The sequence below is a fragment of the Impatiens glandulifera genome, chromosome 6, assembly GCF_907164915.1.
Source record: "Impatiens glandulifera chromosome 6, dImpGla2.1, whole genome shotgun sequence".
Taxonomy (NCBI): domain Eukaryota; kingdom Viridiplantae; phylum Streptophyta; class Magnoliopsida; order Ericales; family Balsaminaceae; genus Impatiens; species Impatiens glandulifera.
Window position 1 is genome coordinate 50464695 of NC_061867.1, and position 71507 is coordinate 50536201.

General features: G+C 31.3%; 8 protein-coding genes across 10 annotated transcripts in view; 1 reads left to right on the forward strand and 7 right to left on the reverse strand.

The window, feature by feature from the left end:
* Positions 1-4743: 4743 nt before the first annotated feature.
* On the reverse strand, positions 4744-10849 carry LOC124941662 (mitotic checkpoint protein BUB3.2). Its single transcript, XM_047482006.1, has 9 exons — positions 10601-10849; positions 10396-10526; positions 9654-9736; positions 9061-9327; positions 8329-8404; positions 6734-6814; positions 5514-5592; positions 5338-5438; positions 4744-5100 (listed from the first exon to the last, which is right to left on the reverse strand). Exons 1-9 carry the CDS (start codon positions 10715-10717, stop codon positions 5019-5021), a joined length of 1017 nt encoding a protein of 338 aa, XP_047337962.1. The 5' UTR covers positions 10718-10849; the 3' UTR covers positions 4744-5018.
* Positions 10850-24854: 14005 nt separating this feature from the next.
* On the reverse strand, positions 24855-31223 carry LOC124941228 (vacuolar-sorting receptor 3-like). Its single transcript, XM_047481514.1, has 11 exons — positions 30637-31223; positions 29772-30553; positions 29628-29697; positions 29483-29566; positions 29344-29420; positions 29151-29232; positions 27290-27372; positions 27131-27200; positions 25694-25822; positions 25498-25607; positions 24855-25239 (listed from the first exon to the last, which is right to left on the reverse strand). The coding sequence occupies exons 1-11, from the start codon at positions 30935-30937 to the stop codon at positions 25138-25140; spliced, it is 1890 nt and encodes a 629-aa protein (XP_047337470.1). The 5' UTR covers positions 30938-31223; the 3' UTR covers positions 24855-25137.
* A 4824-nt stretch (positions 31224-36047) lies between these two features.
* Positions 36048-37344, reverse strand: LOC124942763. Its single transcript, XM_047483318.1, has 3 exons — positions 36581-37344; positions 36233-36493; positions 36048-36159 (listed from the first exon to the last, which is right to left on the reverse strand). The coding sequence occupies exons 1-3, from the start codon at positions 37271-37273 to the stop codon at positions 36064-36066; spliced, it is 1050 nt and encodes a 349-aa protein (XP_047339274.1). The 5' UTR covers positions 37274-37344; the 3' UTR covers positions 36048-36063.
* A 2689-nt stretch (positions 37345-40033) lies between these two features.
* On the reverse strand, positions 40034-43769 carry LOC124942038 (translation initiation factor IF-2). Of its 2 annotated transcripts, XM_047482445.1 has the most exons (5): positions 43618-43769; positions 42057-42288; positions 41649-41694; positions 41074-41569; positions 40034-40236 (listed from the first exon to the last, which is right to left on the reverse strand). In XM_047482445.1, the coding sequence occupies exons 1-4, from the start codon at positions 43689-43691 to the stop codon at positions 41082-41084; spliced, it is 840 nt and encodes a 279-aa protein (XP_047338401.1). In that variant the 5' UTR covers positions 43692-43769; the 3' UTR covers positions 40034-40236; positions 41074-41081. The 2 variants fall into 2 exon arrangements, with proteins under 2 accessions (XP_047338401.1, XP_047338399.1); XM_047482443.1 differs by lacking the exon at positions 40034-40236 and having other exon boundaries at positions 40873-41569.
* A 1122-nt stretch (positions 43770-44891) lies between these two features.
* On the reverse strand, positions 44892-46340 carry LOC124942438. Its single transcript, XM_047482949.1, has 2 exons — positions 45866-46340; positions 44892-45165 (listed from the first exon to the last, which is right to left on the reverse strand). Exons 1-2 carry the CDS (start codon positions 46304-46306, stop codon positions 44989-44991), a joined length of 618 nt encoding a protein of 205 aa, XP_047338905.1. The 5' UTR covers positions 46307-46340; the 3' UTR covers positions 44892-44988.
* Positions 46341-54121: 7781 nt separating this feature from the next.
* LOC124942408 (actin-related protein 2/3 complex subunit 2A-like) lies at positions 54122-57302 on the forward strand. Its single transcript, XM_047482909.1, has 10 exons — positions 54122-54299; positions 55020-55086; positions 55183-55390; positions 55721-55890; positions 56018-56095; positions 56224-56356; positions 56428-56519; positions 56771-56827; positions 56897-56974; positions 57063-57302. The coding sequence occupies exons 1-10, from the start codon at positions 54238-54240 to the stop codon at positions 57093-57095; spliced, it is 978 nt and encodes a 325-aa protein (XP_047338865.1). The 5' UTR covers positions 54122-54237; the 3' UTR covers positions 57096-57302.
* Positions 57303-60843: 3541 nt separating this feature from the next.
* On the reverse strand, positions 60844-64864 carry LOC124943790 (homeobox-leucine zipper protein HDG2-like). Its single transcript, XM_047484262.1, has 11 exons — positions 64361-64864; positions 63536-63915; positions 63333-63450; positions 63054-63245; positions 62936-62964; positions 62478-62847; positions 62283-62384; positions 61793-62165; positions 61403-61695; positions 61227-61322; positions 60844-61152 (listed from the first exon to the last, which is right to left on the reverse strand). Exons 1-11 carry the CDS (start codon positions 64862-64864, stop codon positions 60844-60846), a joined length of 2766 nt encoding a protein of 921 aa, XP_047340218.1.
* Positions 64865-67069: 2205 nt separating this feature from the next.
* LOC124941897 (myosin-3) overlaps positions 67070-71507 on the reverse strand; it is a 14921-nt gene continuing 10483 nt past the window's right edge. For both annotated transcript variants that reach the window (XM_047482267.1, XM_047482268.1), the window contains 6 exons: positions 69973-70056; positions 69736-69846; positions 68952-69022; positions 67845-68063; positions 67609-67702; positions 67070-67531 (listed from right to left, as the gene is read on the reverse strand). In XM_047482267.1, the coding sequence (XP_047338223.1) occupies positions 67238-67531; positions 67609-67702; positions 67845-68063; positions 68952-69022; positions 69736-69846; positions 69973-70056 (873 nt within the window). In that variant the 3' untranslated portion in view covers positions 67070-67237. The remainder of the gene's footprint in view (positions 67532-67608; positions 67703-67844; positions 68064-68951; positions 69023-69735; positions 69847-69972; positions 70057-71507) is intronic.

A 71507-nucleotide genomic window follows, 5' to 3' on the forward strand; every position in this document is an offset into this window, starting at 1 on the left:
AATTTTATATATAAATATAAAGATCAATATTAATAAGATATATTGAATTTAAAAAAATTCCATTAAGGTAGTTGTAGTGTCATGATGGGTGGCTCTTAAATATATTTTTTTTATTGAATTAAAATAAATAACATTTAAGATAAGACATCGTTTATAAAAACAATTATATTTTAGAGTATTTTATTATTGATAGTATTTGAAAAAAAGAGCTACTTTACTTTCTTACAAGACTAATCATCCATAAAGGAATGAATCTTTAGCTTCTCAATATCTTGAAAATAGTAAAGTTTTTAATTTACTTAGATCAAATACATAAAGCTTTTTCTCTTTTTAATTTTGTCTTATTTTCACTACTTTTTTTATGGACTTGTATATTATATTTATAATAAAATATTTGCAAAAAAAATATACTTTGAAGAGATAGAGTTGTGTTTAGGTATGAATTTAAATGCAAAAACTAAATTTAAAAAAAAAAATTGGGTCAAATATCTCATCTTAATTTTGATTTAGATAAGATAATCCAATTTTAAATGATTTTTTTTATAAAACACAGTTTTGTATTGTTATGTATCATTTATGTGGATGTTAGAAGTTGGTTTTGATAAAATAATATTTTATAAGATAAGTAATTAATTAGATCAATAATGATTAAAAATATTTTTATTTGAATTGTTAAAAACTATTGTTACTTCATTATTTTAATAAAATTTATTAAAAATTAAATCTCAGTACAGATTGTTTGAAGTTTAAGGTAGGTTTATTTAATAATTATAATAAGAAACATGAGATAATTTAAAGTAAAATATAAAAATAATTAAATAATATTATTTGATAAGAAAATAATTACAAATTTACCCAAAAATAAAAGCATGACGTGGCAGCAGCATAAAAAGAGTGGCACAAGTCAATGAACGCGTTTCTAAATTCCTTTATTTTTTACCAGCCAATGAATGTACTCCACGTGGCGATTGATATTACCGTCTCTCGCGATATTTTGTTAGAACTTGTTTGATGTTGATTTTTTTTTCAAAAAATTAATTTTGTTTAAATTTGAAAAAAATAATTATTAAAAAATTTATTTTGGTTGAATTATTATATATTTTTTATTTCAAATTTATAAAAAAATATATTTATAAATTAAGTGATTTAATAGATATAATAAAAATATATAATATTTTTTTTTACTTAAAATTAATTAAATTGAAATGAAAGTAATGTTAAATATATATGGGAAATTTTGTTAAAAAAATCTCAATATAAAGAACCAGGTTTAATGACGTCATAGGCCACGTCACTTGATATTTTGGTCTAAATTCAAAATTTCATTATTTAATAATATATATTTTGATTATTTACATATATTATGAAAACTAGTCATTGTATATATTTGATAATATTTAATTTATTTAAATAGTTTATTGTATTAGTTAATTCATACAAACATATTATTCTTGCTCAATATTATTCATTTTCTAATATACATATAACAAAAATAAAAGAAAATGAATTAGATATATATGATCATTTTATGCATAAATAAAATATCTTAAGTTATAAATAAATTTAAAGTAAAAATAGGTTTCTTCTTATATTTTATTTTTGAAAAAATAATAAATAACATTAATTTTATTATTATTCGGCCGCCCCTCAACAAAATGATGTTTGGTCACAACAAGACAGCTTAAAGTACCAAAAGTAGACTTTTTATGAATTTAAAATTTAACAATAATATATGGTTAAAATATGATATAGGGTAAGTTTTATTAAATTTATACTTGGCATTTTTGTTCTAGCCTACTCACTTTATTTGGAGAAACGTTGATAAGATTCAATTTATATCGAGCTTATACGTTAAGTTTATTTGATTAAAATATGGAAAAAAATTGCGATTAAATGCAAAATGTATTAGACTATAATAGTTTACAATAGTTTATTACACAAAACTATTTTAACAAATTATTACCTAAACGCTTAAACTTTTAATGAGGTATTTCAATAAATTTTTGATTTTTTTCTAAATAAATTTTTATCCCATAGTTAATTACTTTATTTATGTTTACTAGTCATTTATTTTAATTTTTGTATATAATTTTTTTAATATATATATATATATATATATATATATATATAATTTGAAGAGTTGGTAAATTTATGCAATTGAAAGTATATACATTTATTTTTAATCAGATCAATATTTTAATATGATAAAAATGATATTATATATATATATATATATATATATATATATATATATATATATATATCAAGAAAATACATTGTTTGAAAATACTTAATTTTTAAGTATAAGATTGTACAAAATATTTTTCAAAATTCTCAAAAAAAAATTATTTTAAACCCAATCGTATTTATATCATTGGTTTTGTATATTCTTATTTTTATATTCAATTGACAAAATAAAATCCGATATTACTATCATAAATAAATTTAAAAAAATAGAGTACTAGACTTAATTTTCTACAAAATATTACAGTTAAACTCCTTATTATAATTTAGAATTTTTATTTATTACAATAAATATAAAAAATGCATTTTATAAATAATTAATATTTAAACATTTAAATTAATAAAAAAAATTTTGGCTTAGAGGGTGTATATGTAATTATATACCTTTTAATAAATTTGTATTAAACTCTTCCTTCTAATAAGATGAGTACTAAACCATATTAGCGTGTATAAATAAAATTAAATCTGTGGATTAGTTTACTAAATTGTTACTTTTAGTGCTCAAATTACTACAAATAGTATTATTAATGAGATTCCAAAAATAAAGTAATTAAAATTTGATTATAATATTGATTTTGGTTCATGCACGATGCTAACTTTGAATTGATTACATGTCCACAAACATATATAATTAATATGGATTTATGACACCCTAAACACGTTGTGGGACATAAATAAACCTAATTAACCCATATGCAACTCATCCACACCACAAATAATTATGATGAAATTTATACATTTTATTTTGAAAATAAAAAGAAAGAAAGAAAGATATTTAGATTTTGATGACATAAGAGTTTGGACCAAATGGGTTTCATGTGTATTGTTGGATGAATTTGTAAAATTATAAGAAAATCACAAATTAGATATCTACAATGAAAGTTAACGCATATTTTTAATATATATAAAAAAAAATGGTAAGATTACCTAATATTAAACTCCCCTCTTCTAGCATAGTGACAATAAGATGTGAATACTAACCTTAAGTTTCTGAGTTCGAACCCGTCAGACGAAAAGTTCTGCGCCTAGTTAAATGTGATTGCGGGATACATACTTAATCTGTTGTCCTATTTTTTTTCCCGATATATAAGTTTATACCAAAATCATATTTATAAATTAAATATATATATAATATATATAAATAATTAAGTTTTAATTTTAAATTTTTGAAAAATATTAATTATATACCATTATTATTTATGTATAAAATTAATTATTTCTCAATTTTTTTAAAATTTATATTTAAATTCAAAATTAATTATATAAATAACACTATAAAAAAGTTATATTTATAAAATTAATTATATTTAATTATTTATTTATTGGAATAAATAATAAATATAATTTTGTTTAATATAAAATAGTATAAAATTATAAAATTAAAATTATTTATATATTCATGAAATCTTATTATCCTACCTTCAAACACTTCACAGTTTACTTATTTAAAATTTTACTTTAAAATTCAAATCACTCATTAACCTTATCTAAAAACAGTTCTTTAAATTTTAACTTTTAATAATTAAATGACTAATAATAAGTTTCGGCCCAGATTTAATGGGCCTAATCCCAGATTTCAGTCCATTAATAAGCAAACCTAAATGCCTCTGCTCTCAGCAGAATCTCTCATGGAATGATTTATAGCTTGGTTTGTTAACTAACAAATTTTCTTTTGATAATTAATTTATAAAGAATTATGTTCAACTGGATTAAAAAAACTAAATAATATATATAATTGGATAAAAAAATGAGAAATAATTGGAAGAGGGAATTTGAGGGGAATGAGGAGGGAATGATATGGCAAAATTTGATTAGCCAAAAAAATAATAAAATTTATCATTCCCTCTCACAATCCCTCTCTCAAATTCCCTCTCCTATCACTCCTCTAAAATAAAATATAATCAAATTATTTATAATTTTTTTTTAAAATTTAATCCATTTAAAAAAAAACTAAACTAGAATCTATTATATTATATTACAACTTTACCTTCAACCTTATATACGACTATTTAAATAAATGTTTTATTAAAGTAATATTAATTAACTTTGTGAATAATCAAACAATATTAACTATAAAACAATTTAGAGTTACTTAAGATAGTAAAATTTATTTTAAAATAATATATTAGTTATATATTATTATTTATATACAATTAATTTTTTTATAAATTGATTATTTAAACAAATATATAATTAAATATAAAATTAATAATAAGTAAATGATACTATAAAAAATATATTTGTAAATAATAATTTTTTTAATTTATAAATATAAATTAACATAAAATTTGAATATGTATTTTTTTTTTTGTTCTACCTAACTTCTTGTCCTGTATTTATAGATTCATAAGAATTTAACTAGTATAAATTTTATCTAAATCAAATTCATTAACTTGTAGGAGTAATCTCGAGATTTTATAACTTACTAAAATCTATTAATAAATTTTAGTAAAAAAATATAAAAACTTGGTACAAAAATAAATAGGATTATTCAATAGATACACAACAGCAAGTCAAGTATCAGATATATCCAAATCATTTAATCAAAGCATAACAGATTTCAAAACCCTCAGAAATAAAAACTATCTTAAATAGGTCACACTATCTTCAATTCCAAGAATAAAATTCCATAAAATCACAATATTTGAAGAAAGCCTAAAACGAAGCGTGAAAAGCTTTCAAATATTTTCGAGAAAAACTAAAACATACACAAATTGCAACCACGGTTTATACCTTCTACTAAAACCTAAAACTCACTCAGATTCTTACTTATTTTAGGTGCTTGGTAATGCTTTTGGTTTCGGCTTCACTTCGGATTCAATCACACTTCGAACAAAGATCGAATCTGGTTCATGCCTGCCAACAACAACAAAATGAAAGATTATAAACACTTTCTAGATCTCAATCTAGAATCTAGATCGGACTAGAAACCGTCAAATTTATTTGGAAAACACTTTTTTTTTTATGTATATCTAATATATAGATGTTGCATCCAGATGATCAAACACAAATTCTTTAAATTTATTGACATTTTTTTTCTAATCTACACCCGGATCTAGATCCAGATCAAAATTGGTGTGTGAGAATGCTTACGTTTTATCGCCCTCTTCGTATGTGTAACTAGAAGCTACAGCCAATAACCGTCCATCTCTACTGAAAGATAAGGCTGCAATGCTTGTTGGATATTTTGAAAACTGCCGTATGTTTCAATGAAGATTAATAAAAAAAAGATTAAGAAAGAACACTCAACATATGTAGTTCTTTTTTACCTGATACAATCTCTTCTTGTTGTTTCCATCCCAGACATTCACAAAACCGTCACAACCACCAGTTGCAAAAGTTCCATAGCTGATTATCAAATTATAGATAGTAAATGATCACTAAATAGGAGTTCAACATCAAAAGGTGCAGAAAGGAACTTCCTAATACGAAAATGATTACTAATTGGGAGTTCAATGTCAAAAAGTGCTTATTCTCTCTTTTATTTATGGAAGAGAATTATGAAATGTACAATGATACGAGTAAAACATAAGAATGGGTCATTGTTGAAGCTAAAGGCGATAGTTAGTTCTCAAATGCTCTTTGAGGCAATAGTTTATGAAATCTGGGCGAATAGAATATTTGAAAGATGACCAGGAAAATTCGAAAGAGACATGTTGCAATATTATACATTGTAGAAGGTAGATCAAATACAATAATGATCATATTAAATGGATTTCGTGTCAAGAAGAAAGTATAGATATTGACTACATAATTCTCAAGTTCTGCTTAACAGACTGTAAAGGGTTTGTTTATTTTTTGTTTTTGAAAAGAACTAGTTCAATTAAAAGTGAATTATTTGGGAAAAACGAAAATTCTCTTAGTATTACAATTTTTTTAAAAGAATAAAATAAAGGTGTTTTAGCATATGATCTAAATGATTTGATGAAATAAGTGATTGATGAGATGATGGTGGTTTAGTTTGATTAAATCAAAATAATCATCAAATAAGCCCTAGGTGAGAATGACATAGTGTTGCATTTGTAATCCTTTCATTTTTTTTTTCATTGGCTTGTTTTGCTCTTTCACAATAGGAGTGTTGGCGTTGTATTGAAATACTTGGGCCTTGTGTTTGATCTAGGTTATTTCCAAATAACCTTGTTTGATGCATCTTATTGAAAACCATGTTATTTAGGTAAAAATACAATAGGGTATTGATAGTAAATTGTTGATTGGAAAGTGGGTTATAAATCATCAAACAAGGCCTTAGTGTGTTGGGTGGCATCATTGTCTTTTATCTATAAAATTGGGCTCTGGCTTTCCCCAAACAGAAAAAAAAAAATAGTTTTATGACTATCATATTTGCGCCTGTGGTTTCATGTTATGCAAGCTCACGAAAAGTGAAATATCATGCTAACTAACTTCTTGTTGATCAAATATGAAATTAATCAACAGAATGCAGACATGGGTTGATTCAAAAATTAACAAGATCCTTGTTTTATTAACTTACATGGGGTGGAATGCGATTGCATTAACAGGATAGACAATGTCCCTTCCAGCTTCAGTCTTCCTATGACACTTGAAAGCATATCTGCAAACAAGATCAATTACTTGGGAAGATTATTACACTAAATATGATACTTGAAATGAGGTATAATAATCATACTATAATAATCATAACAAATTTATCTAATTTAGCTGCATTGAAAATGGTAGCTATCTCATCCTATTTGGCAATCGACTATTTGCATTAACTCTGCAGAAAATGAAGCAAAAATTACTCTATAATTTAGATTATGATCTAGAAAATGATTTGTGTACCAAATGAAACAACAAAATCACACTATAATCTGAATTTTAGTTATAAATCATATATCAAAGGAATAAAAATCACTCGACGATTTTCAATAAAAACGTGATTGTGACACATGTTGAGACAATATAATAGTTTCTAAATAGGCTGTCAAGTAACATATTCAAATGGATAACTTCTGAATTATGTCGATAGATGGTCACCTGATTTGTAATAGATATTCAAAATTATCAGGAATTGCAATTTTGTGTCTGACAAATATTGTGTGTACTATTTACTGGGAAATATGGTAGGACAAAATTAACTCTTCAATTTGTGCTAATAAAAAAGTTGATTACATGAAAGATTAATAAAGAAAACCCTATCACTGAGCTCAATGGGCAGGATTTCTCTTTGTTACACACATAGTTGTCAATAGCGCCCGTAGCGCCCACTTGTAGCTATAAGGCGCTATAGGCTATACACTTTCAAATAGTTTCTCGCTATAGCTCACATAGCGCCAATGCCAATAGCTATTGCCCCTTACAGCGTCGCCATTTAAAAAAAAATATATATTATTTATTTGACTTTTCTTCTTTCCAAATTTTTCTCATTTATTTTTTGACTCTTCCTCTTCTCATACTTATTTTTCCTTATTTTATTCTCTTATTCCTTTATTCTCTCAAGCCTTTTCCAATTCTTATATTATATTCTCTTCTCTAGCCGTTTTCAAAAAGTCAACTTGTTTGTAAGTTTTGTTATATATATTTATTTCATAGTTTTGATTTATATAAATTTAAATAGTTTTATACATTACATGCAATCAAATACAACTTCATCTACACCTTTAAGAAGCTAGAAGGCAATAACATCTAAGTCAAGGGGAAAAAGACCAATAGGAACATCTAACACATTTGATCTTTTAGATGAAGAAGATGAATTTGATTTCGATGAAAAAAGTGAAGAAGAGAATGATGAAGAAAATGATGACAATAAATTTTAGATTATGTTTTAAACTTTTTGTAGTTTAAGAATTTATGGTTTTTATGTTTTGAACTTTTAATTTTGTGATGTTTTTTATTTTTGATATTTACATGTTTTTAACGCTTTATTTTCAAATAGCCCTCGCTACGCTATTCGCTCTACGCTATAGCCATAAGCAGCTTTGACGCTATTTAGCGCTATATGCTATTGACAACTATGGACTTACACAAGAAAGCGAACAAAAATGATCAAGCAAAAGAATCTAGCTATTTTTGAACATTCACATGAAGCAATATGTAATGTAAGAGGAAAAAAAAGGTAATACGTACTTTTTGGATTGACCAGCTTCTGAAAGGTCAAAAAACTCCATTGCTACCCGACCTTCAACAGAACTAAGAGCATAACCTGCATTTTCCAGTTTAGTTTACAATTGAAGCAAAATGGAGTTGATCTTTCAATCATCTAACTTGAAGTTATACACTCTTGACTTGTTTAAAAAAATGCCCTCTCGTGTCGCTAACACAGAGAATTATATTTTCCATGCAACTCTACATATTGCATAAGGTCCAAGAAAGACCAAGAGGGAATTATTAGAGGTAAAGTTATAGCACCCTAGACCACCATCCCCTATCAAAGAAAGCACAGTCATGAAAAAATAAATAGCAAAGCCGGATTAACTTTTTTGTGTCAAAATACCAAGGGCTTCTTCCATCAAATCATCAATTAAAATACCCAAACACCCTCACTTTAATTTTTATAAAAGTTTAAATACTAACAATATTTTGGTCATTTTAGCCAAATTACCCACTTTTACATAAAACAGGAATTTCAATAAAAAAAGATCAAACAAGCTCCAAGAACAAAGAATTTCATTGACAAATAACTAACTCAACAGATAACTTTTAGTTCACCTGCAACTTGAGAAGGGAAAGAACAAATGAACCTACATAGCAACTTATAGGAGAAGATAGAACAAATTTCACACTTAAAACACCGGATAAATCCTAAGCTTACACATGTGAAGAAAAAAAAGGAAACAAATGCTACATTTTTATGGGTACCTGTGCCATTTGGGTAACAACGAACACATCTTGTTTGGTATTTCAGAGAAGATTCTCTCCTTTGCTCTGGCTGAGACATATTTCGCAAATCATAGATATTTACATGTCTTCCTGCAGTTGCTACTACTAATCTGTTGCCAACAAGTGATAAGGAATAGATGCGCTCTGGTTGTGCATATGTCCCTACAAGAGCTCGTTCTTGCCCACTTGCACCTCTAGGGTCCCAACACTTAACAGTTTTGTCCCAACTGCCAGTTATCACTTGCCCTTCATGATCAGCAAATGAACAATATCAGTAGAAGAAAATCATTTGAGAAAACAAACTAGAACAACTAATGACATCAATTAGACTGGGACAAAGCTGCATTTAAAATTAATTCACTACATTTATGCATCAAATCATTTTCTATTAGGGGATGTACTATATATGCAACCAATTTTATATTTATTATTGAAAATGGAGGAGTTCCACAAAAGTTACTGAAGCAGTCTATTGGATGTAAATTCTCCAAGCAATAATACCATGCATTAGGATTAAGAATCAATAGTAACTGTGGAAAAGCAAACTGAAAATGTACAACACAAGAGCTAACCTGTTGCATATGAATATTCAATGCAGCGCACAGGTGCATCATGCATTCCCAAGATATCTTCCTTGCCAACATTGAAAACCAGCCTGAAAATAAAAGCAAAAGCCTAAATCTCAATAAAATGTGAGTACATGGAAAGAACCCTTTGCAGCCACATGCTACAAGTCCCTGAGATTCACAAACACGGTATATTTGTGCCACACCAGAGAAGTCCTTCAAGCTTATGTTCTATATAGTGAATATCTAAACTCAAATCCATATATTGTCCAACACATAGATAATTACCAAGTTGTAGTTGGACTGGCGCATAGATCTAAACTCAAGTCCATCTATGAAGAATTCAATTTCATCTTAGTATAATCTCTTGAAATTAAATCCCTTTGTCTTTCCATCTCTTTCAATGAACGTAACTTTTTTTTCCATCTTGTTTTACATTCAACAAAACTGAAAGACTCTCTCCTCTACACAGGATTAAAATACTAGAATGAGCTAGCTTTCCGTGAATCATGGATATAGTGGTGCCTCATTTCCAACATTCACTCTCACCAACAATACCAACTAGTAAGAATTATCCCCTAGATATTAAGAATTACTCATTTCACACCATCGCTACAAGCTACTAACTAGTAAGAATTACTCAGCTTGCTCGTTTCTTAATCAAAATTCTATTAAGAAGTCCAGATTTCAGCGAATTAATAATAATCACTGTACAAATGCAAAAACAAATACAGAAAACTGTTCATACCTCCTAACAGTATGATCCGCACTAGCGCTGAATCCAGAAGAATCATCGTGGAAACAACAATCCAAAACAGGACCACCGTGCATAAACTCTCCTCTCATTATATCCGCACTAGCGTCATACAAACGAACACTCTACAAGGAAAGAGACAAGAGGAAAAAATCATTTAGAGATCTGTATAGAGCGGATTAAAAGAAGAATAGTTTACCTTATCCCAAGACGAAACAAGGAGGTGGTCACTATGATTGGAGAAACGGAGATTAGTGATGCCATCGGAAGGAGGATTGGAGAGCTCTCGTCCAGGTACCTGAGCCACGGCTGTCATTATTCTCCTTGATTGTTAGATCTGATCTAGGGTTTAAGAGTGAGATAGTAGAACTAGGGTTCAGAAACAGGGGAAGGATAGAGAGAGAGAGAAAGAGGGAAAATATTTGAAACGAGGAAGATGGGGGAGATAGATTTGAACGCCACTTATCGATAAATTTGAATTCAAATACTAAAACAAACAAATTGATTAATAAATATTAGGAAAAAAAACATTTAAAATAAATGAATAAAATACTCTTATATATATATTTTTTTATGTGGATCAAGATCAAAACTATTTGTTTAGGATTAAATTATTTTGATTATAATCATTTCAATTCTTACCATTTTAAATTTTTACTTAATAAATTAAATTTATATTTACAAAATTTAACATCAAAATATAAATAAAATATTATTTATCTATTTAAATAAAATTAATATTATTTAAATTTAATTAATTTAAAATTAGTTTTACTTTATAAAAATTAAGTTAATCCAAAATTTAATGTTAACATATATTATAAAATTTATTGAATATCTAAAATAAAAAAAAAAATTAATTTTATGAGTTTGAAAATTTACGAGAAATGTAAAAAAAAAAAAATCTTAATAAAAATTAAGTCAATTACATCGTTTATCTAATTAGTTGCTATAAATCAATTTAGAATTTTTACTTAAGGTTTGTGTCATATATTTTGTTCTTATCTAAAAAAATGTTAGATGTGTTTTATACTATTACCGACCTCTTATTCATTTTCGTAATATTTTTTACCACCACTTCGACAAACCAACCATCAATCACACAATCCAAATCTTATATCGTGACCTTACACACTTTCACCCACTGATTATCTCTCGTCAAATCAACCATCAATCTTAATCGATCTCACATTATCATGACTTAACATTATTCACATGCCTCTTATCACACTCGACAAATCAACCACCAATCTCGATCAACCTCTAGTACCGTGAGCTTACATATTTTCACATTTCGATCAATCAAAATTTCATTCATGTTATTTTTAACCACCGATATCTCATTTATCATCGATCTCTTATCTCCATAAATCTCACCTCACATCTCATGATTTTTACCCATTACCGCGACCTCTTTACCACCAATCGACCTCTTATTTTGTGACTCACACTTTTTCATATTCCTCTTTATCCACTCGGAAAATCACCCACAAATTCCAATCAACTTTTAATCTCGTGACCTCACACACTTTCACACACATTTATTAATCAACATCTCATTCATATATTTTAACCACTAATATCTTATTTATTACCATCCTCTTTTATATTACCGCGATCATTTTTTTTTACCTTCACTTTGGTAAACCAACCACCAAATCTAAATCGACATCTAATCTCGTGACCCCACACACTTTCACACACATCTTGTGACTCACACTTTTTCATATGTCGTTTTGTCCACTTGACAAATAACTCACCAATCACAATTGACATCTAATCTCTTGATCTCACACACTTTTAAATTTCGGTCAATCAACATCTTATTCTTATATTTTTAACTACTAATATCTTATTTATTACCAACCTCTTAAATTATTCCTCATTTTCAGTAAACCAACCACCAAATCTCAATCGACATTTGTATTTTAGTAGAAGAAGAACCATAACTAAGTTACAGAGAAATTAGGTTTCAGATAAAATGAGAACTAGCAAAAAGTGATAGATCCTAAGGGATTGCCTCCCTTTTATATATGTCAAAATATTACATTGGTCCATGAGAATTAGCAAAAAGTGACAGATCCTAATGGATTGCCTCCCTTTTATATATGTCAAAATATTACATTGATCCCTATTGTTTTAGCTAATGTATAAACTAAATATTTACCTAATATCTTACTTTATAATAACTTAACAACAAACATAACAATGTCAATGTATAAATTATATTAAAAAATAATTAAATTACAGACTCAATAAACATAGACATACATATGTAAACATAAATCATACATTTAACACTCTTTCTTCAAGGTGAACATCCTTGAAGTTTAACTTGGACATCAATATTCGAAATTGAATAGGATCAAGGGTTGGTTTGTTTTTTGGTTTTCCATGCATGAGACGATTGAATCACCCAATTTTATGCAAATCCTGTCAAAGATCAGCGACTATCTTAGCAATTTGCCTAATTGGCATCTGAAAAACACTCAATGATTTTGTTAGCTTTGTATGGAGAAAAAAGTCCCAACGAAATATTACCTTTAAGATATTTTACAACGCTTAATGCTGAATTCCAATATAATACATTCGGTTGATGCATGTATTGACTCAATTGTTAGACACTAAAGGCAATATCCGGTCTAGTGAAGTTAAGGTATATAGTTCGACCGATGAGCCTTCTGAATTTCTTGGGATCTTTTAAAAAATCATGTCCTTTTTCTTTTAACTTGATTTCTTTCATCATTGGTGAACTTTCTGGTTTATAAGAAATAAGCATTGTTTCACGCAATATATCCAAAATATATTTGCGTTGATTCACATAAATTCTATCCTAATTTTTTTTTTTCTATTTCTAAGCCAAGAAATAATTTAGCTTCTTTCAAATCTTTTATAGAAATTTTTTATCAAGAATATTTTTTAATATTTGAAATTTCAACCAAATAATTCCCTATAATGATCATATCATCCACATATATAACCAGAACATTAAATAATATTTCCTTATGTTGAACAAATAAACAATTATCATGTGAAGATTGTTTAGATGATTGTTTAAGCCCATACAAACTTTTTTATTTTCATTCTTATTATATCCTTCTAGTGGATTCATATAAATGTTTTCATTAATAAAGTCATGAAGAAATACATTATTGACATTACTTGATGTAAATGCCAACAATTAGTTGCTGCTTTGTGTCGTTCAAGCTCTATTATTTTTTTGTTAATACTAACCTGATTATGACAGTCTTTGCAACTAGTGCAAAACTGTCGGTATAATCAATACCTTTACTCTGGTTATATAACATTTCGCTACAAGTCTAACTTTTAGTTTATCAATTGAACCATCATACTAGATCTTAGTCTTATAAATTCACCTACATCCTATAATTTTTTCATCTTTAGGAAAATCAACTAAATTTCAGGTTTGATTTGCTTCTAAAGCTTTAATTTCTTACTTCATGGTTTCATTTCATCCTTCATTCATACAAGCCTCTTTATAAGAATTTGGCTCATCAATTCCGATAATGTTCATTAGTAAAGACTCGTGTTTTGGATCAATCTCATATGACTGAAATGAAAAGTTTTTGGAACATAATTATTTTTCTTGATACTCATTATATAATCTTTTGACCAAATAGGTTTTTGTTTTAATCTTTCACTTTTCCTTAATGCATCATTTCTAACATCAGTTTCTAGAAAATTGTCATTATTATTTTCGGAAGACAAATTTTGATTAATGTCAATGTCTCGATCATTTAATTCTAGTTCGGTTGATGAACTAGAATTATTAGACAAAGTATCAGTTTCAACACAATTTTTGAAAATAATAGGATTAGGAAATGTTTTAGACTCATCACAAAATTTTGATATAAGATTAATGTTGTTACTATTATTTATTCCTTCATTAAGATGAATGTTTTCATTAAAATGAATAATGTTTTAAAAAAAAATTACATGTAAAAATTTTGTTTTTTTTAATATCAAATAACTTGAATGATTTTTGTGCAGCTTAATATTCCAGGAAAAATTGATTTTATTCCTCGAATATCAAACTTGGATTTGTGAGGATTGTTATTTGAGTTGTAACAAAGACACCCAAAAGTTTTGATATCCACTAAAATTGGTTTTTTGTTTTTAAGAATTTGATATGGAGTTTTCCATTTCAATATTTGAGATGGCAATCTATTAATCAAATGTGTTGCCATAAGAATATAAAATATCCAAAACTTGATTGATAAATTAGATTAAAACATAAGAGATCTTGTAACTTCTAACAAATGTCTATGTTTTCTTTCTACTGCCCCATTTTGTTGAGGTGTGTAGACACATGATCTTTCATGAAAAATACCTAATAATTTGTTTAGTATATATTTCTAATGAGGAATGGAGTTGAAGAATAAATTTGAACATCTAAGATTAACAAATGCAGTACCATTATCAGTTCTAATAGTTTTGATCTTAGTATCATATTGAGTTTTATCCATTTCAAAAAATTCAATTAATTTGTCATAAACTAATTCCTTATTTTCAATAAAAAAAAATCCAAGTACATTTGCTAAAATTATTAACAAGAGTTAACACAAAAGGACAATGTATATATGATTCTTGTCTATATGGGCCCAAACATCAACAAGAATTAACTCGAATTTTTTTTTAGTACTTATTGAACTTTTTAAAAATGTAATCTGTGCATTTTGGATTTATTTCATACTTCAAAGTGATTTAAACTGAAAATATAATCCGGAAATAAATGTTTTAAAACAATATATAATGGATGACCAAACATAGAATGCAACGATTTCCAACTAACACTTATCGTACAAACTATATTATTCATGTAATTGAAACTAATATTGTAAATATTCCAAGAATCTAAAACATAGAGAGAATTCAATGTATTAAACACCTAATTTTTTTCCATTTTCAAGGTTATGCATTTTGCAACAAGTAAAATCAAATGTACATTGTATTTTACTTGATTTTAACAATTTTGAAATTGATATTAAGTTTTATTCGAATTCAAGTAAAAAAAAACATGTTCTAAGATATTTTTATCTGTAACAAATACTCTAGTCTTATTTGGAAGATAAACAAAATTTGGATTCATTAATGTTTTAATATCAGATATTTTTTTCTTTTTGAAAACAAACATGATTGCTTGCACTTGTATCGATAATCCATAACTGATTCTTTTTAAAATTTTGGTTAAACTTTGAACAATTATGTATATTAGAAAACAAGTTAAAACAGAATTTACCAGCACAAATTTTGCTAGAAGATGCTTCAGAAGAGCTTGACTGTTTCTGATGCAGCGTGCGTGGCTAGGATGAACCTTTATCAAGATTCGTTGATTCTTACGAATACCGAAATTGATAGATATTGAGGAAACCTCGTTTTCTGATTAATAATCCTCCCCTAACAAAGTGTTTTAAGATCCTTTAAATACTCAAACCCTAGCTTGCAAAAGAAATAAACAACTTTTAATAAATTGCAAAAAAAACACCCGAAACTAATAAAAAATGCGATTTTGAGCCCCTAAACGTTTTCGCCCGAAAAACACTAGGCAATCGTCGAAATCTGACACTTGCGAGATATTTTCGGATGCTGCAACTTTCGCATAAACGCCTCTTCGACTCGCACCGCATCATTCCCCCCAGGGTAGAAAAGATTCGTCCTCGAATCTGGAACCGCATCATCCTCATCAGAAGAAGACTCACCCACAAAAGGAACAAGATGCTTCACATTGAACACATCAGAGGTACGCACATGGCTGGGAAGGCGTAAACGATAAGCATTGGGGTTGATCTTCTCCACAATCTCAACAGGACCAATCTTCTTAGCAGCAAGCTTGCTATATTCATGAGCTGGAAAACGATCCTTAGTCAGAATAGCCCACACAAAGTCACCAACTTCAAAATCAACAGCACGCCTTCTCGAATCAGCCTTCTCCTTGTACTTGGCAGTAGCAGCAACCAAGCGGTCATGAGTGGTCTGATGAACCTGAGCCAACTGACCAACAAAATCCGCAGCAGTGGAATGAGGACGCACCTTGCTGGGCAGCGCTAACAAATCAAGAGGAGCACGCGGAGACAGCCCGTAAATCACATGGAAAGGACTGAAACCAGTGGAGCGATTAACAGCATGATTGTGAGCAAACTCGGCCTGAGGCAGCTTCAGATCCCAAGCCTTAGGATGATCCCCAATTAAACTGCGCAGAAGGTTCCCCAAAGACCTATTAACAACTTCAGTTTGGCCATCAGTTTGCGGGTGATAGGCACTGCTAAAATTCAGCTGAGTATTAACCAAACGCCAAAGACTCCTCCAAAAGTGACTCACAAAGCGAGTGTCCCGATCAGAAACTATGGAGGCAGGAAGTCCATGAAGGCGATACACATCCCTGAAATAAAGCTGTGCAACAGCCACAGCATCAGAGGTTTTCTTGCAGGGAATGAAATGAACCATCTTCGAGAATCGGTCAACCACCACAAAAATCGAATCAGAACCACGCTGGGTACGTGGCAGTCCAAGGACAAAATCCATACTGACATCAGACCATGGTTGAGTGGGAATAGGTAGAGGCAAGTATAACCCGGCATTAGTCGAAGCGCCCTTAGTCAACTGACAAACACGACAACGAGCAACAAAATGCCCCACCTCTTTGCGCATCGAAGGCCAGAAATAAGAAGCTGCAAGAAGCTGGAAGGTACGATCACGCCCAACATGGCCTTCTTTGTGGAGTTCCTGAATCATCCTCAAACGCAGACTGCAATCTGGAATGCACAGCTGCACACCGCGGAAAAGGAACCCATCCTTTTTTGGGGTAAGAAGGGCCGGGACAGCACAGGGACTAAGGTTTTCTCGAATGTGTCCCTTAGCCAGCAAGTCCTCCACCTGTCTACGCAACTCTTCATGTTCTTTGAGACTCATGCGGTAATGAGGACGGTTGGGTAGGGCAGCACCTGGAACCAAGTCAATGTGATGCTGGATATCACGCAAAGGAGGCAAGGCACAAGGCAGATTCTCAGGAAAAACATCTGCAAACTCATGTAACAGCGGCTGCACTGGAATAGGCACCTCAGAACTAGCACCACAGGTAATCAGCGAACAAAATAGAGCAAACACCATGCCCGATTCGACCATGGCGGTCTGAAAAGGACCCCGAGACAACAAGGTGGTAGGGGGGGCGCATGATGAGTGGGGGCAGCACCCTTCTTGGGCTGATTTGGCATCAACACAATCTTGACTCAGCCAGGACAGACGATAAGACTTGGGGTGAGGTTCAGTGGACAGACCCAGCTTCGAAACTGCAACCTCAGAAATCACATTCTCACAACTCCCAGCATCAATGATGAAGGTGCAAACTTTGCCACCGATGGTACAAGTGGAATGGAACAGATTATTACGTAACCACTCATTGTCAGGAGCACGAGGGGTTAAACATGATCGACGAATCACCAAAAGGGGGCCAACATCACCAGAAACATACTCCTCCGCTGCCTCATCATCATAAACATCATACACTGGGGCTGAATCTGAAGGAAGAGCAGAGTCAGGATCATCCACCTCAGTAAAAAGACCACGATTGGTGGACTTTGGGTTGCGACACTCTGCTTGGCGATGGCCAACTTCACCACAATTGAAATAACGCAAGCCACCGGGACGTCCCCGCGGGGGGGCTGTAGTGCCGCGAGGGGGGGCTAGGGTGGGATGGGCCGGCTGGGAAGAAGAACCAATGCCAATAGTGGGGACAACCTGTTTTCCAAAGCTACCCGAACTGCGCCTGGCTAGCTGTTTCTCAGCCTGTGAAGCACGCTGATGTGCCTCAGAAACAGTCAAGGGATCAAACATATTCAAAATATCCTGCAACTGGAGGCGAAGGCCACCAATATAGCGAGAAACCAACTGGAGAGGGGACTCAGACAGGTCAACACGAGCCACAAAGGTGTAAAACTCAGTGGAATAGTCATCCACAGAACGAGAACCCTGACGAAGATTCTGGAACCGTTGGTACAGGTTACGTTCGTAATTATATGGTAGAAACGCAGCCCTAATATGCTTCCTGAATTTGTCCCAATTCGTGAGCTTTGCCTTACCATGACGAACACGTGTCTGTTTCAACTGTTGCCACCATGCTTGTGCACGATCATGTAAGCGGGTCGTAACAAGGGGTACACGACGATCTGCAGGAACTTCCTTGAAATCCAGAATCTCTTCAACCTGAGAAAGCCAATCAATAAACTCTTCCGGTGGTAGACTACCATCGAACTTAGGGATGTCCACCCTGAAAGCCTGCTCCCAGCGATGATTGGGGCGTTCAGGGGATCGATTCCGAAGACCACCGAGAGGGTTTTCATCTGTCACCGTAACATCATCTTCAGGGTGGTGCATGTGCATAGATGCATCCATCCGTTGCGTCAACCATTCAACCTGCCGCCTCAAATCGTCGTTATCACGGCGAAACTCAGCGTTTTCACGTCGCAACTCAGCAAGGTCACCATCATCAGCACCAGGGGTAGGGTTGCGCGGCTGTCTTCGGGGCGGCATACCTCAGGGTCGACTGGAAACTGATACCAACTGATGCAGCGTGCGTGGCTAGGATGAACCTTTATCAAGATTCGTTGATTCTTACGAATACCGAAATTGATAGATATTGAGGAAACCTCGTTTTCTGATTAATAATCCTCCCCTAACAAAGTGTTTTAAGATCCTTTAAATACTCAAACCCTAGCTTGCAAAAGAAATAAACAACTTTTAATAAATTGCAAAAAACACCCGAAACTAATAAAAAATGCGATTTTGAGCCCCTAAACGTTTTCGCCCGAAAAACACTAGGCAATCGTCGAAATCTGACACTTGCGAGATATTTTCGGATGCTGCAACTTTCGCATAAACGCCTCTTCGACTCGCACCGCATCAGTTTCATTTTGCTCAGCATATGTATAGCTTCATCTAAGTATCCTTTTGTGAAATATTCTTCTTTTGATCTTCACAATCTATATAAAGAGGAGTGAATGTCATGTTCACAGAGTTCTTCCCTTTTGAATTCCGATTACCCTTCCACCAATCTGGATACCTAATAAGTTTGAAACACCCTTCTTGGAGATGCCTAATACCCTTGTAGTTTAAACAATAAAGATTGACTTTCGAACTTGAATTTCCTCCCTTAGACTTGTTTTCATTCCACATCTTTTATTTTCCATATCCTCCTCCTAACTTAATAGACATAGTAGTATGATCCACATTTTCTTATCTGACATTACTAATTTGTCTTTTTTTTTACAGACAAAAGAGAAGCATATGCTCTATTAATATCTGGTGGAAGTCCAGAAACTAGAATTTGACTTCTCACATAGTTTGTAATTGAAACGAAGTCTGCTCGTTCTTAACTTTGTATCTTTTCTTGATACCCTCTCATAGTTCAAGAGTGGTCTCGGTATGCATAAAATCCTCTTTAATTTCAGGAATTAAATAATTAAGCACCCAAGACTTAACTAGGGAATCAATTTTAATTCATCTAACATAATCAACATCATTTTCAAGACAAACGATTGAACCATCAACAAAACCTTGTTTTGATTTTGCTGTCAATGATATCTTAATACTTTTACTCCAACTAATATAGTTTTTTTCTAGAGAAAAGTGTTATAACAATCAACATACTAGGGTTATCACGATATGATACGTGCAAATGATCATCCACGCCTTGCAGGCCCGAACCTGTTGTGTAATAAGTGAGGCAATTGCCTCAGGTCCAAATATTTTTGTGGCACCAAAATCTTCAAAAAAAATTATAATGATATATTCATGGGCTTATTTTTAAAAAGCCATAAATAATAATTGATAACATAAGCCCTAACTTAATTTGTATCCAAAAAAATAAAAATAAAAAATACTATCGTATTTGGAGAAAAGAATCGCACGATTTTCATTTATCAACAAAATCAAGGAAAAAGAAAAAAAATAAGAACAAGCATTCTGAAAAAGAAAAGAAAACACTTCCCCCAAACTCCAAGCCCGTCGTCGATCCTCCAGCTTGCCGGAATCGGAGCAGAAAACTTGGTCGTCTCCTTCCCTGAGCTCTTGGGCCTTTTTCGCTCGTTCCAGCCTTGTTTTTCGGCACTGCGCCACTTCCCACTAGAGTTCTTCCTCCGATTTCGGTGAGATTTTGGTTTGATTTACTTGATTATTTTTTGTTGTTGAGGACTTGTCTGGTGGAATAGTGGATTCACAATCTGTATCTTGCATTATTGCATAGCGGAAGTGCAATATTGTGGTTAATCATAGATTCATAGAATGCTAGTTAATCTATAAATTTTTAATGCAGATTAGTATTTAGAGTTTTATCAAGCATGCCTCCTATAAGAAAACAATTGTCTGGGGCAGAATAAAGAAAGAAAAAACAAAAGGAAGATGCTTTAATTCAAAGCCAAATAGGAAGCCTTAATAAGTATTTCACAAGCGATCAAATAGTAGAGCAAGTGAACCAGAACTGATCAAGCTCTTTTCTTCACTTCAAACTCGGTTTGAGCAATTTCAAAAGTACGAAGAAACCTTTGGGTTTTTATTTAGTTTGGAGAAGTTGAAGTCTATTGATGATGATGGTCTCTTGAGCTCATGTGTCAATCTTCAAAATTCTTTAACACGTGATGGACATTCCGATGTTGACGGATCAGATTTATTTCTAGAACTAAAGTTGTAAAGACATTCATTACTCGGAGAAGAAAAAAGAGCGATTGATGTGCTGAATTATTTGAAAACAATGGATGGTTGTTATCCAAATTCCTATATCGCATATCGAGTTTTGCTGACTATACCAGTTACTGTTGTATCTGCAGAAATGAGTTTTTCCAAATTGAAGTTAATTAAAACTTATATTTGCAAGAAAGACTAAATGAGTTAGCTATGTTTTCTATCGAGAAAAAAATTATTGAGAAAGTTGATTATGCAAACTTGATCAATACTTTCGCTTCAAAAAATGCAGGTTCGACACTGTCCTGGCCTCCAACATCCCAGGTTCGAATACATGTATGAATATTAAGCTTTGAGGGCACTAAGTTTTGTGCTCGCCCCAGGCCTCGAAATCTCAGGTCCGGCACTGGCGTCTTGCACCATTCTCCCTTTTGTAGTCGTTGTCGATTTCTCTCCACATTCTTGCAAATTTATTACAGTTCTTGTCGGACTTCTTTCAATTTCTTTTATGATCTTTTGCGTTTGCCGAAATCTCTTCACCTCTAGTTAAATTGCTTTCTTACTCTAATACCATGTAAAATCTTGAAGAGACTTTAGTAGAAGAAGAACCATAACTAAGCTAGAGAGAAATTAGGTTTATGATGAAATGAGAATTAACAAAAAGTGACATATCTTAAGGGACTACTTCCCTTTTATATATGTCAAAATATTATATTGATCCCTATTATTTTAGTTAATGTATAAACTAAATACTTACCTAATATCTTGTTTTATAACTTAGAAAAAAACATAACAATGTCAATGTATAAATTATATTAAAAAATAATTAAATTACAGACTCAATAAACATAGGCTAAACATAAATCATACATTTAGCAACATTTCATCTTATATGACCTTACACACACTTTCACACACATCTTATCATTCGTCAAATCAAACATCAATCTCCTTAATCGACCTCTCATCTTGTGACTCACACTTTTTTTACATGACTCTTTATCAACTCGGAAAACCACTCACCAATCTTAATTTCAACATTTAATCTTGTGACCTCACACACACGTTTATACTCTGGTCAATCAACATCTTATTATACATTTTTATCCGTCGATATCTCCTTCTATTATCGGTATTTTATCCAGATAAATTAACCACAAATCTCTACCTCGCATCTCATCATATTTACTCTTATCGCAACTTCTTTTACCCCCACTTCAACAAATATTAAGCATTATTATTATATTAGTTAGTTAAAAAGTTGAACTTATATTGTTATGAATGTCGCACGTTCATCAAATTTGTTGTTTAATTTAAAATATAAAGTCTTATTATCTTAGTTGGTTAAAGTGTTGCATTTGTTTTGTTATGTTACAAATTCAAAACATACGTATAACATTTATAATTTTATTTTTAACCGTTTCAAATTTATGGGCGGGTCAATCCACAATCCGACTCATGTATCAATTTACTCTCAGATATATATCCAAATTAACCACATCTCTCAACCCGACAAACCAATCAAATTCAAATTAAGCCTTATTATTATTATTATATATTAGTTAGTTTGAACTTATAGTTAGAAAGTCGCACGTTCATCAGGTGTTGAATTTAAAATATTAAGTTTTATTAGTTTAGTTGATTAAATGGTTGCACTTGTTTTTGTTATGTTCCAAATTCAAAACATACCCATAACATTTTTATTTTTATTTTTATCCGTTTCAAGTTTATGGGCGGTCAACTCACGATCCAATATAAATATTCATTTACTCTCACATATATATTCAAATTAACCACAACTCTCACCCAACAACAAAAAAATTCAAATTATATATATTTCTTTTGAAGACTCTCATCAAACCTAATTTGCCCATGTTTTAGTGGAAATCTAATTAAGCTATACTTTTTTTAAGTGGCAATTGAATGGTTAACAAATTTATTTTTAAATGATTCATTCATTTATATTCAAAAATTATAAATTACTTTATACACCTAATATAAACCTCTGATAACGAAAGAGAATAAAAATAAAAATGTCACAAAATATAAAATAAATAAAAAACACAAAGTGTGATTAACTTTATGATCAAATCAACTATCATTTATGTAACTAGCATGTATCCGTACATTTGCACGAGTAATAATATAAAAAACCATGAAAAAAAATATTAAGGTAAAAATATTTATGGACTGGTCAACCTACAATTCGACTCAAGTATCCATTTAATCTCACATATATCTAAATTAACCACAGCTCTCGATCCGACAATCCGGATACTTTAAAAATTAAGCATCATTATCTATATATAGATTAGTTAGTTAAAAAGTTAAACTTATATTGTTAAAATGTCGCACGTTCATCAAATTTGGTGTTGAATTTAAAATATAAAGTTTTATTAGCCTAGTTTGTTAAAGGGTTTTACGTGTTTGGTTATCTTGCAAGTTTGAACCATACATATAATATTTTTAATTTTATTTTTAACCGTTTTAAGTTTATGGACAGGTCAACTCACAATCCGATCCAAATATCAATTTACTCTCACATATATCCAAATTAACCACGGCTCTCGACCTGGGAATCCGAATACTTTAAAAATTAAGCATCATTATATTATATTATATTATATTATATTATATTATATTATATTATATTATATTATATTATATTATATTATATTATATTATATTATATTATATAGGAATATTAATTTTTTATAGTCAAAATATCAAGAACAAAACTTTTACAATTTCGATTTAAATGTTTGGTTAAAATTTCAAAATTTTGTACTCTTATAAAAATAAAGTAAAATTTTATTTATAAATTAAAAAGAATAATACTTATCAACTAATTTTGTAACCTCAACTTTTTTTAATATTATTTTATTATTATTATTATTTAGAATAATTTTATTATTAATTATATATATATATTAATAATAATATCTAGATAAATTCTTTCTTTTTTTTGAAAATGTTCCATTTAATAAAAAATCGTTTAAACAAACGATAAAAATATGACGTGAAAAAAAAAGTTGTGTACATTTAGATAAATTCTTCCTATTTGTAAAAAAACTTTGATTTTTTAAATACTTTGTTTATTTTGGTTATTGTTATAATTTGGATTATTTGAAAATAATAATTGACGATAATTTTGAGAAATTATAGAATATTTTTTGGTAAAAAAAAACTAAAAGTATTAAAATATAAACACCATAAAAGAAAAAATAGTCGAGGTTACAATCAAAACCTCGTATTAGTGGGGTTAAAACATGATCATTTAAGTTTACGGATCCAATAATGAAACCCCCATATGACAATAATAAAATAGTATTATTTTGAAAAAATAGCATAAGCATTTTGTCCTTCACAACTCACATCCTCCCTTCTCATAAGCATTTTACTGACTTGAATCAAGACTTAACTAAGTAAAGACAAATCAAACTATGACCTTAATCAAGTGCTTTCAATAAGAACACTCGATAACAATCCTATTAATACAAGTCTCATCTACCCAAATTGTGTAAACTAATAATAATAAACTTAATTTGAGCATATTTGAAAACTACAATAATTTGATTGAAAATTAAAACCTTCAAGACAAAGGTTAAAATTATTCAAGCCAAATTCTATTTTGAGCAAAAGATACAAACATTAGACAATTAAAACCGCATTCATTTCCATTCAGTGCTACTACTATTTACTCCAAAATTTATTCATTGGACATTATACAAAATTAAGAACACACAAAAAAAAAACATTCAGAATCCTAATTTTAAAGTTGTCTAGACAAATGAAAATATGCAACCAAGGTACATGTTATTACAATACAAACAAACAAACCAAAAGAAAAACTATAGAATGAAACAGAAAATAGTAATCATTCTTTCACTGTATCTGATCTCCTAAATCATTTCACAATCCTCACACACAAGTAAAGATGAGGATAATTTCTTGATTTGCAATTTTAACTGTCCTATGAAGTAGTTAGTTTACAGACATCACCCCATAAAAATATGCTTAACTTCCATGGCATCATTCATTCATTCATGCATGATTATTCTCACTCACATGATTTGGAACCTCAGATTGACTATCCAAAGGCATGTATTGTGCCATTATGGCTCGTATCTCCGAGTCCATGTATGACTGCAACCAAACACAAACAAATATGTATAATAAATCTCATCAATTCATCATATAGGGCATTGTTTAATCTAGGGTTATTTGATGTAGTTAATAAATAATTTCAGGGTAGTGATTTTTTGGTTGATGAGTATATTGTTTGATTGGACAATGAGTTATTTAAAATTAATCTCAAATAACCCACAAACAAGAATAAATTAATGGCAAAATAGTTTGGAGAACTCTTTTTGCATCTTGATTTGAAAGAAATTAGAGAATTACCCTCAATCTGTATTTATATATGCGGTATCCTCCAAATCCAGCTATGCCCAATCCTAGAAGAATCACCCAGAAAACAGTCCATGCAGATCTAACTTCGGTTGACCTCTTACCTGTAAATGGAACTTAAATCATCAAAATCTTCTTCAAACCAACTAAAAAAAGGGTCATATAAATGTTAGTCAAATTCTCATCTCACTTATGCATGTATCGTGGTCCCTTATATACAAAAGATCTCCACTGCAAGTGCAATCGTAGCTTCCCCAAGTATTCTTGCAGCTGCAGTCAGAGCACTGACAGGCTTTTTTATCTTTGCATTCATCAATATCTGCAAAAAAAATCAAACAAACAAACAAACTCAATTTGCTCATCATTCGTTTAGCCATGGAATTTTCACAAGTATGAAGGGACAGTTTTCTACAACTCGTCCAAAATTCATGGGTTGAATCATTATCCGGAGGTGTTTAAGATTCTGTGGTTTACATTACATTAAATGACGGTTTCCATCAAAAGACTATGCACTATATGTGTTTTCGGACTAGTAGTTTCATAAATCATTAAATTAGATATTCAAATAAATGAGTTTTGGGGAGAATAGAATCTCATCCAAACAGCCCTTAAATTTGCCAGAGCAATGAATTTTAATAGGAAACTTTATAAAAAGGTAATTGGTGACAGATAGTCTCTTATAATAAGATATCAGCAGGCTTAATCATCTGGATAAATAAAACACTGCCCTCATATAAACCTCAAGGGTCATTAAGTATAAATAATAATAAAATATTGATATTGTTGATCTTCGAAAAACAATAGAAGTTCTAATAGTAGGAAAGAAACAAACATCATATTTGCTCAATTCCTTCATAACCAACTTCTTAATATTGCATTATATATATATATATATATATATATATATATATATATATATATATATATATATATATATATATATATATATATATATATATATATATATATATATATATATGTCTTTGTCAAATATGAAGTATAGCACTTGTAAGACAAAACAAGAATACACAAAGTATGAATCTTTGTTGATCTTCTCATCCATATTCATATATTAGATCTCAAACAATTTCTCTAATAATTGAAACTTCAAGAAAAATGAACTTCTGAAAGATTGAAAATAAATAAATGATTTGTACAGCAGGAGTAATGGTCCCAAGTTCAAAATTGATCAATGAAATGATGTAACAGTGGTTGACATAGAGATAATGGTCATTTTTTGCAAATTGAATTTTGCTCCTTAGAGTAAACTCAATCTAATATGGCTCCTTGAACTTGAGAAAAATATGATTTAGTTTATACAAATAAATAACTCCATTCTCAAATGAGTGAAATGACTAGTTCACATACAAAAAATAGATGTTAACAAGAACCTATTTGGAAACTGGTATTTTGTCCCAATCTTTGTAACAATCACGATCCCCAAGTTAAAATTGAAAATGAAATTTTCCATTTTGGTAGAAGATTGTTTTAAAGAACGTGATTCAGATCAATGTGAACTTTTGGCTTCATTTGGTATAAAGATTATATAGTTTGAATCATGAACCTATCATAAAATGTGATAACAAAAAGGCTTAATATGAAATTGTAACAACATGACCAATCTCACCTTCACAAGTTTTGACACCATCACCTTTAAATCCTTGAGGACACACACATGTGCTGTTGTTCGCTGCATCCTGGTCATAGGTGAAAGCTTGTGATTAATAGATAATTTATTGACAAAAAGAAAATAAAGAATAAAAAAGATTGCAAGTATAATAAACACCAAGCAAGCTGAGTAGGAAATCCCATTTCTAACTTCATGCCAGCAACCGCCATTATTAATTTTGCAACGTCCAGGTCCACTAGCTGTAACCAAAATGGATCAAAATCATATAACATCTAAGACAAAGCAACTTCGATAACTAATCCATTGGAAGTTAGGAAAATATTGGATTCAAACTTAGAACAAAAAAAAATTACATTTTGTCAAGAATCTGATTATAAAACTCACGCAAAACACAGGTATTGGTGATATCCGTGTCACAGAAGTCCATTGAAGACACTCAAATTGTTCATTTCTCAAAATTAAAAACTAAGCCCATTTTAATTTGATTATTTCCCATAATCAAATTAAAATCCTGACATAGAAGTGCCAGTTGGCTCCACTAAATTTAGGTTACATACTATTCTGAAACATAACTTAATTAGACATATATTCATAAATTTGTTGGCATTTTCTCGTCCAAACCCCTAAACTTAGATCCAGCTCAAAAAATGTTTCCAAATGAGTATAAACCATTTCAGATGGGCTCAAATTATGTCACAGTTTTGGGGGTTGCGTTCAAACGTTACAAACAGTTTTGGGGTTATTACTTATTACAAAGCCAGTATTGACATATTAGGTTGCTTCGGTCCAAGGTTAGACAATGGGACAGCTTGAAGAAGCATTTGGCATGCCCAAGAGTGCCTAGCATTTTAATTGATTCTTTTACAAAAGAAAATTCATCAAAAACAACATCTAGAAGTCCTCTTGTACATGATGGTTTTAAAGCAGTCTGAATGCTATTCCCAACCTATAGATTTCTCTCTATACGAAACTCAACTTCTCACTTCTCTCTTCCCTTTCTCCACACTTTTGTCAACATGACAAAGAAAAAGATACATTTAGCAAAAAGTTGATTCAAAACATTTACTGTAGCATAATCTAAAAATTGGTCAAAACATCACTTTATACATCCATTTTTCACCTAAACAAATTTCATTTAGTTCAATCACACACTTTTCATACCAAATGCAAACAAATCACATTCACTTTTTACGTTGACAATTTTTAAAATTGATTGTGATGATGACAAAATACTAATTTCAAAAATTGGCCAAATGTAATATGGATTTGAACCAAATTAGCTTGTGTTATGTGTAAGATCTATCTTTTTCTCAATTTATGTGATGGAAGAGCTTTCTCGACCAAGAATGAGTGCATAAACTGAGACTTAAGAATTCACAGTAGATCAACCCACCAGGTAGCTCAAGTGGCAAAATGTCTAATCTAAGAGACCAAAGGTCTCAAGTTCTATTCCCAGTAAGAACGCTTGTGCTAACCTCCCCAGAGAATAAACCCGGGTCACCCAAAAAAAAAGGAATTCACAAACACTTTCTGATTCGAGATCTAGACTAGAAATCGTGAATTTGAGTCTAAATAAGATATGTTTTCAAACATGATCATTTGAATCCACATCCAGTTTAAATACTTCTATTCTTTTTTTGTGACCCGGATATTTTCCCGGTCATGAATCTCTTTAAATCAGAGTGTTCTTAGCGAGAATCAAACCTAAAACCTATGGTTTCTTAGGTAAGACGTTTGTCACATGAGCTACCCTGGTGGGTTACATCCAGATGAGATACTAAGACAGAAAAAATAAAAATGTTTCCAAATTGTATCAAAGGATGGACATAAAACATCTTTGGAAGATTGAAGTCAGGTTTTTAGAAGGAAGTCTCTATATTCAAGTATTCCGTGAGGTTAACCATCGCAAATGAGTTTTAAATTATTCTTGGATATATCTTCACGACAACTCTATTAATACAAAACTTTAACATTTCAAAATAAATAATAATAATAAACAGTTGGTTAGATGCTTTACCTTTGCAATTGCTGTAGCCATCTCCCTTAAACTGCACACCATCAATTGTAGGACATTCACAGACCCTTCCTCGGAAAGTATCCTGATTACAGAAAGTGTATGTGTAAGATATCATACACATCACCAAATTATTATTTTATTTTTTTGCGAATAAACACCACAAAAAGTTTAATCACTACCGATTCGATATTACCTTACAAGCTGTAACATTGGTTGCCTTATCTTGCCAACAACCACCATTATTATCCAAACATTCATTTGTCTCAACATCTGCAGTTAAAGAACAATAAAGCCTCCTCTTCCAAAAAAAAATTATAATCATTTAAACCTACCCCCACTCAAACACACGGCTGGCTCTGTAGTTTCTTCGAAACCAGCACATATAGCCTTAAGAACAGCACCCTTCTCCAGCTTCCCTGAAAATACATAATTTAGATGAAAAAATGAAGAAAAATTCATAAATTAAGAGACACAGACCTCGATACTGTCGGTTATTGACAACAAGTGTGGGTAAAATGGTGACGTCGCCTCGCGAACCTTTTCCAATCTGAAAAAGGAAAAAAATTCAAAATTTTCAAATGATACAAATAATTAATGATGAACAGGCCAATTCATACATACTTGAGCATCTTGTTCTTCTTTCAGTATAGAATTATCAGCATCGGCATTAGGATCTCCCATACACTTATCGATTCTTTTAAGATCAAGACCTAGAGATTTAATAACAGTCTCTGCACATTCCTTATTATATTTATTCTCCTTCATAGGACACCTAATCTGAAAATCAGTCACATAATCCCACCATATCCATGGCTTCTTCGTATCATTCGCTTCTTTAAAAACACAAAGTTGCCTTAAATTCTCGATAACCACATCTTTCCCTTCATACCCTTTACTGAAATCCTGTTCTGGATCAGGAGCACAATATCTTCCATGGTTTATACACTGAGATTTACACTGTTTGCTGATCGTAAAAGCTTGAGGACAATACCAAGTTATATAATGTGGGGTGAATTGAGTATATCCTCCTTTTTCGAGAATTTGAGAAGCTCCTTTAAAATCCTTAACGAACTCCATCAACATATCGCATTTGACTCCGCATTCATCGTTGCTGTTCGTCCAGAGCTCGTACTCAACTCGATCATCTGGGTGGGGAACTGCTTCTCTCCAATCGAGATTCACATTCACCATTTCACCACTATCAATTGCCTTCTTCAACCTTTCGCCAAAACTTTTGTCAATAAGTGCAGACGGGATCGTTATATTCTCTATGTACTTTGCAGATGAGATATCCTCTTCAGGTGTATCCATCGTTATCAAAGCTTCATCAATATCATCCGCAACAAGAACAGCTGAAGCTCCGGCATTTTGTGCATTCCACACTTTCAAAGCGAAAAAACAATCTGGGCAAGAACAATTTGAAATAAAGATTTGTTTTTACATCTGAAAAGAATCAAAACATGCAATTAATTAGATCGAACTTTACCTCCACGATCGACGAGCACGAACTTAGGCAAAGAACCGGGTTTAGCCTTGAATGAAATCCCAACTTCATCAAAGCTTTTACATCCTTTACGATTCTCTTTTGGATAAGATACAGCTCCAGCCATACTTCCTCCGTATTGAGGAATACCAAAGTTTCCAATGGCGCTATCGTGAGTTCCTTTTATGCTATCAGGTGAAGTAACCGTCAAACTGTTCTTCTCCACTACGAATCTAGCAATTGCAGATGGGTATAATAGACCCAGAAGTAGAAACCCTAAAAAGAAGGGTTTTTCTAGACCCATCTTGCAGGAACGTCGGAACAAGAAATTAGGGAAATCTGAGTATTGATCAGAAGAAGGGGATAAAAGGGTTGTTTTAAATTAGAGAAAAATGGCGAACCCAGATGAAATCTAAGTAGACTGTTCCTTCTTCTTCTTCTTCTTCTGTATAAAAGAGAAAATATATGTATTTGGTTTTCAGTGTTGAGCATTCATCACAGCGTGTGAATTTGGGGAAACACAAAGGATATGAATTATTAATAGTGAAGCTTTCTGTTTCTCTCTCTAGAATATAGTAATTTTGATAATATATAATCTAGTAAGAGAAAAGATTAATCTTTTGAGTCCATGGAAGTCATGAGAAGGTATTGTTTACAAACCCAATTGGAAGAAGACAAATCATGTAGACTCTAGATAATTGTCTATTTTTACTATTTCTATAAATAAAGAGAAAATTATAATGTTTAAAAAATTAAATTAATATTAATTATTAAATATTATTTTATCTAAATTAATATTAAAATAAGACATTTTTAATTATAATTTATATTGGGTATGTCTATTTGTCCAAACATAAAAATAAAAAATAATTTATTCTAATTTTTATAATTCAAATAATCCAAATCATAAATCTTAATTGGGTTGTTAGTTCAAATTGTGTTAATAATACTTTCACAAGTCTTTATTTGTTATATAAATAAGATGAAATTATTATATTTGAAGTTGTTTTTATATTTTCAATAATAAATTATTTGATTTTATATATATATATATATATATATATATTTTTATTTTTATTTTTGGAAAACAACTTAGTGCCATTTCATTAAAAAAAACTCAAAAAAGGAAAAAAAAAAATACAAAAGTTTAAGATCAGATCTAGACAATTTCTAGATTTGACAATGAAACACTAATTGAATTACAGACAATAACAATAATCAATTAGCGCTTACAGCGTTTTTACTTTTATTCTACTTGTGACATTCTCAAACGAAATATCCCATATATGGCAGAGATTTCTATTCTCTTCATTCTTTTCGATTCCTCTCCAGGATTGAATGAGTGCATTTCCATCTGAAGTTATATCTCTCCAAATATCTCCAGCGGTTCTACTTCTTCCACTGTGAGTTCTTGAATTTCTTTCTTTCCAGATATTGTAGATATTTTATATTTTATATGGAGGATCAATTACAAGTATCATCGTATAATTTATACGAGTTTCTTACTATTTCGGTTATATATTTAGATGATTAATAAAATATTTTGCAACGTTGCTTATCAATATTTGGTAGATATTCTTCCGACATCGTTTTATTAATTTAGTCGTTTGCTTTATTTTAACTCTCATTGTCTTAACGAGTTCGTTTTTAAATAATCATCAACAAATTTCATTATTATTGGATTTTTTTATTTAAAAATTTTAATTTTGTAAATTTTGTTATTTAATACTTAGATCATTAATTGTTTGGATTGATTTGGTAAATTTTATTTTGTATTATTTATTAATTATTTTTTTATATATATTCATGTAACTGACAATTTTGATTAAATAAAAAAAAATATATAAAAAATATAAAAGGATAAAAAAATTGTTTTGCTTTTTGTGTGAGTTTTTTTTTTTATCTATTGGATCATTTTTTAATCTAAAAAAAATCAAATAACGCCCACATTTGATTAACACTAAAAACTTTAATTCCAAATTCCAAATTCCAAGATTATCAAATGAACAATTAGAATTTAGAGCCCATTTGATATATTAGCTTTTTTTTGGATTTTTTTTATTAGACTCATTTATCACATTTTTTGGTCATTTAATTCATTTAATAAAATACTAAAATATTATTATTTTATTTTTATACATTTAAATTTCAAATAAAAAATATTATAATCATTTAACAAATTAAAAGACTAAATAACCTACTTTTTCATCTAAAAATAACTTAATTAAAATTTTCAAATAATCCAACATCAAAGATGGCTTTTCTTTCTTTTTTGGGGGACAAAGTTATTAGTAGATTTTAATGGTTGCGTATAAGGATTATTTTTTTAAGTTAAATAATTCAAATAGAAAAATACAAAATATGTAGCTTAGATAGAAACAAATAATATTTCATAGAAAGGAAAGAGGTGAGATTTGTTGGGTCAAATGGGTAATGTGAAAAATTAATTAAAAATTAGCAACTTGGTTTACATAAAATCTAATGATTTGTTTCATAGAATTATCTATAATTATATTATTGAGAATCATTGTCAAGTGTGACATGTCTCAAAATAATTTGTATTTTATTGTAAAGGTATATGATACAATTTCAAAGTTATAAACATAATTAATTTTTGAATAACATTTTAAATGATATAATAATAGTTTTTTTAATAGTTTTTACCCATTTTATTAAAAATAAATTTTAGAGGTGATATTTAATAAATAATAAGTGTAAACAATGTTTTTATTATTATTAGGATTTGTTTTTACTATGATAAAAAATAATAATAAATCTGACAAAATCATAGAATTCCATACTCCAATTGTTTAATGAATAATCACGTGTATGTTATTAATTATTATAAATGGCAATATGACAAAAAAAATTATAATAATAATAAAATATGCCCGTATGAAGCACTCCTTTTATTAAATCTTAAGAGTTGTGTATATACTATTTTACCCCTCATAAATAACAAAGTATCCCATTTCAAAACACTTATATGTTTATATATCTTACAATGTTTCAAAATTAAATTTAACTAATAAGATTTTCGTGCGATGCACACGAATAAAAATATATTGTTACAACGTTCCACGTTCATTAAATTTGGTGTTGAATTTAAAATATAAAGTGTTATTGGCCTAGTTGGTTTAAAATTTGTACTTGTTTTGGTTAGTTGCGAACACAAACATAAATATAGTTTTTTTTATTTTATTATTAACCGTTTTAAGTTTATGGGCGGGTCAACCCCGAATTCGACCCAAGTATCCATTTATTCTCACATATATATTTAAATTAACCACACAGCTCTCGACCTGACAATCCGGACACTTTCAAAATTAAGCATCATTATATATATATATATATATAGATTATAGACAGATTTATAAATTTATCAATTATTTTTCATCTAAATTTAAATATACAAATTAACACTACAAAAATAAAATTTAATGAGATCATAGGTGTTTTAAGACTTTCCCTCAAGAGAAAGAACTCTTAAAAAATTATATATCATTTCTTTATCCATCTTCCCCTAAATTTAATTCAACTATATTTTTTATAAAAAATAAAACAAAATCACTCCTACATTTTGTTTAGATATTTTTTAAAAACGACTGTACAAAATTTTACTTTTTAAGAAAACTCGTTTTCTTGTTTGAACATAGGATGTTAGCACGATCTCACAGTCATGACATTCACTTCAACTTATAACGGTCTAAGTGAGAATCAAACCCGTCACCTTTGATCTTAAAAAAAAAATTGGACAATTTCTCGATTTGTGCGTTTCGTCCTTGCGGAGGGACATGTTGATCTTCCAATTTTATCGGATGTAAAGAGACCCTTCAATCTTATATTTGATCCTATCTAATGTTGTTTTTTAAATACAAGCAAACTATCGATGTTCAAACTAAAACAACACTCGAACTATCTATAAAAACTAAAGAAAGACATTTTCTCCCCAATTTATCAAAAGATTTGGATTCTTCTATTAAAAAACATATAAAAATCATAAACCTCTTCAAGAAGGTGAGATCATCCAATGGACAAAAGAGGAACTTTCCTTATTAACAATAAACCATTGGAAGCAACCAATGCAATTTACACAAAAGGAGTCACATTTGTCTCCTCATTCTCTATTTTTTTAACCTGGGTTTTCAGTTTAGAATAAAACCCATATCAAATAAATGGATACAAAAAAAAAAAAAACTCAATAATGAGAAGAACCATAGTTAAGATTCTCCAATGCAAGAGCAGTCCTCTCCACATGCTTCAAAAGAACATCATATATCTTCTGTTTAATCCTTCCACAAGCTTCCATTTCAGAATCTTCCACAACAAAATCATCATCTTCACCATTCCTTTGATCTTTAGTACTATTTTCCTCTTTATTAATACAATCCAACCAATCATTAACTCTCTTAATCTGATACATCAATCCAGCAATCCTAGTTTCAGATTCTGTCCATCTCATCTTCAAATCAATTTCATCCAATACCTTTTCTACATAACCCATGAACCATTTTCTACTCAAATCATGCAACAAGTTAGCCATTTCAGGTGTTCTTCCCAGTCCCAAACTGGTAGTACTAGGCTCATCTAGAACCGCGAATTCTCTCTGTTTCCACTGCTTGTTCACACCACACATGATCTTTGGTTTTGTGCCTGCTCTGTTTGAATTTGGAAATGGTTTTGTGGGCTTTGATGATGATGATGATGATAATGATGGAGATGATGATGATATTGATGGTGGTGGATATGGGGAGAGGTCTGATTCTAAGGCGGATTTGATCCATGATGTTGCATTCTTTTTGCGTTCGACTGCTAGGTCTAGGACTCGTTTGATTGAGGCTGTGCTGTTCATTTCAGTTTCTGATGTTCTTACTGGACTAATGTTTGTTAATGATTGAACTATCAGTTTGGTATTGTCTAAATCACATTGAAGATTGAAGAACTTTCTTATATGGGATTGGGCATCCTCATTCTCATGCATGTTCAGATCTGAAAATATGCTGCAAATTCCAAAATTAAAGGTAAAGAAAGTGAGAAAGAGAATAAAGGATTTTTCTTTAACACAAAATCAAACTAATTCACATGCCTTTATTTGATACCACAACCTATCATTTTATATTAATATATTTTTTAAAATAGTGTTTATTCTCTAAAATAAGTTAGCATCACCTCTACAATCATGACATTACTTCAATTTAAAGCGTTTTTAGAATTAGAGTTGGATGGACTTAAGAAAATAAAAGGAAAAGTTATGAACAAACGAGTACATAAATCTATGTCATTTTTTTAAAAAATAGAGAAAAAAATAGTGCACTAAATTAAAAAGAAAAATAGGGATTCATACATTTCTACTTTACAAAAATTATTATTTTTTGGGTGGGCAGAAGCTCATTTATTTTGGGTGAGAGTCAAAAAAGCTAAAGATATTCTTTACCATAAGCATTTGATCACTCTCTCAGCAGCACAAGCTTCTTGCAAGGACTCAACAGCAGAAGCCAAAGCTGCATCTCTTTGTTTAAACAGATCCTACAAAATTGAAAACCCTAATCACAATCAAATTCTAATCCAAAAAACATTTTTCAAACCTCAACTAATATACCTTTCCAAGATTTGACAAGGGTATAGGAAGACATTCCCATGAAACCATACTATCCATACACTTCTTATTGTTAACTAATGTAGATAATGAACCAAGATTAGAAATCTCATCAACATGGTTAGTTTTCGGCAAAGGGATCTTTCCACCCTTTGGGGTTGAAAGCTTAGCCAATTTCGCAGACGAAATCACTGTTCTTTTCCTCGAACAAATGCTCGAATTATCATCCGAACTGTCGTATCTCGATGACCTCGAAGGAGAAACCTGTCTATTTTAAGAAAAACAAAATTAATCTTACATTCTATAGTTTCAACTTTCAAATAAATTTCTTGACAGAAACTACAAACTTACACCAGCACTTCTACTTCGAGTTTTTGATCGAATTGACTTGTTACTAGATATTGATGATTCTAAGATCTCTTTAACTTCCATTACTTCAGAATCAATCCAACTTCTTCTCTTTGAATTCCTAGAAGAAAAAGAAACAAAAGATTTGGGACTATCTGAATCAGAACTGTCATGTTCAAAGTTTCCACTCTTTTGATCTTCTTCCCTACTTTTATCATCAATCTTCCCAATCAAACACGACTCAGATTCAGAAAACCCACGAATCAAACTCTTCTTTTCATAACCCCCTTTCTCTAATTCAGAATTCTCAAGAAACTTAACCAAATTAGTCATCGGAGTAATATCCTCCGGCGAACCTTCACAAGGTCTCCGACCAGGAACAGGCATTACACCATTTAAGATAGGAACAGGATAAGCTGCCTCAAGTTTTTGAACATAAATAAACTGACCCAGTTGAAGATTATTGTTCAAGATCATCTCATCTTGTTCTTGAGGCAATGAAACATACATTGCGTTTGATAAATCAGAAACTTTCAAATAAAACCCACGATTTGGCCAGAGATTATCACCTTCCAAAACAGGGATTATACTTCTGATCTGCAACGAAACGGGTTTTCGAACTTCTTCAGAATCTAATCCTTCTGATTTCATATCTTCAACGAGCTTTAACAGAACCCCAGATTTCAATGAACCCATTTTGTTCAAGAAATGTAACAGGGGAATTGATTTTTTTTTCAGGATTTAGATGAAAATAAGAACAAAGACGAGATGGGTGATGAATATTATATAAAATTAGGTTTGAATTAGCGTGGAAAGAGAAAGAATTGTTCAGAATTTGATGGGCGAAAAGGATGGAAATGAGAAAGAAGTGATTTTGATGGGTTTTTAAGATATTCTGAAAATTGGCGGTCGGAACCGGAATTAGTCAGTGGACCGGAAAATGCGGGATGATCGTTAAAACCGTTGTCTAATATTATTTGAAAAATATTCTAGGACTGGTTTGGTTTCTAGTTTTATTTTAAACCAATGTACCGACGTAATCCAAATCGAAAAATATGATTTGTTTGTCGTGATCTATTCAGGGGTGTCAAAAAAATTACGTTAAAAATGTGACTTGAATTTTTTTTACTAATTTAGAAAAAATTAACAAAAAAAAAAAAACTCATCTTCATCTAAAAAATTTAATCAAATATGTTATTTATTTAAATAATTAGATTAATTTTATATTGTAATAAAAATATATTAATTAAAATTATGATGTTAGAACAAATTATATATATATATATATATATATATATATATATATATATATAATCACTTTAATAAGAAATTTATTTTAAATTATTATTATGTGGATATTTTTTAATTAATATTGTTTCATTATTATTAAAATTAGCTTATAAACTGTCAACTATTAATTATTAATTGGATATGAACAAATATTGAAATAAAATTTTAATCTCATATGTGATACATCTAATCTGATGAATATAGAATTTTGAAGCTAATTTTATATATAAAAAAAACTACTCATGTCATTTAAATTTGAACTTATAAAGAAAATTATTTTAGAAATTAACTAGTAATGTCATTTCAAATAAGAACTAAAAATTGGCCAGACAAAATAGAAATGTTAGAAAAAAATAATTCTAAAAATATTATAATGGTTTGCAATCTAATTAGTCTGTTTATGGTAACTAAATTAAATCTTAAATTCAAAGTTTCTAGAATTATAAAGATTTTGGTGGATAGTATTTTGACATATTTAAGTATATATTGTCTTAATTCTACACAATATTTGTCTTAATTTCTTTTTATATTATAAGTTAATATAAAATTATTTTTATCCGAGTAGCCTTAATTTTAATGTATTTTCTTGATAAGTATTTTTTTTTTCTTCTAAATTTCTTTGTTACAAATATTAATTTTCAAATATATTTATATATCATTGTGATAATATGAATAATATATGAACTACATGCATCCAACTAAAATGTGATAATAAATAAATTATTGTTATTTAAGTTTTAAATTAACCCTTATTTGATAATATTTTTTTATGTAATAAAAACAATTACTATATTATTGATATGACTTTAAAAAGTTGTCACAAATTTCATATAATTTTTCAAATGGTACTAGTGGTCTTAACCTAATTTATAATTATTATTTTTTATAAAAAAAATTAAAATATAATATTTGATTTCACTAAAAACGTTATAAATATGAATTTTTCATTAGTTTTATAAATAAATAAACAAAGAAATGAAACTGTTAACAGCACCACTAATTATACTTTATTCTTGTAATAGTCAACTATATAATTTCAAAATTCATTAAAAAAAATTAAAAAGAATATTACCCAACAACCACTTGACATTTTAAAAATACATTATATATATATAGAGATTTTGGAGATCATGGTTTTTTAACTGGGATATGGAATATGACCTGTCTAAAACTTGGATTTGTTTGAATTGAATAAACAATTAAGAGGTAAAGTCAAATATATAAACCCTAAATCTTAATTCAATCACGTGAGAATTTTAAATGAAAAACAATTAACCATATGCAAAAACTTCCAAATTTTATTTGTTTGGTTTAAAGTGAAAACTATTTTACTCAATAAAACTGATTTAAGTGATTGTTATAACTATAGTAATTTGTTACCATATTCTATAAAATATTATTTTAAAATGTTTTGTTAGATTTTCATTTTTTACTATCATATAAATGATAAATGCTCTCATTTTATTTTTCTTTTGGGTTTATTTTTTAATTTATTACATTTTTACTAATTATTGAAAACAGAAAAGAAAAATGAAGTCTCAATTGTTGATCAAAATAAAAACTCGAATTTTAAATTGGGTGACATAATGCTCGAAATATTCATAGTTCTTTCAGACTTTCTTCCAAACTAATGCACTATTTTATTTTTCAGAAATAATTTATTACATTCGTAAAAAAAATAACAATTATATCATTTTTTAAACTATTTTCACCCATTATACAATTTTAAGCAATTTGAATCATATTGAGTAATTTAAAATGAGTATATTCAAATTGGTAAATCATACACAAAATTATCTTTTTTAAAAATTTTCTATTCAAGAAAAAAGAAAAAAATATATTCAAAAGTAGGTAAATATCATTTTATTTAAGGACATAAAAATTAATTAGAAAAACGTCAAATGATAAATTAAAATAAAAAGAGCCAAAACATAAAATAGTTAAAATTATTAGTTATTCAAATTCTAACTAATGAACAAATTTTGTGGTACAAAATTTTAAATTAATCTATTCAAATTAGGCTAGGTCAAAACATGTGACTTATTTTTCAATCCTTATCCAAAAATCCATTAAATCGTTATCGACTTGTCATCTTCTTCAAGCCAAAGCTTAAAACCATTCATTATGAACAACAACAAATCATCAAAATATTCAAGCAATTCAATTTAAAGAGCAATATGGAAGGTCTGATTCCGATTCTTATAAACGCGTGGAAGAAATCTAAGCCACATCATACTTACCAATTCTTCTCTGAAGGATCCAACCGTAGCTACCACCGGTTAATGGCGCCGGCCAGAGATTCCTCGGATGACTCATCGCACCACCGCATTCAATCGGATTTCGTGGTGGCCGATCGCCGATCAGGAAGTCTAAAACAGAGGACCCGTCGTTAAAGATCCGTATGGGAAGATGATGTTTGCTTATTCGAAAAAATGATTATTTTCTAATTCAAATTCACATTCACATTCATTTCATTATTCTACTTGTATATATGTATTTACTATGCATTAATCTGAAAGTGTAATGTATATAGTAAATACATTTTATTGATTGTGTAATTTAATTGTGAATATTATTGTTTTAATCAAATTCATAATGTAATAATATCAATTTTACACATCCTCTAAATTGCAAAAATTAGAACAATTCTATGGGCGACATAACCTTTTTTTTTTATATATTTGTTTTTGGAGAAATAATAATGTATTCATTCTAATTGATTTGATCAAGCATTCTCATTATAATTTTAATTTTAATATAAAAGAAAAATGAGATATTAATTGAAACGAAATAGAAATTCCTGTTAGATTTGAGAATGTGTAATGATAGATAATCGTCCCAAAACTCATACCCCTATTCAAATATTTTTCTCTCTTTAATAATACAATTTTGATGAAAAAGTGATTATTTTGTTCAAAAGAAAAATTATATGACAATTCTTTTTCACTAAATACAAAAATAAAATGATTTGAAGAAAACTATTATCCCATTAGGCTATTTCAAGTTCAAAAAAACTTGTCAAAGAAAAAACTATTCTTACATGAGATCAGTTGAAAGATTTCAACACAATATTTCTTAAAAATCCAAAATTAAAACGTTAAACAGTCATTACTAAACAATTTTTCCACGAAACAAGAAATTGCATTAAGATGGAAAAAAAAGAAGTAAACAATTACAAACACTGAAAGAAAAGAAAGGAAACTAACCAAAATCGTTAAGACGCCAAGAGTGATTCAATCTTAGCCGTCATATCTTCATCCTTCTTCGGGCTAGGACTCCGATTAGCCTCATCAAAAAGATCATGTTTCCATTTCTCAACCGCTCGAACCCCATTCCCCCTATAACCACCGCCGCCACTACCACCTTGTCGACTATTATCCCTTCCCCTATTATAATAACTGTTTTCACCGCCACCAAACCAACCTCTAGACTGAAAACCCCCATTCTTCTTATCATCCCGCCTTTCCCTCTCATTCCTCTGACCAACAACTTCTTTACCGCCATTTTCATTGGCAGTTGGCGAAACCTTCCTCTCTGTAAAAGTTCTTTTCTTTAATGGTGGTTGATCGGTTTTGTCACTCCTATGTCTTGATCTATCACTGTTTCCTAGTTTCGAGTCATATGTTGAAACTGAAACTCGGTTGTTTGGTTTCCTGTCGTCAAGCTTTCCCCTCCTTGAAGAATCCTTCCACCTTCCATCATCTTTTTTCAGAAAAACAAAATGGATATAAATATTTATTGAAAGAGTAATCTCCGGGGTCTTAGTATTGGGGAATCTTACCCTTTGAAGCTCTGTCGCGCCCAGAATTACCACGGTGCTCGTCGTGCTGTTACAAGACATTGCAAAACAAGCCCTAGAAAATTTAGTTTAATAGCAGACAGATGATTCTATTTCTTATTGAAGCTAAGAAATAAACTTCATTGTAAAAATCAAACAAAATCAACAGCCTAGAAATTTGAAGAAAATGTCAAATCAATGATTATTTGGGCCTTTTTGTTTGATCTAGGGTTATTTGAATCATTTCTAAATGGTGGTTATTTCCAAATAACCTTGTTTGATGATATATGTTACAAAAAATCAGGTAATTTGAGTAAAAAGATATGAAAGATTGAGATTGTTGATTAATATCAAATAACACATATCAAACAAGTTGGAATTGCATAAAAAAAATCAATTAGTTCACACCACCTGAGAATATGACTTCAAGTCAGAACGATCCGAAGAATGCTTAGTCGGACCTTCTTTATGTTGTCCATCATCCTTCTTGTTAGGTTTTTTGTTCCCAGCTCCAGATTCCAACTTAGAATCCGGGTACTTTGGGTCATCAAGGGGCAATGCATCTTGTAACCGTCGATGGTGCTTTTGGTCTCGGTCTGAATCTTCAGTTGCTATTTTGACATCTCTTTTCGATCTCTTGGGACTAAGAACATTATATTAGAAACATAATTGATGTTAAGATTAGATCCTGTACCAAAATCCAAAGCACTGTCATTGAAACTTAAGCTGACAAGAAAAGAAAATTACACGCGAAATATAATGATGACTCTCGTGATTGTCAAGCAATGTCGATATATCCTAAATGGGTTGTTCAGTTTTTTATGGCTTTTGTTAACATTGAAGCTGCAAACAAAAACTATGTCTTCCTCTATAAGCAAAATAACTTACATAAGAGACTACTAATGTCACTTGACCTACAAAATACCAATTACTTAGCAAAACTGAAGTTGTTACCAGTGGGAGCCAGCTGAAACAACGGCTCAATATCAGTTCTAGTTGACATGAATTGTCTTTTCTCTTGTATTTGAACCTTAGGCCATTGAGCCTCGGTCTTCTTCTCTGCCTATCAATAACTGTTTTCTCTATCGATCTACGAATCTACCTATTTCTTAATCTCAAATTCTGGTTGTTTGAGTTACTATTCTATTAGTGTTGGAGTGTTATTAAACAAGATCATTACAGCTTCTTGAGCAGGATCATTACAACAAATTCTAAGATAGATAGAAAATCTTAGCTTCATTGTTAAACAATTTCTCTTCTAATGCAATATGGTATCTTCTTCAGTTTGATTATTTTCTCCTATATGAGTCTCTAAACTCTTCTCTATTCTTTATCTTGTTCTTGCTTACTCTACTTCTTCACGAGTCTTAAATCCAAAGTCTCTATTGAGAGACACATCTAAGCTAGGAACTAAGAAATTGCAAAACAAATCTTCATCTAAAACGATTAATCAATCATCAAATTACAAACGAACAGTTTTCATCAAGAATTAACTAGGATAGCGCTTGAAAATTCCTCAGGACTAAACAATCGGTAAAAACTGTTCAAATATTAGGATTCAACATAACATTTTCTCTACTAGCTGTCATGGACAAATCGAGGTAGCGGATTTACGAATGGAGAAAGTACGGTGACGATTAAGTTTTACACATTCTGCAGAATTCATAGAAGCAAATGGACCTAAGATGTTATGAAGTGAAATCTATCATGAAACTACGGTAACGGTTGTCGATTCGATTAAGTTTACACATTCTGTACAATTCATAGAAGCAAATGGACCTAAGCTGGTATGAAGTGAAATCTATCATGAAACTACGGTGACGGTTATCGATTCGATTAAGTTTTTTACACATTCTGCAGAATTCATAGAAGCAAATGGACCTAAACTGCTATGAAGTGAAATCTATGATGAGCGAAGTCGGAGATCTTGGGGAAAATATAGAGAAATCTGAAAGAGGAGAATGAAAGGTACCTGGAATCACGTTCGGGTTTGGATTGATGGCGTCTAGATTCAGAGTAACCTCGGTCGTCATCTCTTCGAGACATCTCGTCTGTGTAGATTTTGGATGGAGGAGATTCTCTCACTAGGGCTGCTGTTCCTTTTCCTACTCTTTGAGGTTAGTCCTCATAGTTATTGTAATAAAATGGTGAGATTAACAATTTAAGATACAATCAAAATAAAAATAACAATTATTATGATAAAGTTTAGTGAATAACTATATCCTTTATATGTATTTTCTTAATCTTATATTTCATAACATCATTCATTTTTATTTTGAGATTAAAACATCAATAAATTGTACAAAAATAATATATATATATATATATATATTTTTTATTGATAGTTGAAAAGTTATTTTTTCTTGACTTTTTTTTAAGTATCAATTTGTAATTTGTTCATTTTCTCATCACTTGTACTTGAGTTAGTATTTTTATAAGTTAAATTGAAATTTTCGTCTCGAATTTTTATAATTCAAATAATATTTTTAACAGTTCGTAAATCATTTACTGTACTCTCTAATTGGATTCTAATTGGATTGATGATCATTTCAGAGTTGGTGTGTCATTTTCTTAACAACAAATGTGGCAAAATAATTGGATTTAGAATCATTTTTCTTATAAATATCTTCACATTATTTGTATTAGTTTCTCACTCGGCTATATATATACATGGTTTATTATCATCAGACATGATATTTTTCGGCGTTGTTTATCCATCATCGGCTAAGGATAAGTTTAATTGTCACCCATAATATTTGAGTTTCTTCCGACATCATTTCATTAGTTCGATCGATTTGTTCTGCTTCAATACTCATCAAAAACTCAAATGAGTTCGTATTTACTATTTAGAGTGACTTTCAATATGATTGTTTGTTCTTTTATATTCAAAATTTTATTTTTATAAATTGTTCGTACAATTTAATACGTAGATCATTAATTTTTTAAACTTATTTTGAATTATTATATATTAATTAATTTTTTTTACATAATTTCTAATTCTGATTTAATTTAATTTGAATTAATTAAAATAATTAACTCAATTTTAATTTGTTAAATACATTGTATAGTAATACATATAAAAAAAACAATTTGAATTTAATGATTTTGTGTAATATAACTTATTTAGTTATCAAGTTTATTATATATGTGAAATTTATGTTTCTCAAATTTGTATAGTCAATCAGATGAATGTTTTGGATAAGGGAGTGAATCAGATTTTTAAAATGAAACATAGATAAATATTTATTTTTAAATGACATGTTATATCTATAAGAATTATCTCATTTTACATATTCCTATATATAAATGTAAAAATATTGCCAAAAAAAAAATATCAACATTTTTATTTAGAGTTTATAGAATTAAATCTGGAAGACCATTTAACGAGTAGACTCGTGATATCAGCATCCATGCGGGTCCCAGTACCACCCCATGCCAGCATATGCGCCACGTCACCCATCGATGAACCGGTCACTTCACGAACCACTTTGAACCCCATTCTCGTGTAAAATCTCACAAGCTAGACCGGATCACATAAATCAAAACAAATTTTGTCATGATAAAAAATAATTACAAATCATAATTAAAATTAAAAAAATAAAATAATATCCGTACAAATTTTAATTTTCTAAATAAAAAAAATAAATTAAGATATTTGTTTGAAAAATGTAAAAAAAATATATATTAAAATTACAATACCAAACTAAAAGAGTAAAATTATAATTATATATTCATATACCCTTGATTTACTAAATACCAGTTCAATCTGTTAATTTATTAAACAAAAATAAATATGTTAATTTTAAAAATTTAAAAATAAAATAAAATATTAATTTAAATTAACTTTTTAAATTAAAAAATAAAATATTATTTTAAAATGTTAACCTACTAAATTTAAAAAAAATATTAATTTAACATTTTAATTTTTTAACTTAAAAAATAATTTATAAATTAAAAATCAATTTATCGTGTTATAAATAATAAAATAATAATATATTTTTATTTTAAAAAAACTTATTTTTTTTTTATAATTAGACTTCTCATAACAATAATAAAATTAAGAATTATAAAATACATTAGTTTTAATTCAAATTTTAATTTTAATTCAAAATCTTATCTTATCAAATTATTTTGAAAAAATTATTTAAAAATAATAAACTATGAACCACAAAGATATAGATAGATAAGAACAATGGAGATGGAGATGAACAAGTACTAACCTTAGAATGATACTCATCAGAATCGTTAATAGCAAGCAACTCCGCCGTCTTACAACCGCAATCGTATCCATGCCTGATCGCAACCGCTCCGATGAACAATGAAATTCCGAATATAGATTTCTCCATCTTCAAACTCTCTCGCCGTAGCTTAACAGAATCTAGATGCAGGATCTTTCCGCCGATCCAAACCCTAACGATTCCTTCTGCTCTGCCGATTTCGATCTGATTCTCAATGTTTATCGCAGTTATTCTGAATAATGGACCTAGTTTTTGGAGACGGATATCTAGGTTTTGAGATCTGGAAGAGGCGATTATGTCGGACATGGTTGGGATTTTTGATGATTGTGATGGATTGATGGAGGAATTTGGGAGAAATTGGATTTGTCTATAGGGTTTGATATTTGGATGAAATGTGGGAGTTATTCCTAGTAATAGGTCCATAGTGAGATAATAGAAATTTGGAGGAATGGAGTAGATGAATGAAATGGTTTAATAATTTATTAAAATAAAATAAATATATATTTGATTATGATGGACTTGAAGATAAATAAATGAATATGTATTATTTATAATGTTGTTATTTTAACGTTTCTTTTATTCGATTCAAACATAGTTAATTGTTCTTATGGAGGATTTATGAGTTTGATAACATTTTAGGTAATGTGTTTGTATTTTATTTTTTGTGACTTAATTTTTTTTATGTTATTTTATTTTTGTGTGTGTTAAAATGATTCTTATATATTTTTAATATATATTGACTAATAAGATAGAGACAAATCTTGTGTGATTAATAATATTAAAAATATTGTCGAAGACATGAGTTGAATTTGAAATCTAGAGGAGAAAATTAAGAAAAGAATGATATATCACTACATCACTTGTTGAAAAAAGAATAAAAAAAAAATTATTATTTTTTTTTTCAATAAAATTGCACCATTGTTCTCTTTAAAATTCCCTCCTCAAACCTTCTTATTTAAAAATATATATCACAAACCTTGACTGAAATATCATTAAGCCCCAATTGTTAAATAAAAATTTAAATTTGTGAAGTGTGAATAATTTTAAAATTTTCACAACTGCAATTAAATAATCAGTGATCAAGAAAATAAAAAGAAACAATTTTGACTCTAATATTCTTGATTTTCGGTTTGTACTTGTTATTATTAGATGTGTCTCGAAAGGTTGAATTGTGTTATACAATACTCAAACTATTATAATTTTAACTATTCAAAGTTTTTTTTTTGTTAACATAATATTTACATTTTCTTAATTAATTTATCTAATATTTAAAAACAAAATAACAATTATCTATTTTTTTATTTTATTTTTTCAATTATTTTCAAATGTTATACTTTTAAAAATATTTAAACCATATTACATAGTTTTGAATGTGTATATTTCGGAAAAACAATCAATTTAAAATATAAATACGTTCAAAATTGATGAACCGTACGCAAAATTATGTCATTATAAAGTTATTTAAAAAATAAATACAAAATTTATTTATATTCAAATTTTCTCCAAATTTTCATTAGAATACATATTTTTTTTAGTTACTCAAATTAATTTCTATGCGTAAATTTTGAATATGACCCTAAAAATATGAGTATTTTGATATTTAACCTTACTAATTTAGTTTTTGTTTTTTAACTTTTTTTTATAAATTTTTCCAATTTTACCCCTCAATAACCTTTTTATTTTTTTTATTTTTTCTTTTATTTTTCTTTCTTTTCTTTTCTTTTCTTTTCTTTTCTTTTCTTTTCTTTTCTTTTCCCCCGCTTTCCCCTTTCTCCCTTTCCCCCGACGACCGTTGCACTTCCCCTCCCTTCTTCCCTTCCGTTCTTCTTCTCCGTCACCTCCCTCCCCAGGTCCCCTTCTTCCCTTCCGTTCTTATTCCCCGTCAGCTTCCGTTTCTCCGACGCCAAGCTCCGCCGACGTTCGCCAAGAAGCCCAACCCTTCCAACCAGCCTCTTCGTCAATCGCCAAGCCGAACTTCCAGCCAACGACGATCGCCAAACCTCGGACGATTTGAGGTTAGTTTAGATTTATTATTTAGGTTTATTGTTTAGGTAATCTTAGTTTAGTTTAGGTTTATTGTTTGAAATGCTGAGAATGCTGAGAATGCTAAGATTGATATAGTTTGAAATGCTGAGAATGTTTGTGAATGGTTTGTGAATATTTGCTTTGCATGTTTTGCTTATTATGAATGCTAAGAATGGTATAGGGTTTTAAGGTGGTTAACATTAGGGTTTTAGGGTTTTAGTTTAGGTTTAGGGCTTGGCGTGAGACTTGGGCGTGGGGCGTAGGGATTAGGCGTGGGGGTTGGGCGTGGGTTTGGGCGTGGGTCTTGGGCGTGGGGCGTAGGGCTTGGGCGTGGGGAGTGGGGGTTGGGCGTGGGGCGTGGGGAGTAGGCGTGGGGAGTAGGCGTGGGGGTTGGGCGTGGGGCGTGGGGAGTGGGCGTGGGGGTTGGGCGTGGGTCTTGGGCGTGGGGCGTAGGGCTTGGGCGTGGGGAGTGGGGGTTGGGCGTGGGGCGTGGGGAGTAGGCGTGGGGGTTGGGCGTGGGGCGTGGGGAGTGGGCGTGGGGGTTGGGCGTTGGGCGTGGGGGTTGGGCGTGGGGCGTAGGGCTTGGGCGTGGGGGTTGGGGCTTGGGCGTGGGAGTTGGGCGTTGGGCGTGGGAGTTGGGCGTGGGCGTTGGGCGTTGGGCGTTGGGCGTGGGGGTTGAGCGTGGGGCGTGGGGGTTGGGCGTGGGGCTTGGGCTTGGGCGTGGGGGTTGGCGTTGGGCGTTGGGCGTGAGGGTAGGGTGTTGGGCGTGGGGGTTGGGCGTTGGGCGTGGAGGATGGGCGTGGGGCGTGGGGCTTGAGCGTGCGGCGTGGGGCTTCAATTATTAATATGATTTTATTGTTTTTGATCAACCAAACATTGTGTAAATGATTTTAATGACTGTTTTTGCAGATGGCACCAAAGGAAACCATTCTCAATGATTTTAATGGCCGTGTTTCATGGAAATCCACCGGTCCCAGCTTGGCAAAGATAAAAGAGAGGTTTACTCACCATGATCTTTTGGATAGGGCTTTGCAGACCCAATTTAAGTCTATATTCCAAGCCCCGACATTATTATTTTCAGGAACCATACTCCATCAGATGCTTATCAGAAAAGTCAGTTCAAATTCGAAGGAGATAAGGTTCTTGGTCAAAGGTAAGGAGGTCTGCTGGGGCATGAAGAATTATGCATTGGTGACAGGCCTCAACTTTGGCAGATTTTCGTTGGTGGAGGAGGTTGAAGAATGTCCACCCCTTGTCCTCAAATATTTTAAGGGTAAAAAGGATGTTAGACTGAAAGAGCTTGAAGACATTTTCGTCGGATACTCTGATAAGGAGGATTCATGGAAGATGGGGCTCATATTTCTCATTTACCAGTATCTGTTCGCATCTGATAACAGGAGGAAGATAAGTTTGAGAATTTTTCACATGGTGGAAGACATGGAGATGTTCCTCCAATTTCCATGGGGAAATGTGTCCTTCAGAGCTACCCTGCAGGGTATTGACAAAGATATCAAATACCTCCGTGGATTATATCTCTCGAAGAAGAAAAACTGGAACAAGAAAGGCATATGTGATGTCGCTTATACTATACATGGGTTCGCACTAGCATTCCAAGTGTGGACCTATGAGCTTATCGATACATTCGTCCCCAATTTTGCTAAAAAGACACTGGAAGATGATCTTACAAGCCCAATGATAGTGTTCTATAAATCTTTTAGGAGTTATACCGGACCTGAGGTATCTACAGCCATCCAGGAGTGCACTGTTCGAAGAAGAATTCATGAGTCTGCGGAGGAGAAGCGGATGTACTATGGGGACGACTTTGAAGATATGACAAACAACATTTATGATGAATTCTTTGGATGTGATACGAGGAAGAGAAAGATTGAGGTTTTTGAAGAAGAAGAAAAATATGAAAGGACTCCCAAACCGCCGACCAAGAAGAGTAGACATATTAGTCCCAAGGTCCCTGAAGTTAGTGGTGAAACTAGCCAAGAAAGCTCCTCTCATTCAATCCCTTCTGCGACGACTCCTATTCCAACTATGTCTACATCTTGTGCACCAAATCGAGTGTCTCAAGACTTAACTGCCAAACTTGATGTGCTGACAAATGTTGTGAATGAGATTAAAAAGGATGTGAATGAGATTAAAAGTGAAATCAAGCTCATGAAGGACAATCAACAACTTATAATCACATTATTGGGGCAAAGAAATGAACAAAAGAATGGTGGAGGAGAAGAAAAAGAAGAGGCAGGTACTGCTGCAATTGATACTGAGAAGAGGACGACAAAGAGGAAGAATAATAATCTTACACTTGTTGAGAATAGAACGAAGAGGAAGAATGATGATGTTGATAATGAAAAATGTATATTAATCTCATTTCATTTTTGATTTTGCAGAACGATGAGGAGGAAGAGGACGAGTACGAGGACGAGGAGACTGAGGAGGAGGAGACTTTGGAGAAGGACGAGGAGACTGAGGAGGAGGACGATGAGACTGAGGAGAATGACGAGAATGACGAGAATACTGAGGAAAATGACAAGGTATGGTATAGAACGTGCGAATCCCCACGTTCCACAATGTATATATATTAATTTGATTTTTTCATTGTGCAGAATGATGATTCGCCCCCCACGCCAAAAACCTCTCGCAAATTGGTTTTTGATGGCCCAGAGGAGAAGAATGATGATGTGCATGAGAACAAGGAGAACAAGGAGAATAAGGAGGTGGAGGAGAACAAGGAGGAGGGGGAGAATAAGGAGGTAGAGGAGAATAAGGAGGAGGAGGTGGAGGTAGAGGGGAATAAGGAGGTGGAGGAAAACAAGGAGGAGGGAGAGAATAAGGAGGTAGAGGAGAATAAGGAGGTAGAGGAGAATAAGGAGGTGGAGGAGAATAAGGAGGTGGAGGAGAACAAGGACAAGGAAAAGGAGGTGGAGGTGGAGGTGGAGGAGAACAAGGACAAGGAGAAGGAGGTGGAGGTGGAGAAGGAGAAGGAGGTGGAGAAGGAGGTGGAGAAGGAGAAGGAGGTGGAGAAGGAGAAGGAGGTGGAGAAGGAAGCTGAGAAGAATGACAAGGTATTGCATCACGCCCTACATTCCAATTCCACAATGTATATTAATCTAATTTTTTGATTGTGCAGGAAGAATATTTGCCCCATGTTCCAAAGGAGAAGAAAGAGGAGGTGGAAAAAGAGATTGTGAAGGAGGTGATTGTGGAGACTGAGGAGGAGAAGAAGAAGGAGAAGAATAAGCAGAAGGAGAAGGAGAATGAGGTGAAACAATTGACTCCATCACAATTTGTTGGTAAAAGTTTTCGGAGAAAGAAGAAGTCGAAACAATTGGGGGAATACACCGACCCTGGTGGGAAAGGGTTTAAACTAAATGATCTGGTTAAGGTTAATCCTTTGTTACGAATTGACGAGGAAAAGATGAAGGAGTTGAAGAAATGATTAAAGAGTGATGCAAATGATTTCAAGGAGTTGACGACTTGCTCTGCAGGTCGTTCTTTATTCAACAGATTGCTCAAGCCTCAACAATGGTTACACAATACGGTAAGTATTTCTGTTCTCTATTTTTTTAAACCCCACGCCCACTACCCACGCCCCACGCCTAAGTCCCACGCCCCACGCCCAACCCCCACGCCCAACGCCCTACCCCCACGCCCAACGCCCAACCCCCACGCCCAACCCCCACGCCCCACGCCCAAGACCCACGCCCCACGCCCAACCCCCACGCCCCACGCCCAAGCCCCACGCCTAACCCCCACGCCCAAGCCCCACGCCTAACCCCCACGCCCAAGCCCCACGCCTAACCCCCACGCCCCACGCCCAACCCCCACGCCCAAGCCCCACCTTTTGTTCTACACCTAATAATTTTTCTTAATCTATAATTTTTTTCGCAGGAGATAGATGAAATCTGTCATCTACTGAAACGAAGGGTTGAGGAGTTCCCTAAGACATATCCAAGAAATTTCTCAATTGCTGACTCCAACTTATCTCAGAAGATGAATAATCGCTATGATGTGTTTACCCCGAATCCTGCAGGCTACGAATTCGACGATCTCATGGAATACGTAGTTGGTGAAGGAAGTAATCCTTGGAATATTGTTGATATGATATATGTACCCTTGAACATAAAGCAGAAGCACTGGGTCCTGTGCAAGATTCATCTACAAGATTGGTGCATATATGTATATGACTGCGAACAGAATATGTTCCCAAAGGATGAATATGACAAATTCTTGAAACCAATGTGTGTAATGGTGCCGTACTTGCTTGAACAGGGGTTCAGCACGAGCGATAAACAAAGGTTTCCACAGATCAAATTGGATGTGATGCCATATTCCATAATACCACACCCAATAGTCCCAAAGACAACCAAAAGTGGGGACTGTGGGGTTTTTACTATTATGCATTTGGAATACCTTACTGCCTCATTGGATATATCAAATGTGGTCACTGAAAATATGAATTTTTGGAGAAACAAATGGGCAGTAAGGTTATTATATCAAATTGTAGACCCTTGATCTAAATTCAATATAAATAGTTATTTTGTTTGCTTCAAATTTCATTCTAAAATTAGTTAATTATTGTTGTCTTTGTTAGATTCAAATGAATGAGATTTTCCAGTAATATGTATAACAAAACCTTAAATTAATTCAAGTAAATAATATGTAAAGCTCCAACGCCCAAGCCCCACGCCCAACCCCCAACCCCCACGCCCAAGACCAATAATATCGGTTTTGATCCAATGCAATCGCAATCAATAATTGACCTCCAATCTTGTGTTTAAGAAAACTGGCATCGACAGACAATACTGGACATATTTCATGCATCGAAGAATAATAACTCTTGGACATATTTAATGCAACAATTAAGAGTGGCAATTGGATTAGTCCCGGATCTCGTCTTCGTATCTGATAGACACCCAAGTATTGCCAATGCTTTGTCCGCTGTTTTTCCAGAAGCACATCACGCGGCATGCACATACCACATCAAAATGAATATTATGGCCAAATTCAAAACCAATAACTGCCACGATGAGTTTGATATGGCTTTACGCGCATATACAGTGCCAAAGTTTCAATTGGGTAGTGGGCGTGGGGCGTGGGTAATGGGCGTTGGGCGTGGGGCGTGGGGCGTGGGGGTTGGGGGTTGGGCGTGGGGCGTGGGGGTTGGGCGTGGGGCGTGGGGGTTGGGCGTGGGGCTTGGGCGTGGGGCATGGGTCTTGGGCGTGGGGGTTGGGCGTGGGGCGTGGGGGTTGGGCGTGGGGGTTGGGCGTGGGGCGTGGGGGTTGGGCGTGGGGCGTGGGGGTTGGGCGTGGGGCGTGGGGGTTGGGCGTGGTGCGTGGGGCTTGGGCGTGGGGCGTGGGGGTTGGGCGTGGGGCGTGGGTGTTGGGCGTGAGGCGTGGGAGTAGGGCGTGGGCGTGGGGTGTGGAGGTGGGAGATTATGCGTGGGGCGTGGGGGTTGGGCGTGGGGCGTGGGGGTTGGGCGTGGGACGTGGACCGATTTTGACAGTATTTCGTTTACGTAGCATTTCCCAGCATTTCAACCATAACATTGACAGCCATTCAACCATAACGTGAATGAAATTAGATTGATAGAAATGAACGTACCCATTTAGATGGTCTCGTCGCGGGGTCTTAGTTGGGTCTCAGGCGTCGCGGAGCTATGTCGTTGGCGTGGCGGCAGTTGGTCTCCCTCGGACTACGGTGGTTGGCAGTTGGGGGAAGGGAGGGTGGTGGGGTCGCAGTGGAAAGGAAGAAGAAAGGCGATTGGGGGAATCGGGAATGTTTGGGAAATGGGGGACATGTGGGGGATGGGGGGTGGTGGGGGACCAACGGGGAGGGGAGTGAATGAGAGGAGAGAGGGAAGGGAAAAGAAAAGAAAAAGAAAAAAAAAATGGTAAAATTTATAAAAAAAGATTAAAAAACAAAAGAATTATTATGGAGGTTATATTTCAAAATAGCTTGGTTTTTAAGGTCATATTATCAAATGTCCTTTTTTTTTTTTTTTTATTACAAACTTATACATAATTAGAATATAATTATATTTTTATTAAAATTAATATCAACAAAAATGAAAAAATTTATGATGTATTTAAAAATATAATTATATATCCATTTTAATATTAGTTACTAAATAGTATACATTGATTATGATAAAATAAGTAATAATTTATAATCACAAAAGACTTCTTCTTCTTCTTCTTGATGTTCTTGAAACAAACGAAGAAGATCATAAAGCGATAAGGAAATCACACTATCTTCACAAAGACAGATTTCTCATTCTTCAGATCTTCCTTAGTAAATGATACCTGAATGAAACGGAAATGATACTTCTGCAATCTCACTCCCGATATCTTCTTCAGATCTTGACCAATCGTGTCGATAAGTGAGTCACTCTTTAATTCTCTCTATTTACTTTACTTTTCACGTACCTGATTATCACCTGATTCAAATCATTTTCTCTTCATGTTTAATTCAATAATATTCCTAATTAGGTTGACACTTTCAAGTCAATTCTTCGATTTAGGCTCAATTTTATGCTGAATCATGATCTCCCTTTCACATCTTTTACCAGAGATGAATGAGAATGTAAATTGGTGTAAAATAGGTGAGAAATGGCTAGCCAAAGTTATCTTCCCATTGGATTAGGGTTTAACCTTCTCTGTAAAGAGAACAGTCATTGTTCTTTCATTATCAGGGAAATTGAGACATAATGTATTAGTTTAAGTTTTGGAGTTTGATATTTATCTTATTCATTGGATTTAAGACATTTTCATAGTTTCAAAGCAACGAATACAAACAATGTTTCATGTTTAAGGTTATATAATCTCTATTAAAGTGTAGTTGTTCAGATTTTCTATCCATTTTCTTCTAGTTTAGTGTTGAAGAATTCTACGGAAGCCATTGAAGAATTCTATTGAGCCTACGTTATTATTTTCCTTGTTTTAATCTTGGTGTTAAGGATTAGAAAGGCTACGAGATCGTGATTACAAGCAAGTAGAAACGAAAAAGAAACATCTACTAATTATTAGTATGCTTTATCAATCTCAACTACTTTGTTGATATATTGCATCCTCTTTTTGTTTTGTTTTTTGTCTGTGTGTAGTATAGAGAAAGGAATTGAATTAGATTGCCAATGGATTGAGTTTGATGACATTCGCTACCATATTCAGGTAAGAAGCTATTTCTGCAAGCTTAAATCTGTATTTGACCTTTTATCTTTTAAGCTATAGTGAAAGAATCTGAAATCTGATTATAATTTTATCTAGGTAACAGCGAAGAATCCAAATTTCCTGTTGTTGTCTGTATCATTGCCTACGCCACCTTCAGATGTTGTATTTCTTGGAGGACTTCCAGTTGGAGCCATAGAGTCCATTAAAGAAGCATATGGAGTAGTTGCACAAATCCTTGATCCTCCAAGAGATGGTTTCAATCTCACTCTGAAACTGAATTTGTCAAAACTTCCACCAGATGAAGGTTTATCAAGTTCTCTTTCTCTCACATTGTTTTCACTGAAGCCTGAAATGTTTTCCTAATGAGTTTCTTCAGTAACAAAGAACAATCAGAGTTGGTTTTATCATTAGAAAATTGAAGACAATTCTTAGTCTTACATTTAACATGATTGTGAATAACTAAGGCATTCCTTTCCAATGGATAGACATTTACCTAAATTTTGATGAACATCATATTGAAGGTCTTCAGTTCCTTGTTTCTTGTAATCTTTGTTTCTATTTGTGATGTTTGTCTTCTTTCTTCCTTCGTTATTTAGGTTATGTGGTGTTACATAGGCTTTGTTAATACTTGCAGGATATAAGAATAGTATTTTGGTAAAGATTGCATCGGTTAGGGAAGTAGTTTTGGGTGCTCCACTAAGACAAATTCTCATATGCCTTGCTTCAAGGACTGTTGCTTCAAATGCAGAGAAGTTGGTTGCACTTGTACATCGTCCTATGGAAGCGTATTTCCTTGCTCCTCAGGTGGTGCTAGTTACATTTTTTTAATGACTAATTGCCTTTCAATGACCATCTTTGTTCTTGGATTTTCTCCAAGTAGAACTATTCTATTCTTGATTGTATTTAAATATCCCATATTGATTTATGGCAGGCAGACAAAGTGACTGTAGTGTATCCTATGAGATTCAAGGATTCTATTGATACAATTGTGGCTACTTCTTTCCTACAGGTAAAACTACTTAACATTACTGTATGCAATTGAACTATTTCCTTTGATGTTTTTTGTAGGGAATCTTCAATATCTCAGGTAAAACTACTTAACTTGCATAAACTTATTCACATCTGGTATACGATCAGGAATTTGTGGAAGCTAGACGTGCTACTGGACTCAGTAATGCTCCTCCATGTTCATGGAGTTCTTCCCCGCCTTCAGAATTGAAGGGAGTGGCTGTTGAAGAATTATCTGCTAATGCTGGATTTGTTTCCTTTGGTAATACCCAAAATAGAAGAGAGAATGATTTGATTATCTTTGAATTCTTATGATGTGTCTGGTTAATACAGTAATCTTCCCACGCCACGTGGAAGGCAAGAAACTCGACAAAACCGTGTGGAACTTGTCCACATTTTATGCATACGTCAGTTACCATGTTAAGGTATCTACATTTTCTTCATTTATTTTAATTGAATGAGTTTTTTTTATTTATTTATTTTTGAAATCCATGGTTTATTTCCTAGAGGAAGCTAGTCAGACCACACTTCATTTAGAGGGGAATCGAAAGAATATGACATTTTTTGGTTTTCCTAATTGATGGATTATGTTATATCATATGAATATTTTCTTGATGGTTTTGAGTGCTTGAAAATGAATATGACAGTCTAAGCAAATGCAATGTATATTCTTTAGTGTTCAGAAGGTTTCATGCATACACGGATGAGACGTCGTGTGGAATCACTGATTGAGGTAATTTCAAATATTTTTTTGATCGGTGTAAGGAACCTTCGAACATATCTCATAGACGGGGTTTTGCAGGCACTGGATCGTGCAAAGCCAGATAATGAGAAGAATGCAGGGACGACTAGTACGCAAAATGGATCGTTCAAAAAACTGGTTTGTCTTCTTCACTAGTATGATATGCTTTTGTAGCAATAATCTTGAGAATGATGCATTTTTGAGGATTAATTTCTTGTTTATGTAGTCCATAAAGGAAGGGAGGAGTAGCAGGAATTAGTGAATGGATGAAGGACATAAGTTTTGAGAAGAATTGTTTCGTGGATTATACTCTTGATTGTCTCATTTTGAACATTTTGGAATAGATTTTGGGCATTGAACATAATGTTTTATTTAGCTGTAATTCTATCCCATTTTTTAAAAATAAAACAACTGTAAGTCTATTTGCAATTAAGCAATTAGTTGTTAATAAAACAGCTGTAATTTTATCCCATTTTTTGTTTGAATTTTTAGTATGAATCGGATCTGAGATCTTTGTGCAGGACATTTTCTACTTAGTTAAATACTTGCGCAAATCGCTTTTTCCAACGAGAGCGTTCTCAAAATGAATGAATAAGTTTAATAAAACACAAATTTCTTTTTGGGGTTAAGATGGGTTATATCTTAGCAATTATGAAATGTATAGATCAATTTCATTTTGTTTTTGATTAACAAAACTAGTTCAATTGGAGTATGATGATCATCTAGATCTTGATTAATATCAATAATTCATCGTGTCAAGGAGAAGAATGTTATCAATTTATTTCGTACAAACGAATGCTTAACAAATTAATCTCAAAATTTTCAATTTTATTCATTGCAATTTATAATGTTGCAAATGTCTCCAAGTTCGAATCTCTTTTTAAATAAACAAAAATTATATTAGACATCTAAAAAGTTATTGAAAGTTACATAATACAAGTGAAAGTACCTTGACATTAAGCTATTGCATATTCTTTTGAAAGGATAGAACTAATTCACTAAACCATTTTATTTGACAAAACATAGTACTTTATTTATTCTGAAAAATAGCAACATTAATAATAATAATAAGACCAATGCCTTGTTTAATTAGAACTGCTTAGAATAAAAATCACCTTATTATAAAACTAGCTATATATATATATATATATGATCATCATCATCATGATCTTCGTCTTCTTGGTCTTGATCTTCTGTTGAATCTTAATCTCATCAAAGTCGTTCCTCTATGTAACGCGAGCAAACACGACACTGCAGAAACCGTAACTGTCATGGCGAAAGTACTGATATGGTTAAAAACCGACGAAAATCGCATCTCTTGCAAGTCCCAAATAGCCGATACGAAAAATCTTACTCCATCCAGAATTCCCACCACCAAATCCATTAGATGAGAAAATTATTAATCTCTTACTTTCCTCTTACCTCTCTATAAATAATGTATTATGGTTCTTAGGCTTGTGTGTATTTATATACATTTTATGTTATCTTGAGTTGGTTGGTTGATGTCTCTTTTCTTATTTTTTTTCCTTTATTTATTTGTTGGTTATGAGTTTGTAAATTTTAATTATAAAATATTTATTTTAAAATTGAAAAAAAAATTAACTCACTAAGATAATTCAAATGATAATTCTAATGGTAATTATATACAAATTAAATAATATGCTAAATTATATATATTTTTTGTTATTGTAAAAAGATGAAGGTATGTTTATATTTTGATTGATTATTTGAGATTATTTGATTAATAATAATATTTGAATGTCGGGATTAAAATTAATCTTTCTTGTTCATTAATCTTAGTATTGTTTATAAATATTTATATTGTTTTATTTTTTAGTCTATTATTAAAGAAATAATTACAAAATGAATAGATAAAATGTTTGGAAACAATGTAAGAAAGAAAAATTGGATGTATATGATTCTAGGATTTCGAGGATGCTTCCTAATTTCTGTTTGTTGGCTCCATAAGCCGACAAGGGTTTGTTTGGATTCACTTACAATTCAAATTTAATGTATATATTCTTTTGGAAAATGTTTTATTTAAAATAAATAAAAGTTCATTGCATAATTGTAGTTGAGAAAAAAAAGTAGTTTCAAACATATGGTTGATTCTATGGTTCTATTCCAATTATTTTCTAGTAGATTATTTGGATAAAAAAAAACGTATAACTTTCAGTGATTGCAGTCAATTGATGCGTTTACCACACACGCTATTACTACGACGATAAAGAATATCTATCTGAAAAATCGATGCAAGCGGTTTGTGAACTCATTGATTTTTTTGAAAATCTCGTAACTCGTTAAAGTTAAATTTTTTGTTATGTTTATTCATTAGTAAATATTGCTGACATATATTTTCATGATGAATAATTTGTTTTATTAAATTAATAATAAAAATATTGTATTATAATATTATAATTTCAAATCAAATTTAAATATTAAACAAATACATTTGTTAATTAAAAAAAAAAATTTAATTAAAAAAAAAATATCCTGTACTGACCTTACTAAATACACTCGAAAGATAATGATATTAACTATTTATGAAAAATAAAACGTAAACAAGAAATGCTAATAACGAACCAACATAAATAAAATTTAGCATTAACGAACTCAAAAGTCTTAAAAAAAATCCAATAAGTTCATCGACCGCTTTTCAGAAAAAATAGAGAAATAAAATTTAGCATTAACGAACTCAAAAGTCTTAAAAAAAATCCAATAAGTTCACTGACCGCTTTTTAGAAAAAATAGAGAAATAAAATTTAGCATTAACGAACTCAAAAGTCTTAAAAAAAATCCAATAAGTTCACCGACCACTTTTCAGAAAAAAATAGAGAACTATCAGGGGCGTTCCGAGAATCAAACTCGGGACCTCTACCCAAAGCAAGAATCATACCACTAGACCAAACGCCCAATTATATATTTTTGAGTTTTTTATGTAACGGTAACATAGAGTATACAATAATTTTTAGATTAAAATGACCGTAATAAAGTAAATAAATAATTGAATAGTAATTTATAAGAAATTCATATAAAAATTTTAAAATACAAGATGAAAGAGTTAATTGAAAATATTATTATTTTTTTTATGACATAATGAATTATCTCAGTTAATTTTGGTAAATATTAATAAAAATGACTTGTCTCATTTTATAAATAAATGTCAAATAGAGGAAAAAATGGTATAAAATAAATAGTCATTAATTTTAATGCATACAATATTACAAGGAAAAAATATATAATATTATTACTAAATAAAGTAAGACAAGATTATGAATATTTAGAATTAATAGAAAAGTTGTTTTCACATTTTCTAATGAAATAATTCTTTTATAAATATTTAATTACAATCAATGTGTCTACTAAATTTATATATTTTTTAAAAAACACTTATAATTTTTCTACTTATGTTATTTATAAAAATGTATACATTGAATTTCTATAATATATAAAATTCAATGACATTTTAAACTCCTACCAAAAAAGTAAACAATTTGATACCCATTATATTCATACCAAAAGAAAAATACCCAATTAATGTCAATTAGTATTAGTTTATATTTGAATTTTAATAAATAAAAAATATAAATCTGCAATTATCATTTTAAAATAAAATATCATAAAGTTCAAAAGATTTACTCAACTCTATATGAAAATCTCTGTTTAAATTAATTAATTCTATAAAAACTATAAGTGTGAATTCAATTGTAACCATTTATCATTTACTAATGAAAAAAAAATCTTGAACTTCCAATTTTGCAAAATCATCCCTAAGTTTATACAAATATGCTCTTTTCCCCCTTCTTTCTCCCCTATAAAAATAAATTTGCAAAATAAGATATAATACAAAACTTTAAGACAATAAAAATCATATTAAATAAATTCATAATAATATTGAAAAATTCCCAAAACAATAAGTCTTCATCAAATTCCATTGAAATAAAATAACCAAACATTTAACGAAAATATAATTAACTAAGATAAATGAACCATATTCTTCTTAATAGCTAATTCGAAAACCTCGTCTTCAAATTATTCATGGTTTCGTTAACCAAATTGGTAACAATTTGGATATATTCCTCCTTCACCATCGCAGTCGGACAAATATCAACCAAAAACTGAAAAGACGTCGTTACTAAAGAGCCATTGGCCTCCGGACCATCGGGAACCACCACAAAACCGGAGGAAAGCACGGACACATATTCGGAGTCTCCACCGTTCATCGCCATGTTGAGTGATTGAATATCGATTGGGGCAAAAATAAGATAAGCTTCCAAAGGATCCCAATTTATTTCTTGCAAGATTACTACTTCCTCCTGTTTTGATGAAATAATTTTAAAAAATAATAATCAAATTAATCAAATGAAAATAAGTAAATTTGGATACTTACATTCATTTTTAACATTGAGATGTGACTATTGTCGTCTCTTCCAAGAACCAAGCATGAAATTTCTTCGAGATTTGAATGGTTTGAAATAAGATCCCACTTTGCGAAAAATACATTAGTAAAAGTAAGTTATGATATTGAAAATTGGAATAATTCAACTCTTTGTAAAACAAACTTACTTTGCTCCTTGTCTCCTTATTGCGAAGAAAATCAAATACATCTTTTGGCGGGGCAGGAAGCCAAAAGGAATTGGAAGCGCTCAACACAATCCCTAACGGAAGATTAGGATTGGTGGTATTCCGACAAACGATAACTCGAGTTTGATTTGGTACCGGCAAACGCAATGGCACAGCCGTATTTTCGACTAAACTCCAAGGTTTATCAACGGCAGAACTCACTGCCACATTATAGCCTTCTACCATTCTTTGTGCCAACTTAGTGATGTTCCTTTTTGCTACTAAACTTGTGACCACTTTTGATACAAAAAAAAATAATAAATCAACAACTATACAACTATAAATAAATAAGTAAAAAATAACAAAAATAATAATAGAAATATTTTTAATTACTTGTGTCATTATGGGGTAGTAAGGTGGATTGGAAAAAACCGAGCCGATCGGTTTGCTTCCCGAGAATGCTTAGCCAACGTTTGGCACCGAATGCTAATCTGGAATTGACGAGAGGTTTATAAAACACATGAACATTACTGTCGTCCACTTCGACATGTTCTATCCACGTTACTCTTGTGACTCCATTGCCCATAACTTCAATTATGCATCCGGAAGGCCTTTTTCGACATTTAATTTCATCGGCTGATCGAACAAAGTCAACAGAAAAGTCGACTATTCCCCACCTTCCTTCTCCAAATTTCTTGCAATACCTTGCTAACATGTTTTTGCGAGTAGGAACTAAAGGAGAAAGTGCATGCAATTCTACGTTTATCTGACCATAGTAAAATAAAATAAAATAAAATTCACTTCTCTAATTGTGACAAAATAATACTTTTCGAAAAAAATTCATTATTTGAATAAGTTAAATGAAAAAAGATGTATAATTTACCATTTGTAAGGCCCCGTCACGAGTGCCTTCGGTTCCTGTTGACCAAACTTCCATAGTCGAAGCTTTAGCGACAATGGCATGGAAGAATCTCTTCCATTTTTTCTATAATTACGTCAACACGAGAAACATAATAAGCTTTCTTAATAAAACATTATTGTTAATCGAAAAATAATAACTATATGATTAAATGTATACCATATCCAATAAAATATCAATAAGATCTAAGGGATTAATGTAGAATCCTTTGGAATGACGAGAGGACTCGCATTTGAGATTCTCAATATGAGGACCTAAATTGATTTCCAAAACCTTTTTGTACTCTGTCTCGTTCAACTCGTTCAACTCGTTCAACTCGTCACCAACACTTTGAGTCCACATAGGATATCCAATTTGGGCCAATTTATCGAGTTCATCCATCGCTACATTTGCTAGACGCACAATCATATTCTTGTTCGGCTGATCGCCCCACGGATACTTACTAACATTGCTCGAGGGTGGTGCATTAACTATGTCAACTTGTCTCGTTGGTGGCTGCCTTTGCGCGATGTTATGATTCGCCCTTCCACTAAATTCAACAAAGTTATAAACAAATACAAAGTTTTTTTTTAATGGAAATGAAATTAAATGAATGAATGGATTAATTATGAATATACCTAGAGATATTGTTAGTAGTCTTCTCAATCTACAAACAATTGAAATGAAATTAAGATAAACCATATAGACAAATACCAATGAATTGAAATAAAATCAAATCAAATTAAACACTCTTACATGCGCATTATGGGCATGTAAATTGTGCTCGGACAACAATAACTCGCTTGTATTGTCACATGGCTTAGGTCCGCCACAAATAGGACATGTAGTTTTAGCTTTCTCGAGGGCTTCATTATACCTCATAACCTCGAACTTAAGCCTTTCATTATCCTTAGACAATTGAGAGATCACGTTACGTTCATTGGTCGTCTGCAATTAATCGAAATTACAAATATGCATGATTCAAAAAATAAAAATAATAGTTGTATAGTTGTATATATCATATAAATACTCTACCTTAGATTGGGTTCGTTTGTTTTGAAACCAAAATTTAACTTGCAAATGCTCCATTCCTATTTCATGGCCTAAGAGTTGCCTTTGTCTCTTATTAGGATTAGGAATGTTCTTGTAAAAGCTGAAAATTTGTCAAACCAAAAAAAGATGTTACAATTTAATTAATTAAAAGATTAGTGAAAGAGAGGTTTTAGAAATTATTATACCTCTCCAATGCTTCAATTTGTTCACGGCTATGGCGACGGTATGTTTTACGCTTGCGTTTGCCAGTGGTGATAACTTGTTCTTCATTGTGTGCTTCGACCGCCTCCACTTCATCAAATTCTCTTTCGGCCCCCCTAATGTCTTCCCACATTTCTTCCACATCGACGGGGATTTGTCCAATCTCGGGTGGATTATCCTCATTGATTGTGTTCATGCTCATGTTCATGTTCGAGGTTTGTTGGTTGAAATTGTTCATTTGATAGTTTTGTTCTTCTTGGGGTGTGTTCACTTGTAGGCCAAGCTCTTGTAACATGTTTCTGTTTGGGATTTGTGGGTATAGAATATTCATCAACAAATCATCCTCGGACGTGGGCGTTTCTGGCTGCAATATTAAGATTTATGTGAAAATAATATACACAAATAATTAAATTTTGAGATTTAAATCTATCATAAGAGTTTTAAACACACATCAACATAAAATGACATTAGAGAAAATAAAAAATACATCACATTAAAATATATAACAAAAACACAAACATAGAACTCGTAAATCATTTACTAAGAAAAAAAATGTCAAAATACTTCTATTGAAATCATGAATCTTTCTGATTTACTAGAGTTAATACCAAAAAAAAAGAAATTAAAATTATACCTTCTTTAACATTTTTTTTTAAGGATGCAATCATTTAAACAAATTAAATACCATTCCATTTCTTCTCTTATTAATAACATTACTAAATATATTAGTCAAAATATTAAAACACATCTAAAAAAACATTAAATTTAATAAATATAAACAAAACACACCCACAAAAATATATGCATACCTTTTGAAAGCCATAGCCAAACATCAAGTCATCGTATAGGCTATGGCCAGAGGCATCGTTAAGGGCATGGCCAGAAGCATCGATAAGGGCATGGCCAGAAGTCAAGGCACCGTTAAGGGCATGGCCAGAAGACGAGGCCTCGATAAGGGCATGGCCAGAAGTCGAGGCACCGTTAAGGGCATGGCCAGAAGACGAGGCCTCGATAAGGGCATGGCCAGAAGTCGAGGCATCGTTAAGGGCATGGCCAGAAGACGAGGCCTCGATAAGGGCATGGCCAGAAGTCGAGGCACCGTTAAGGGCATGGCCAGAAGACGATGCACCGATAAGGGCATGGCCAGAAGTCGAGGCACCGTTAAGGGCATGGCCAGAAGTCGAGGCACCGTTAAGGGCATGGCCAGAAGATGAGGCACCGTTATGAGCATGGCCAGAAGTCGAGCCAACAAACATGGTCCGGCGATTATTCATGACATGCTTGAAATGTTTTGCCTGTCCATAGATATCCATTCACCATTTAGTAAAAAAGAAAACAAGAAGAAATCTCTATTTTTATTAGATCCATATACATAAATCATATAGATAATTAATCAAAATACAAATAACATAAACTATTACAAATATTATATATATAATGACTCACAAACTAAGAACACTCGATTAAACAGATCGAAATAACCAGTCAAGATCATAAATCTCGGTACAAATAACATAAACTATTACAAATATTATATATATATAATGACTCACAAACTAAGAAAACTCGATTAAACAGATCGAAATAACCAGAAACAAATCTCGGTACAAATAAATAAGAAAAATCTACAAACTATAAAACTATGAGAAGGGAAAAATATAATTATCTCTCTAATGGGGAAACAATTTTGTTACCTCTAAAAGATTGATATTGAAGTGGTGAATACAATAGTATATTGTATAGCCTTTTATACTAACAAAAAGGATTAACAAATGAAAAAGATTAATATAACCATTAATGCATATAATTTCATCTTTTCAAAATAACATTTACCTTTTATTATAATAATATATTTTAATCCATAAAATATACTTTTGTATTAACATAAAGAATGTATTATGATTTTATATTTTTAAAATTTACACAATTTTTTTTTAAAAAAAATATATGATTCATGCTATACTTATTAATGTTTTCATTTAATATTATGTTATAAAAATTGTACATAACAATTAACGTTTATTGTCGTATACGATATTGTTATTTGTCGTATTCGATATTGGTTATTGTCGTATTCGATATTAGTTATTAACGTTAAACCTATCAATATCAATATGTTTTTATTTATTTTAAACATTATTTTGTACCATCAATAAAATGAAATGTTAAGATTAGATCAAACTTTTTAAAATAATATTTGAAATCATTAATTTTTTAATATGTAATTTTAAGAATACTTTCTTAATTATTTAGTCAAAGTTTCTAAACCACATATTCAATTTTACTTTATATTTTCCACTCATTAAAATATAATTTTAAATTATATTTTATACAAGATAAACACAAGAAATATTTATGTAAGATTATGCTCAAATATTCTAATCATTTATCTATAGCATATAATAATTACACATTATGACTGAAATATTATAATGACTTATCTATATTATATTATATTATATTATATTATAATATAATATAATATAATATTAATTAATTAGAATTATTTAACTTTTTCATTAATCATCGTACCAAAAGTAATAAAACCAATTGAATTCACTTTTATTTATTCATAATTAATACAAATCTTTATCTTTTTTTTCACTTTTTTTATTCAAGTTATATTTAATCAAGGTCTTGTTTGTTTGGATTATTTGAATTACTCTCAAATAACTCATAATTTAATTTTAATTATTTTATGGAATTATTAACTAAAATATATATTTTTATTTAACTATTAATTATGATGAATAGGCTAACTAATTTCTTTTATAATATATCAATACCTTAATTTTTTTCTTCTAATAACCTCATATGATCCACATTTTAATATCTAAAATCAAATAAGATTAACTGAAATAATTTTAAATAATTTGTAACAAAGACAAAAAAAAGTGAAAAAAATAAAATAAATAAAGACAACGTTAAAAAAAAAATTGCTTTATATGATTCTGTTATGTTAAAAATTAAAATATTCAACTTTATTAATTTGTTAATTTAAATACAAAATTAAAATAATTTTTTTTACTTATACCCCAAACTTCGGGCAACCCTGAATTTATTAATAGAACTCCCAAAAACGGATTAATTATTACAAATCAACTAGTAAACCGATCCAACGCGAGTCACAAAAATGAAATGAGTTACGACAAAAACAACCAAAAAATTCTTATATCGAGTCAAGTCAAAGTAACATTCCTTAAACAACATTATTTCTCATTCTGCTAGTCAATAATTCGTCAATAATTCTCTTGAAAATTATAATTCATTTTTAATGTTTCGATAAATATAAATAATATAAATAATTTGTAACCCACTAAGTTAATTCAAGTGACAAAAATTGTACTTCAGAGGTCAAATTTAAAAATCAAATAATAAAATTATAATAAAAGAGTACAAATATCCTTAAATAACTAAAAATTAAAATGTTCAAAACAATATGTACTCACTACTTATTTGAACAAAATTATAACTTCAATTGGTTACTTTTAAGAATAATAAAACTTTTACAGTTTCACAATCCAAGTAAACTTTCAAATATCACACTCAAAAGTAAAATATAATACAGTTCAAATTTTACATAAATTACTGCTGTAATTTCCACCCCCTAAATCAGAAACTGAACTAAGTAAATAAATAAATAAATAAAATCACAAATATATTTTTTAAACAATTACAAGTTGTTATCATCTATGTTCCAACTCTTTTATAGATATATGATCCTTGAGAATTTCAGCAGCAAGATTTAGAACCTCTGCCATCTCTAATCCAGCACCAGTTACGAAATCGATCTTCTCCTCTTCTATATCATCATTCGAACCGGGTTGTTGTCTTCCATCTTCAGTCTCAACCGACCAGCTTATCGGAAGTGAACTTCCAAGTGCGGTTTTCACTAATCCCACCTCCATTATTATATCATTCACATCTTTTCCAATGCTGCTGTTTCTTACTGTTATGTCTGAATTCACAGCTTCTCTTACCTACCAATTATTTCATCATAATCTGTTATGATTTTAAAAAAATTGGGATTCTGGTGACAAATGGTGCAAATAATCACCTTTAACAGAGACATTCGAAGTCTATGAACAACAGATATCAGATGGTCCATACTTTCCAAGCTCTCTCTGAGAGTTGCGTTTTCAATCCTCATCCTGCAAAAATGTACGAGAACACTCAAAGGGGTAAAAAGATCGAAATGCATGGAAATATTAAGCAGTTATTTTGATAACTAAGATTACATTAGATGGCCAGATAATTACTAATGAAAGGCCCAACTTTAACAGAAAAACATACCTAACCATATCCATGTGAGTAGTCGATCTACTGTTGGCATTTGCTTCATAATTTAAATGGCCACTAGTTTCTTCTCCTCGAGAATCTAATATTCCTATCCAGCGTTTCAGATACGTTTTTTTTAATAGGTTTTTCATTCTACCTTCTCTTTCCTGAAGCATCGTACTTTCTCCAATTCTTGCCAATAATTTTCCTTGTTTCTCCTCAGGTTCGCCTTTCCTGCATGAGTGGTATTTGAACTTAGCTATTGATAGAAAATATCATGGTGACTTTTCAAAGTTGTACCAACCAAAGGCAATGACTAGACTATAGCCAATGTCAATATAGTGCAGCTCAAAGGTAATTCTCGAATTGGTTTTCCTTTTTCATAAAGAAAACTCTATGGAAAAATGAAACTTTAACTGGTTAAAGTGTTTATGCTTCCTAAGTGGAAGGTCGCTGGTTCGACCCATATTTGGAGCGTTTCATAAAAACAAAATAAGGCAAACATTTTTTTTCTAGATCTAGATCAAATTATCTTTTGGATTATAAGCTACATTGTTGCTTCATTTTGTATACAAATCATTTTCTAAACCGATCCAAATTTGTGTAACTTTTTTGCTTAATTCAGTATAGATTTTTTTATCAATCGTGATCAAATTATTATTTAGATCATTGCAAGTTTTGGAAAATACCTATTTGAAAACACTTTCTGGATTTGGATCCAGATCTAAATGAGAAACCTTCAATAAAAGGTTTTAAATTGGATCCAGATCTAAAGGTTCTATTTCAAAATATGATCTCATTTGGATACACATCCAGATGAGATACAAGACAATAAAAAGAAATTTGTTTTCAAATAAATTTATCCACGGTTTCTCATCTAGATCTGGATCCTGAATGTGTTTCCAAAAGTAAATTGATACTAAAACAGCCCTACATAAACCTGTGTTGTGATTTAGATATAGAGCTAATTTAAAATCTGTCTTTTATTAAAATAAATTTGTAGTGCAACTGTTCATCATCGAGAAATTATAATATGATAATAGAAAATGTGACATTTGTATGTAAAAATATATGGAGACTCAAATGCTATTGTTTCATCCAAGAAATAAAAAGAAACCATACTCCTGCAGAAGTTGATAGTCACGCCGCAACTTTGCCAATTCCATGAGAGATTTTACCTTTTCATTTGTCACCTAAAACAGAATTGGTTCATCAGTCTATAAAATATTCAATTGTACAAGGGTACAAGTTGTGAGCTGAATATAACATCAATAAAACCCCATGATCCAACACAATTATAGAGAACAAATAAGAGGCCAAACTTCATTGAAAAAATAGTGATAATAAAATGATTTAATATTATTAACAATAATAATAATAATAATGAAATCCAAGCTCATATCATCACTTTAATTGAAAGGGCAAAAAACATTTTATCCTTAAACTACATTCTTATACCATATACCAAACACGAATAAAACATATACAATTTCTTATACTTTAAACCAAACAACAATAACATATACAACTTATACTACCTTATATTACTTATACCCCTGTACAACTTATTTCCTATATAGCTTGTATTACTTGTACCTCTTACCAAATGCATCCCAAATGTAATAAATGTCATCAAATTTCACTTAAGATGGCATCAAAAGAGGGCAACATATCTTCAAATTTCACTTATGATGGCATCAGAAGAGGGTAACTCGGTTTAACTTATGCTAAATACTCACTAACTTTACCATTCAAATATATCAGTGTCCAATAACTAATAGTAGCCTGCCTTCCAATTACTTATCTAATAGTATTTGAACTTAGCTCTGAAAATCTCAAACAGGAATCATTTTGACTAAAATCAAACAGATACTTTGAGAAGGTAATAGTCATCCAATATTATTACCTGCAGTAAGTTCCGTTGAAGCTCATCTACTTTTTTCTGAAGAGCAGCATTTACATTTCTCTCCAGCAGATGCCTTTCGTCTTGTTGTGATAAAAGTAGCAAAGCTGCTACCTGGAGGAGGAAAGGTCAACAGTGGAACTAAAGTTAGAATCTGTGCCTTAAGAATTCATAACAGAAAATGAGATAACAGGGTACAACAGGAATGAACTCAAAATTATATCATGAGTAGTATCACACCTTCTCTTGCAACACCTGAGTAAGGGCTTCAGAGACATCAGCATTAGATGCTGTAACTTGATCTGGTATCTTAGGACCATCACCCTGCATCAATTAAGTTGTGTGAACAAAAAATAATCCATTAGATGAAGTGGGAATATATTCTACTTTTGAATTTCACAATGTTCTTTTAAATAAATCAGTAACTAAAGCTCATAAGAATGGGATGAAAACCATGTTTAAACTACAAAATTGAAAGCAACTCGCAGCTGATACCTTCAAAATTCAAAAGAGGCATGAACACAAAGTGCATTCACAGTTTACAAGCAAAGGCAATATATGAAAGCATAAAAACAATGAAAGAAAATCCCTAAAGATTAAATCTTTATCATATCAAGGAAGTCCCATCTTGTGCAAATCTCTCCTTTCCAAGTGTGGCAAAGGTGTGAAAGAATAAACCCTTTATCATCTCTCTCCTAAATTGCTTTCCATGTTACAATCTTTTCAAAGATTAGAAGGATGAACTTCCATTCTGAGATAGCCCCCCGATGATATGCACCAACCGATCTGTTGAACCTAGCAGTCCGCAACTGAACATGGCATAGTCCAATGAATATTAAGAATATTTGTCGATAGATTCCAAATGTATCCTAGAGGACAATGACACATGCAACGAGAATTGACTACCCACAGCCATTTGGACAGAATGTTAATATTTCTCTGAGGAAATACAGATTATTTCTCCAGACAAGTAGGTTAACTAGTCTACTGGCTCATTTAAGGAGACAAAAAGTAGAAGATGCTAAATAGCATTTCAAAACATTAAAAATCAATTTGATAGTTCAGTTATATGAAAATTCTGATCACAATTGGGCCTCATGACAAACTAAATAGTCAAGGTGCAAGGAAGAAAGAAAAGAGTGAACACTAAATAAAGAATGAACAGGACATCCCAGAGGAAGGCGCTAAGATTTTCATATAACACCACATAAGTAAATCATCCACAAGCTTCATCTATCGGGAAAGAGAGCAATCACAAAGTGAGTCTAGTCTAAGAGAACTGTGACTGCCAGAGATGTGAGTTCCCATGTTAATGTTTAGATGAACGAAAAAGTAAGCATAAAAGCTTTGCTTGTCTTTATTGTTAAAGAAATGTTAACAAGCCTCAAAACTAAAAAAAAAAACTAACCAAAATTGTGTCATCCCAACAATTTTAGCATCTTAGTTATAGATGGATATCCTTCATAGGTTTCACAAATATGAGGATTGTCCCCAGACTCCAAACTCTCCACCAAAAATATCAGTGTCAAGGCTCCTAAACTGTAAAACTTTCATAGGAATATAAAATATACTGAAATCCTAGAAAAAATAGTATCTTCAGCTTCAGCACCCTCAAGGAACAAATTCCAATAGATCAATTTCATGTAAAATTCCCAAACCTTTGGTTGCCTTTTAAATTTAGTCACATCTAAAAGAACGACCATTTTATTTCATCCAACTGGTAAATACTTCTAGTTAGCCTTTCAAATATCTAAAAGCTTACTTCCTAGAAAGAC

Coding starts and splice junctions, on each gene's coding strand:
- LOC124941662 (XM_047482006.1), bottom strand. CDS start 10,717: ATGACAGCCGTGGCTCAGGTACCTGGACGAGAGCTCTCCAATCCTCCT. Junction 9,328..9,653: donor TGAATATTCATATGCAACAG/GTTAGCTCTTGT, acceptor CTGATCATGAAG/GGCAAGTGATAACTGGCAGT. Junction 5,593..6,733: donor GCAATCGCATTCCACCCCAT/GTAAGTTAATAA, acceptor TTTGATAATCAG/CTATGGAACTTTTGCAACTG.
- LOC124941228 (XM_047481514.1), bottom strand. CDS start 30,937: ATGGGTCTAGAAAAACCCTTCTTTTTAGGGTTTCTACTTCTGGGTCTA. Junction 30,554..30,636: donor CGTGCTCGTCGATCGTGGAG/GTAAAGTTCGAT, acceptor GTTCTTGCCCAG/ATTGTTTTTTCGCTTTGAAA. Junction 25,823..27,130: donor TGGTGTCAAAACTTGTGAAG/GTGAGATTGGTC, acceptor TTTTTTTTGCAG/ATATTGATGAATGCAAAGAT.
- LOC124942763 (XM_047483318.1), bottom strand. CDS start 37,273: ATGGGTTCATTGAAATCTGGGGTTCTGTTAAAGCTCGTTGAAGATATG. Junction 36,494..36,580: donor CTCGAAGTAGAAGTGCTGGT/GTAAGTTTGTAG, acceptor TAAAATAGACAG/GTTTCTCCTTCGAGGTCATC. Junction 36,160..36,232: donor CCTTGTCAAATCTTGGAAAG/GTATATTAGTTG, acceptor TCAATTTTGTAG/GATCTGTTTAAACAAAGAGA.
- LOC124942038 (XM_047482445.1), bottom strand. CDS start 43,691: ATGTCTCGAAGAGATGACGACCGAGGTTACTCTGAATCTAGACGCCAT. Junction 42,289..43,617: donor AAACCCGAACGTGATTCCAG/GTACCTTTCATT, acceptor TAATGTTCTTAG/TCCCAAGAGATCGAAAAGAG. Junction 41,570..41,648: donor GCGCGACAGAGCTTCAAAGG/GTAAGATTCCCC, acceptor TTCTGAAAAAAG/ATGATGGAAGGTGGAAGGAT.
- LOC124942438 (XM_047482949.1), bottom strand. CDS start 46,306: ATGGACCTATTACTAGGAATAACTCCCACATTTCATCCAAATATCAAA. Junction 45,166..45,865: donor CTGATGAGTATCATTCTAAG/GTTAGTACTTGT, acceptor GATCCGGTCTAG/CTTGTGAGATTTTACACGAG.
- LOC124942408 (XM_047482909.1), top strand. CDS start 54,238: ATGATACTTCTGCAATCTCACTCCCGATATCTTCTTCAGATCTTGACC. Junction 55,391..55,720: donor AAAACTTCCACCAGATGAAG/GTTTATCAAGTT, acceptor TAATACTTGCAG/GATATAAGAATAGTATTTTG. Junction 56,520..56,770: donor ACGTCAGTTACCATGTTAAG/GTATCTACATTT, acceptor TATATTCTTTAG/TGTTCAGAAGGTTTCATGCA.
- LOC124943790 (XM_047484262.1), bottom strand. CDS start 64,864: ATGGATATCTATGGACAGGCAAAACATTTCAAGCATGTCATGAATAAT. Junction 63,246..63,332: donor ACAAACGAACCCAATCTAAG/GTAGAGTATTTA, acceptor GATTAATTGCAG/ACGACCAATGAACGTAACGT. Junction 62,965..63,053: donor TACATGCCCATAATGCGCAT/GTAAGAGTGTTT, acceptor AATTGTTTGTAG/ATTGAGAAGACTACTAACAA.